The sequence below is a fragment of the Diadema setosum genome, chromosome 22 (assembly GCF_964275005.1).
Source record: "Diadema setosum chromosome 22, eeDiaSeto1, whole genome shotgun sequence".
Classification (NCBI taxonomy): domain Eukaryota; kingdom Metazoa; phylum Echinodermata; class Echinoidea; order Diadematoida; family Diadematidae; genus Diadema; species Diadema setosum.
The window spans coordinates 30,100,128-30,172,216 of NC_092706.1; the positions used below are offsets into that span (position 1 = coordinate 30,100,128).

A 72,089-nucleotide genomic window follows, 5' to 3' on the forward strand; every position below is an offset into this window, starting at 1 on the left:
CGATACGAATCCGAACTGTGTAATTTCTTATCGGAGTGTATGATTTGCTCAGGGGATAACTGAAATTTGCTTTTGGTCCGAGGGAACCTGTGAATGTTGTTGGATTCTGTACCTTCAATGATTTGACTTGATATATTGGACAGAGACGTGCATGGTCCCACATGTACATTTTCAACGACCGATTGACTAGCTGCTGCTATACCAGGTATGCTGCTTGCACATTCGTCAAGATACATGGCCCGTTAACCTTTCATATTGGTCTCGGAACTCACTGTCAATCTTAGTTAGATGGAAGAGAGTAAAACTATGATGTGACTGTGACTTTTGCCTGCATATTCTCGCGGATCCCGAACTATTATCATGATGGAACTGCTATTGCTACCTTCTTATCCCGGATAACATCTCGCAACTACACGGATATATTATGATTGTTCTTACTTTTGTGCTGTGAAAGCTTGTTTTTAGTACCATCGCCCGAATTTTCAAGTCCTTTTTAATCATATTTGTGACTTTTGTCAGAGATTTCACTCGTGTTTTTTGTTGTTGTTTTTTTGCACGCAACGAAAAGTCAAAATGGCGCCCAATCCGAAATCAATCGACGATGCCGTTGATAAAATCCTGAGCAGTGAACGCTTGGCTGAAGCTGTTCATCAAGCTGTGAAAGAAGCTGCGAGTGAAGGATTTGCTAAGCTGATGAACCGCATTGAGAGACAAGAAGGCAGAATAATGGATCTAGAGACAACTCAGCAATCACACGAAAATGAGATAGAGAAGTTGAATAGGGTGATTGAAGGATACCAATCTCGCATCGCCTGCCTAGAAAAAGAAAGTAACGACCTCGAACAATACTCCATGCGGCATTGTTTATTCTTTTTCGGGGTGCCGGAGTCAAAAGAAGAAGACACTACCCAATTAGTGTGCAAATTAGCGCGGGAAAAACTGCATGTTGATCTCCGGCAATCAGAAATAGACAGATCACATCGCCTTCAGCGTCGAAACCATGGCAACGAAGGAAACGACGGATCTGGGGGAGCGCCAGCTAGCGGTCGCATGCAAACAAGAAAAGGGCGGCGTTAGGACCAAAGCCAACAAAATAGTCACTCGGCACCACGACCACTATACTAGTCAGGTTTGTGTCATACCAGACCAGGATGCAGGTTATCAAAAATCGCAAACTCCTAAAGGGCTCGCGAATGTCAATTCAGGAACACCTGACAAAGAAAAAACAAAACCTTCTCGCCAAAACCAGAGCGCACTCGGCAGTGAAAGACGCATGGTCATCGGACGGGAAGATTGTTGCGTTGATCCGGGCGACGTGAGGAAAGTTTGTAACTCGAGGGATCCGTGGAGAAAACGACCTTCCTAAAGGCTAATTTAGAAAATAGAATAAACAAATGACACTGGACATTTGATTTCTATCAACATATCATATCGACTTTCAATATTTCAATGGTAAAGGGTTATCCATGTGTAAGTTGTTTAAAGCCAGTAAGAAATAATCACAAAGGAATACAATGTGTAAAGTGTCACAATTGGGTTTATATCAAGTGTGTTGGCTCTCTGAAAGTGAGTATGATAATCCATGTTATAAATTTTTAAATTGGGAATGCTCTAAATGTATGTTACATTATTTACCAAATTATGTAGAGCAGAATGTATAGCCTCCCAATATTAGTAATTTTATTAATAAACCGCGTTTTTTTTTCCTGTTAAATGTCAAAATGATAGTTTGAAGTTTAAAGAATTATCACAGAAAGGACTTCGGATTTTACATCTGAATGATTAGAAATTGATTAGAAATCTCTCCGAAATTCATTTGTTGTTAATTCAAAATGGCATTGATATCTTATCATTAAATGAAACCTGGTTAGATGATAGAATATTGGATCAAGAGGTTCAGATAGACGGTTACCGCATGGTTTGAAAGGATAGAAATAGACACGGGGGAGGTGTTCTTGTATATATACGTAATAATTTACATTATCATGTATTGAAACACAGCAGTTTAGAACATTTAGAAGCTATTCCGCTTATATTTACTCCTGATCATTCAAGAGTTTTTATTTTCGTGACATGGTATCGACCGCCTAACAGCCCAATTTGTCTGTTTGATTATTATGAACAATTGATTTCATTTATTGACTCTTTTGGTCGAAATGTTATTGTTATGGGTGATGTCAATTGCGATACTATGAAAGATCCAATAAGCAATGAAACTAAGCATCTTAATCAAATAAACATTATTTATTCTTTAACTCAGATTAATACAAGAGAGCATACAAGATGTTCCGATGCTTCAGTTAGTCTAATCGATCATAATGATGACAAATTCTCGCGATATGGTGAAGTCCCATGGTGTTATACATTCAGGGATAAGTGATCACTCAATCTGTTATTTAATTTGGAATTATAATGTCTGTATTAAAGCCCCTGAGATAGTATCTTACGGAAAAATGAAAAATTTTGATGAAAATACATTTCTTGATCAATTATACGATCGCAACCTTGGCATATGGTGTACGATAAAGACAACATGGAGGAAGCCGTTAAAGAATGGGAAGAATTATTAATGGAAGTTATAAACAATCACATGCCTATTCGGCACAAACGTGTTGAGAACAGATTCTGTCCTTGGATGTCTCCAGAGATCATTGAATTAATCAAAGATCGGGACAAACAGAAAAATAAAAGCACATAAAGTAAAGATTGAATAAATTGTTAAAGACGCAGGAGGAGTCCACGAAAATCGAGCTGAAAAGAAAACATGAGGAACTTTGGAATAAATATAGGAAACTACGAAATCATGTTACACTTAAAATACGGAAATGTAAACGATCTTATTTTTCAGATAAATTAGCTTCCGCAAAGACATCTGGTGAAATGTGGAATGTGTTAAAATCTGTTCTCCCGCATCGTTCCCCAAACAGTTCTCAACATGATAAATCTAATAGTGACAGATCAGAAGCCAATGTTTTTAACCAATATTTTGCAAATATTGGGTCAGAACTAGCATCGAATATCCCATCTGTTTCCCCTCCGTCTCATGCCTCGTATCACGTTGAATCCTCTAACTCTTCCATGCAAACTTCTCCCAAGTTCTCTTTTCAAACTGTTTCTGTAGATGAAGTTAGTGATCTTATCAGAAGCATGGAAAATAAGAAGTCTGTTGGTGTTGACGGAATTTCTATGCACTTGTTAAAAATTTCTGCTCCTGTTATTGTCCCTTGTCTCACTTACCTTTATAATAAGTCACTGTCAGAAGGCGATTTTCCATTACGCTGGAAACAGGCAAAAATTATTCCTTTGCATAAATCAGGTGATAAAACATTACCTTGTAACTATCGTCCAATCGCAATCTTATCTTCTGTCTCAAAAATCCTCGAGAAGATTGCAAGTAAGCAATTCTCAGAGTTTTTAAAATCTAGCAATATACTTTCGGAGACACAGTCAGGGTTCAGGCAAAAGCACTCAACTGTGACAGCTCTTGCACGTGTTTCCGACGATTGGTTAAACGCGTCTGACAATGGTCAATACACAGGAGCAGTTCTAATTGACATGAAAAAAGCATTCGATACGGTTGACATCAGTATTCTATTAGAGAAACTTACGGGTGCTGGTGCGCAAGGAAATAGTTTTGCCTGGCATGCCTGGTTTGAAAGTTATCTAACCAATCGTCAAATATGTACTTATTTTTGTTCAGAAAAATTAATGTCTGAGTTTGTTGATGTTAACTACGGCGTACCTCAAGATTCAATCCTTGGACCACTACTGTTCACTCTTTATAGTTCAGCAGGTACAACACTGCGACGATACCATTTTGTATTACTCTCATAAAGATGTTGATTGTATAGATTATTTTCTGAATGCAGACTTGGAACGCATACATGATTGGATGTGTTTGAACAAACTTAGTTTGAATGTCGATAAAATGGAGAGTATATTGTTTGGTTCCCGTTCAATGTTGACAAAACGCAAAAATGTAAATGTTTATATCAGTGGAAAACATATTCAATGCAAAGAAGCCGTGAAATACATGTACTTAGGGGTGATAATAGACCAAGAATTAAAATGGAATGATCATATTGAATGTCTTTGTAAAAAAATCAGTAAATTGGTTAATTTCTTAGGTCGTCTTCGAGTTTATATCAATGAATGTAATTTGAAATTGATTTACCGTACAATAATTCTTCCTTTGTTTGATTACGCAGATATAGTGTATGATTCCTCCCACCTGAAATATACCGATCGATTAAAGAAATTACAAAACAGGGCTGGTAGAATAATACTTGGAATAAGTCCCTATAAACATATATCTAATCATGAATTACATCAAATTTTGAATTGGGAATCCCTAAAATCTCGCCGTATTAAACATACTATTTCTCTGGTGTATAAAAGTTTAAATGATCTCAGGTGCACCGTATATGCAAAATTCATTTCAGTTTGTTTCACATCCATACAATTTACGCTCCCATGGAAATCTCTCCTTACCAAAGCCTCACACTGATTATTGTAAATTCATATCGTGGAGCTTCTTACTTTAATGATTTACCACGTGACGCTAAATTTTTAACTTCATACAATTTATTTCTTAAAGAAATTGATCAATATATATCAAAGTGGCTTTAATTGATTATTGTCTATATATGAAGAGCTTGTTTTGCAAAAACCGATAAGTCCATATTTGTCAAATGGAGATATCTGCGATTAAAGGTCAAGAAAAATAAAGAGAATAATAAGAAAAGTTTTGCTTCTTCTGACCATAACTTCAAAAATATACCTTTATATGTAGTGACCAATATATCATTTAAAAGGTATCATTTTGTACTTTGTGACAGAGACCGGGTATAAGTATATATATATATATATATAAGGTATCATGGATATTTTGGGCGGGGGGGGGGGGAGGGTGAGTCATAACGATGGGATAATTGGGGCTGCAATTTATTTGATTCATCTGGTAGGTGTCAAAGGTATGTTTCCATTTTGTTCTTATCTTAATCTTAATTTTTGGGTTTGATTTAAGATTTATCGATTTTCTTTATTATCATGTAATTCATGTAATTATCATTTTGTGTATCACAACATTGTTAATTTCTAGGACCCCTCTGGAACCAGCTGTGTTATGACAAACATAGCTGAGTAGGGCTATCCTTCCGTTCATTTCATGTAATATCTTGTTTATGCAATGATTATATGTAATGTGACTTTTTAACGGAAAATAAATTCAAATCAAATCAATACGTGTTCAAAGTTAATGTCATATTAGCTACAGTTTAATGTGTTTAATGAAGGAGTATAAAAGTGCAGTCGCGGACTCTTGCAATTTCCAACAATCATTGTACGTATATTTTGCAGTTGCCTGTTGCAGAGTGTCTCATTTATATGTCATATTTATACACAGTCATGACAGTGATCGTACAGCTAAAGCTGAGATTTTATGCACACGGACCATTGGATAGAATTCATAATAACTTTAATGCTATACATTGAGCCAATGCCCATTTAAAACTGATTCTCCACAAACAATGGTGTCTCGAAGACTCGAACTCGAGACATAAACGCACCATCTGTAAGATATGCATCTACACTTCACTACATTATTAGTGACGGCTGATGTAGAATTTGGGGGCATAGGAACGTAAAATGGCCATTCACGCGTTCGTAAACCTTTTAGAATCAATACCAATTTGCTCTATAAGCTTTCATAAATATGAACAGACGATATTCAAAATGAAGATCGAGCTACTATAATGCTCTGAAATGTAAAATCTTTTCGTGGTGGTTTCCATTATTGTTGCTGTTTCATCAATATGTATTAAACTGCATGTATTAGAATACATGCAGTCAGTTCAAGTCTCATTGGAATGATAAGTTTTGTTTTCACAGTGTACTTTTAGGGTTTAGTATTCCCTTTGTCACGACAATGTGCTATACGGTCGATGCTCTATCCATTTTGAGTGATTATGACTTCACAAATGGGCATTTCTACTGTCAAATAATGTAGTTGTGTGTTTCTTACGAGATTGTAGCAATGCTTCATCTTTGTTTCAAGGAACACTCCCCACAGTATCCTATCATCTCGCATCAAGTCTAAAGTCCAGCAAAGCTTCAAGTATAGGCCTCCAAGGTACTTATTATCGTAGTATAGTCTTTTATCAAGCGTCAGAACTCATGGATACTTCGTAAAACGATTACTTATTGTGCAATCTATACAAGCCTATGGTACATAGTGTTGATGTTATAGAGTGGTAAATCATCATTACTTATTGCCAGTCATCTCCAATTCTGGATGTTGATTGTTTCTTTTCAGTTTTTATTGTTGTCTGGATTGAGGCTAACCCATACAGTCTTCATTAGATACCACTTAGGCAAAGGGAGTGTTTGGTGTGATGGTAAACTGTTAACAGTCTACCTGAAACAAGAACCAAATCGAAGGGAGGGTGTATGATAACGATTGTCGAGTTGAGGACCGCACAACAGAAAACGATAAACTTTTGCCCCGGTTTGTTTAATTCAAAGGGCTGTAAAATCGCGTTCAGCGGCATACTCTGTCTTTATCGTATGGTGAACGAACGGAGGGTATAAGTTAGTGAGATTCCACCCCTCATCAGCATCGGACTTGATGTCCTAACCAGCACATATACAGGAAAGCTCTGTACGAAAAACTCGTACATCACATTGGATTTAGTGACTACCAGTGCTATTGGTATGTATGTTGACTTTTACTTGTATTTTCCATTATTGCCTATTTAGCTAGGTATGTGAGTTCAAGATAATATTTAATGATATGCAGTAACCATTTTGGCTTATTATTTCAGTGATTGAGTTTAACCGGCAGAGTCATTATCACATTACAGTTATTATGAGACCGATGTTGTCGGAAAAATAACTTAATGTCATAATAGAAATATCACTGTTTACTTATGTGCAGGGTAAACTGACCCCAAGCAAACAAACAAACAAACGAGCAAACAAACAGATATCATGATTGTGAAATTGTCGCTTCCCTAAAACAAGACGTGAAGATACAATCTCTTCCACGATTTAGTATTGTGGAATATTATTTGATTTAGATACAGCTATTCGATGTCACTTATCCAATCAAAAGGAGAGGTATATCTCACAGAGATGGGTAGAATCTGTAATTCATACAATTATATAGGAATAACAAATCAATGATCAATGTTTATATTTACGTTGATGAAGGGCAATTTGTCAATTGTTGCAAACAAAAACAAAAACAATAAAAACAAATCTCGATGCAAGAATCTTTGATTTGAATAAATACGCAGTGTGCCTGCTGCTATGAAGGATCAGAAGCATACAAGTATCGGGCGGAACTCTGTAGTCTATCAACCAGGAGGTCGTGGGTTCGAATCCCACCCTGAGCATGGCTGTATAAATGCCTATGACATCATAGCTAAAACACTGAATGATCGGTGTTTGGTATCTACGTCGATGAAGGGTCATTTACAATCAGTTGCAGTAAGACAACTCGACCCAAGAACCATTAGTTTTGATAATGATAATGATAATAATAATAATAATAATGATAATAATAACTATAAACAAAATCATAATAATGCCATTGATTAATAAGAGCAGACTGAGTGAAATAATGCTTTACTTGAAAATAAAACCTCGAAATGCCTAAAATTTGTCGGGAAGACTGGAGAAATAGAGCTTCAATGAGCAGTACAGCGGATTCTCCCATTCGAATTTCTGATCAATTTCGTATCATTTCTACCAGTCCATCTTTCAGGAGCTAGGAGCAACTCCCGTGTGTAGCTTCATGTGTACAAATCTTAAAACATTGTTTTCTGAAACGTAATACTCATATAGGAGACAATGATAAAGCATCAATGCAGTCATTGAATTCCGCTGTAAATTCTGCACTTCTTTCTTTCTTGCCCTCCTCCCCGTTTTTCTCCTTTTCCTCTTTCTATCTGGGAGCACCTTGGTGTAGTGGATGAGGATCTGGATTTGAAACAGAAGGTCATGGGTTCAAATCCTGTCTGATGTGTTCATCCTTGGATAAGATATTTCGCCAACAACATCCCTCTTGACCCAGGCTCGTAAATACGTACTTGGCTTGGATAATAACAATCGGTTACAATTCATCACTCCAAAAGTAAAATAAGGTTCGTTATTCTGAAGGTTCATTACTGCAAACACGAAATAAGGTTCGTGATTCCGAAGATTCACTAGTATAGCGCATCTTTATAACGAATGTATAACGAACCTTCGAAATAACGAACTCTTTCTTTTTTTTTATTTTCGGATTTACGAACTTTCGGAATAACAAACCTTATTTCATTTTCGGATTAACGAACCTGCGGAGTAACTAACATCACCCATAACAATCATGACAATGACAGGGCCCTCTGAGAGAGCAGAGTGACATTAATGAAGCTACCCTGGGAAAATGATCATGTCATATAGATTTGAATTATTATCGTTATAGCCCTCTCTTTTATTCTCTCCATAATATATTTCAGGACGCAGTAAGTAATCTGATACGTGTAGACAACGGATATTTACAAAGCAAACTGTCAGGAAAATGTCATCCGGGGAAGAGCTACCCCTGGACGATCTTGATGATGAGCTCCCACCGCTTCTCCAAGCTGCCAAGAATGCCGACGTCGCCTCCTTTAAGAAGCTCATGGAAGACGGGCACGACGTCCTACAGAAAGACGAGGTCAGTTGAAATGTTTGGTAGAACCAACGGAGCTTGGGAATTTTAATTTCAAAGTGGAATTTCCATATTGCATGTATCCCCATTGGGTGCACGTCACGAGACCAGCATTCACGAGTCATTCAGCCCACGAGTCATACAACTCACAAGTCATACAGCCCATGAGTTATACAGCTCACGAGTCACACAGCCCATTAGCTCGACACTAAACTAACAAGGCCTACGAGGTCGACACATCAAGCCCCGTGTTGTATCTGTCAAACTCGTGGGCTGTATACCTAGAGTCGAACTCATGGGCTTTATTTGCCTAGTGTCGGACTCATGGGCTGTATGACTCGTGAGTTGTATGGCTGATGGACCTGTTTTCAATGTCTAACTCGTGGGCTGTATGACTCGTGGGTGTCGGTCTGTAGGATGACCCCTCCCCATCACCAAGAATAAACATAACAATTTTATATTCATATTCTTTTGCTCTTCCGCTTTTCCTCATTTTCTGTCATCTCCTTAATGGCTTTTTTTTTTCTTTCCAATCCTTCTGGGTTTTTTTTTCTGATTTTTATTTTCCCCTTCCTCCTCTTTCCCCTTACTTTTCGCTTTTTCTATTTAAGAAATAAACTGTATAGTCATTTATGACTTATTGAGCTTTATTTTGGCCGACCGACCTGAAAATACACTTCTATGACTGCTTGTACACGTGTTTACCAATCCGCTCATGTCAACCATTAGCTACAATACCATTCTGAAGTAGAAATTATTCACTTTTTTGCCCGACAACATACAGGAACAGGATGACGTCACTATTCCGCTGTCATTGCTATTTTCTTTGCTATCAATGAGATGACTTGAAGGTTGCAATCACGGAATATGAATGAATCATTAAAAGAATTGAGATTTAGCAAAATTTCTATTTAATTTGTTCTTTCCTGCGTCCAAATACCCTGTAATCAAAAAGTGTTGTCTCACACACTATAGATAGTAGGTACCATTTTTTGTGTCGTTATATCAGCGAGTTGCCGCGTCTTTTCCGTGGCGGTGAATTCATGCAATCATGATTAAAGTGTGAGCAATTACAAACTTCCATACTTCCAATGCCACGGATTTCAATTAGTTGATATCGAAACCGTGTTTGTCATTCAATCCAACAATGCCTTGTTTGTTCTGGGTTTAATGACCGAGTGTTAGAGCCGCTCGTTGCTGGGAATCGAATCCTCAACGAATCGTTTCAATCTCAAAATGCGATGTATTATAATGGCTACCAAATTCTTCGTCACAGTCGGTCTGTTCTCTTCAATATGTCACGTGTATCATGATCTTGAAGTACATGTGTTCCTAACGTCAACCTTGCAAATCGTAGAAAAGACATCCGATGAAGTTGAGGAAATTTACGTTGCTTGGATACAGGAAGCAAGATAAAGTGTAAAGCAAAAACTGATGAGCAAAATTAATGATCAGTAGGAACTCGAATGAAATCACAAGAAAAGGTGTGTATAAAGTAGTCATATAGATTATGATGTCAGTGAGCTAGCGATTTAACGCAAACTACTACTTTTCGAAACGGTTCAAGAGTGAAACAGTTTAGAATGGATACAGGAAGCAAGATAAAGTGTAAAGCAAAAACTGATGAGCAGATTTCCATTCTAAACTGTTTCACTCTTTTTGCAAATACCCGAGTTTATACGTTTAAATGATTAATGTATAGTATGGAAATGATGGGCATGAGGCTTGGGTTGTAAGCGTTTCCAGCATATATTAACATAGACAACACGTTTGTCATAATAAGCCAGTAGTTCGTAGTTCCACTTTGCGCATGAACAGAAAAAGGTCATTTGTACCAAGAGGCAAGTTGGTTTTTCAATTCACTGAGATAAGCATCTGTCATACAATGATTATTCATGCATCCTTGTAAATGTTGCTTTCCAGTACATCCACCTGACAGCAAACCTGGTATTTGACAATAAGAATAAAACAGTTTTTTAATGCATTCAATGCAAAACAATGAAATGGATGCTTCCCCGACGGTTGATTGACGGACCATTCTGGTCACCTGGTCTACGCAAGTTCATTCATTGTTTGAACACGAATCCATGAATTATTACGTCGGGCAAGCTTAAGCCCCTTTTACACTTTCACGGATCGCATCACGGATGACCACGGATCGTCGATCCGGGATCATTCGTACTGTTTCCGGCATGACCGTATTGACTCCGTGAAGTCACCCGGCATTATCCTTGATCATCCGGTATGTCCGCGGAAAAGATTAAGCTTGCTTAATTTTTCATCCCGGACATCACGGATGAAAATCAATACAAACTCTTCCTTGTTGGCAACGTCTACTCCGTGCTGCCTTCGTATTCCTTCCTCGTAGGCATCGGCTACTCCGTGTTGCCTCCGTACTCATTCTAGGACAATCCGTGAAGACATCGGGACGTCCGTATTAGCATCGGCGCCATCCGGGATGAAATATTTGTGTATTTTGCCAATACAAGCTCATAAAGTCCGTGAAATTTGCTCACATCTTCCCCCATCAGTACAGCCATCAACTCCTCATACTGTTCGTTTAGTGGTCGCCGGAGAAGCTTAAGTGACCCACACATACCTCCTTGCTGTTTTTTCTTCTTTGTGTGTGTTTTGATTTGTTTTGTTTTGCTTTATTTATGTCTTGATTTTCCAGAAAAATGAGAGTTTGAAACAAAGAGATATGCCTTAATGGTGTCGACAAGCAGAGAAGTATGTACGCTGCTGCAGATTTCTGGTGTGCTTGTTATATTTAGCTCTGGAGGCATGTCGCCCGAGAATGATAAAGTATCAAAAGCAAAAGCAAATGTCATCTGTCAACATTTTAGGGATATCTGTGTAATGACCTCGAAGGGACCCAGTTGCATCCGTGCTCTTCCTTGATATCCTTGTTGCCTCCGTACCGTTTCCGCTGTGGTCCGCGTACATCCCTTGTCTGTCCGTGTACGCACCGTACTTGTCCGTGTAGCCTCCGTACTTGTCCGTGTAGACACCCAGTTGGGATCGTGTTCACACCGTCAATGAGATGAAAATTGATATTTTGCATGCCGGAACACCACGGACGACGATCCGTGGTCATCCGTGTAGCAATCCGTGAAAGTGTAAAAGGGGCTCTACCGGTACCCATAATGTCTCTTTGAAAACGATTGAAGTGCCTAAAGGTGCAATCACACATCGCCGGTTTAGATGGCGGTTCATGGCGGTTCAGCAAATCGCCGTGCTCCGCCAAAGACCGTGTTTACACCGTACACAAACCGTGGTCATCCGTCACCCATCCGCCATGAACCCCGAGAACCGCCGGGAACCGCGGGGAACCGCCAGAAAAATTAAACATGTTTAATTTTTCGTGGCGGTCTAGGCGGTTTGAAATGGACCGTGTTCACATCGCCGTTCATCGTGTTAAGAACGGCATCCTCCGTCTTTGCACCGCAAGATCCGTGATAATACCGTGTTAACACCGCCATAATTTTCAAGCGAAAAGAAACAATGAACTTAAAAGAGAATAATGGCTCCGGCGACACTTCGTGGCGGAGCAATAAAAAATGGAGATAAACGCAAAGATGAACCCATAATGCAAGATCGGGCAAATATATTGAATGCTACAGTTTCCTTACTTCTTTAACACTTATACAGTAACAAATAAAGTTTAATGTTCAAAAAGTTGTTAGGTATGTTGAATAGTACATCATTTACATTAAAAGGTAAGTTCAGTCAAAACTTAACAGCTTTTAAGATGGCCAGCAACGTGTTACACACAGAAGACTTATGTAAATATGTTGGGTTCTGCTTTCGTGATTATGTATGCCATTTTTGTAAGACTGCATGTTGATACAGATATGTTGAAACTTAAGAGAGTAGAGGGAAAAGCAATGTTGAAACTTGAAAAAAAACACCATTATTATGTTACATGAACCTGTAAGTAAAGAGGAAACTATACACATAATACTATATATGCTTCTTTGATAATGTATAATGTACATAATATGTCTTTTTATTGACTGTTATTAAAGATATTATTATTATATTATCATCATTACCGTTCTTATATAGCGCATAATACCTTTGGCAAGGTCTCTATGCGCTTTAGAGGGGGAACAAAAAAATAAACAGGCAAAGGTAATTTCAGAAACAGTAACATGCTGCATAAATCATCATCTACAATCACTATGTTACTATTTTAACAGTTAAGTATTTAAAAACATTTTTGACTTATTGATGGAACTTGCATGTTCTATCACTTGGGATGCTGTCCACAGTTCTGGGGCGGCATAAACCACGTTTGCCATATTAGTTTGTCGTAATGGATCGAGGGTATCACATAAAGATTCCCCTTACAATTTAGGAACTCTCCTAGGCTCATATTTCACAAGAAGCTGTGAAAGATAAGAAGGAGCAATTTTGTGAAAACATGGATAAACAAGCAACAAGATCTTAAATTCAACACGCGAAATAATTATGTGAAAACTTGATTAAGAAAGAATTAAAAAAAGAGAGATGTTGAAACAAGCAAGTACTTGTACATCACTTGATAAATAAACCTACAAATGATTAGGAAACTTTGGAAACTATTTTGGATTCTGCTTTGATATGTATGTCTTTTTAATGACAGTTAATACGGATATTTTAAAAATTAAAAGAGAAAGAGAAAAGTCACGTTGAAACTTGAAGATAATTGCTTGTTGCATCACTCAAATTGTGTTTATATACCTAATAAAGCAAAACGCTCCTTGTTGAAACCCATTGAGGACAAGTGAAAGGGCTCTGATTGCATCCAACTACATGGGCTTGGTATGGACTCCTCCACCTTCCGGGACGATACGTGTTACTACCGCGTCAATCCGCGTTTGCTCCGTGTTCAAAACGTGTTGAGAACGTAGTCAAAGTGCTTTCCGCCATCATTGGGACACGGTTCACGGCGGTTTGAGAACCGCCATGAACCGCCATCTAAACCGGCGATGTGTGATCGCACCTTTACCAACTGAGAAAAAAGAAAGGTCATTTGTACCAACGTGCCCATGAGCTAATTACGAACTGGCTTATTCATGTTTATTTAACAAATGCAGATAGGAAAGAATATTAATAACATTCAGAGAGATAATTCAGACATCGAATCAGGATTGTGTCCCCTAAGAAGGAAAAAGAGAAAAAGAGTCAAGTGGGACTGAAGATAAAAAGACTTGTTTGGCATACAGCTTGAAATGAGACTAGACGATGCGCGTCCTATCTCCTTAGAGACAGACCTTATCAAGTAAATGTCACCAAACTTAAAACCCAAATCAAACATTGATCTATGTTAACAAAATAATGCAGCGAGGTGCCAAGAGATAAACAGCGATGTGTCATTAGGTTTTTGTTCTGTTTCTCCTTCAAGTCGATGTAATCTTCCGAATGTAGTACGACCTTGTTACTTCCACAGCAGTACAAATTTGCTTGGTTGCGTGACTTTACTCTGAGCTTAGACTTGTCAGAGTTTAATATCATGAAATTGGCTATAGTAGTTCTTTGATAATTACTTTGTTTCGAAGGCATTTGTGCAATTAAATATATTCCCTCATGACGTCATTTTGTCTTACAGAAAGAAAGTTGGTCTTGTCTGAAAGAAAAAGTACTAAACTATGAAGAAAACAGTAACTGACGTCGTTCAGAAAATAAACGTAAGAATAAATTGAATGAGGTTACTACAGCTTGACATCAATTAGGAAAGAGCTATGTAAATTATTGAACGAAATTGCTTAGTTATTGGGTTGTGTTATGGTTTGATATTTGACGAAGATGCTCGTGATAGAATAGTTACACAATTATTTCCCTGATATTGATTATTATATGATAAGGCACGTTGACCATTGCTCTAAGGTGATAAGAACAATAAATAGCTCCTATGTCAACGTTTATTAACACAAAAATATAGTCATCGCCATCTCACTGCTAGTACTCTCTGGCCACATGACACTGTGAATCGCATTCATTTCGTCATGTGCGTGTTTGTGTGTGTGTCTGTGTGTGTGTGTGTATGTATGTGTGTTTATTCATTCGTTGCATTCACGCACTCATTCTAAAGTAATTATTTCTGAATTAATGTTATTATTGTTTATGTAACATGTAGATTAATATTCCTCATTCAGTTTCTTTCTCTGTTGAATATACGTAAATGCCTATATAAATATATTTTTTTTGTACATTATCTATCATCGAAGCATATAGGTGTATATAATGCTCAACGGAAATATTTCTATGAATTGTTTTATTTTCTCCTCATGTAATTGCACTGTTTGTTTAATTCTCATGTAAGCGACTCTGTAAATTAAACACGCAGCGTTGTTGTTATCGTAACAGCGCTGCGTGTTTTACCTTCTTTGAAGGTCTATTTTATGTAATATATCTGTGTTTGTATATCTTTTTGATGACGGAAAATAAATACAATTCATTTACCATTTTCTTCACAAATTACATACGTAACATACATCTATACAGATTAAACAATAGTACATGTAACAATATTGTGAAAATCCCTTGTAGACAGAATGAACTTTACACAATATACATATCATGAAGAAACGAATATAGGTATAAGGACATCGGTACCCGCAAAACAAGCTCTTGAGTTTTACTTTTCAGCAAATGATCGACAGGGTAATTTACGGGAAATCAATTAAGAACTTTTTGAAATAAGAGTGCAGGCTGTACTGACTTGTCAAATCAACAGGAGGAATATAAGAGGCCTACTTCTATTATCAGAGTGATTATCACTGTTATTATTCATCATTACTTTTATTATCATCATCACTTTTGTTGATGTTGCCATCATAGCTAACATTATCATCTTTATTTTCGTAAGTACCCGCTACTACGTCTACCACTTCTGATATAAAATGTCATTACCATTTCCTCACACAGGACGATCGCACCGTCCTACACTGGGCCGCCCAGAGTGGCTGTGTGCCGATCATCATGGCCGGGGTAGCTCGCGGTCTCATGTGGCATGCTAATGCAAAGAGCAAGGTGAGTAGAACGCACTACAAAACTCACTCCTTCTCTTTTTCATTACTTCCAGTAACCGGAATTGTCTGCTTGTGTGATTTAAATGACAGCCTCCAATACAAAAAAAAAATAAATAAATAAATAAAAAAAAATATTAATAAAACAAAACAAAACAAAACAAAAAAAAAACCATCAAATTCTATGCCTAATTTATAGGCAAAATGCAAAATACAATCCGGCGTAATGTGTGCTATGTAAGTAGCAATTGCTGCAAATCGCTTTTCTAACCTAAATATTGGGCTTCTGAAAAGATGGTGATAGTTTGTAATCAGTTGCCTTTTTGCTTTTTTATTTTCTCACGTAAATGGGTTTCAGTCATCAATATGTAGGACCTTTTTCAGACGATTTTTGATCACCCACCTTCACAAGGGTGACGATCGCAGATGGGGCTGACATGTGGGAAATGGGACTCAATTGATTCAGAGCTAGTCATGTGTTATTACTCACCAAACTTGCTCGAAAATTCACGAATGTCTCAGAATTGTTAGGACTTGGGACTAGCAAGCTTACACGTACAGCAAGAAGGCAACATGTTAAACTTCATTCTTCGCGGCGCCTTGTTGAGGACAAATAGGCGCCGTACCGCCTTGACAAATTTCATCAGGCCGCTCTTATCACCTTCTTGTCCTGAACGAGGATCTTAGGCTAGTTGAGTTTTGATTAGTCGTTTTTAAGACCTTCTGGTTCCCTTCGCGAATTTCAACAATCGCTTTTTCGTCTTCTCGTTTTACCCTTTTTATGAAAAGAAGGCTGCACTTCTTCGTCCATACGTTTTGGTGCTCCGTGACCATAGTGAGTTATACACGTTTTGCTTGAGGGAACGCATGTTTTCGGAATAAGAAAGGGTTTACCATGAAGAAAGAAGGGGGGGGGTTCGAGAGGGAAACAGTCTTTTTCAATAGCGAATCACCACATTGATTGATTGATTGATTGATTGATTGATTGATTGATTGATTGATTGATTGATTGATTGATTGTTCTTATTATCCACAATGCGAATGTGGAAATGCGCCTTCCACCAGCGTTTACATAATAATTATAATAAGAGATACTAACAGATAATTGTTCAAAGAATCGCTGTATAACAAGCTACAATTCTTGGTGGGATACTTTCATCACCAACTTGTCAGATGCTTTCTTCACAATATAAATGAAGATTAAGATGGAGTTGAATTACATTGATGTGCATCGGATGTTATATCAAAACCAATGGTCTTTCTCCCTTGTTTTACAGCGAGGTCTCACACCCCTCCACGAGGCGTGTCTTGCAGGCTATGTACGGACAGTCCATGTCTTACTGGCCATTGGCGCAGATATGACGTCACAAACACAGGTGATTCTTGGCACACAAAATTAATTAAAATCTCGCATCCACAAGTCATATGAGCCATGATTTTCTACGTAGGTAAAGAAGTCAAGTTTTCATCCAGATCTACTTAAGTGTAGTTCAGTGATGATGAGGTGCGTGGTGTATGTATAGTTCCTATTCATATTACTTGATCCATTACGGAATCTTGTTCGAAGTACATATATCACTATAGATGCAACGATGTGTTTCAGCAAATCATAGAATTATAGAATTTGTTATGATAAAAAAGATGATACCACAATTCTACTGGCCAAATGTCTTGGAATGTTAATGCAGCAACGCAATTGTCCTGTATTTTAGATATGCCGAGTAATCCAAAAGTTTTCGTTTTTCTGTTTAATTGCCGTATTAGGAGGGTTACACCCCACTCCTGTGCGCAGCAGGTAACGGTCATAATGACGTCACGCGAGTTCTCGTTGGCGCGGGCTGCGATACCAACAAACTTCTTCCGGTGAGTTTTCATATACCGATACGATGTACGTGATAACACTCAATAGACAGCGATGTCTTGATGCGTGTCTTAATTTACGAGTTGAGGCGTCGCAAAGGCTCCTCCCAAGTAAGTTTACGCCTTGTTTAACAATAAAATGTACTTAAATAAGATGTAGAGAAATTATGTACGTACGGAGGGAGCTAACAAAGACGATAACAATACAAAGACATAATTATACAAAATCATACAGTGTACACCCTGCAAAACAGTATGTAAGGATAATGATACTGATTACATTACTGATAAGACAGGTGATTTAGTAGTGGCAGCAGTATAGTAACAGTAATAACGATAACAACAGAGATAATAATTAATTTCATTCTTTTTTTTATAGATTGTAACAATATGATATTATTCTTCCTTAGACAATAGGAGTGAACGCACTTCACATTGCAGCTTGGACTGATCAACCGGAAGTCCTTGATGACCTCCTGACCCTGGGAGGAGACATGACGAGGAAGAGCAAGGTAAAGTCACGTGACTGTACTTTTAGTCTTCTAGCTAGCTGGAAATCTGTCATTACAGTTCAAATTCATCCAAAATTTATCAGGTGTCAGGGAGTGGACCTAAATCTAATTAGTTGCGTACTTGAATAGAATTCGATTGTCGGACTAGTGCCGTGGACCTGCTTGAATATAGATTTCCGTGCGTGTTGAATTGTGTCATATCCCATCCCCCATACTACATGCAAATTGCAAATACATTGTATCAGTTGATCAAGAGAAAGTGGATTTTTTTACAATTACCAAGAAGATCAGGTGTTTATAACATCATTATATTCCAAACAATCCCTTAATTGCCTATCCTCGCTGAGCGTGAGTGTCATTTTTGTCGAGTACCTTACTTAAGTAAACGTTAAACCACCCCCCCCCCATCATCAGGATGAAAATTCGCCATCACATGCAGATTTGCGCTACATATAGAGAGACGGTTTATCCATGAATCCAACCAGTTTGCAATTAAGAGTACTTGACATGCGTATACTGTGTACTAATTTGACGACAAAGGGAGATAGCAGATCCAAGTATATTTATCTTAGAATCAAACAATCATCACTAAACGTTTTTAATGTCAGGAATGAAACTAAATTAAAGTACTAACGCCTTTGAAAGTTTTATGACATTGGGCTTACAGTGTCCCTACCCTCTGACCAAGTTGTAAGCAGGTATCACGTTTCTTTAAAAACTTACAGCTTTACAGTCAAAATGTCAAGCACTATTAAAACGAGGGTAATCAATTACAACGTACACTATAAATATTTTGTAAAATTTTCTTGACGGCAATTTGAAAAGTTTTGTGATACAATCTGTCACCTCTTTCGATACCTTTTGTATTTGCTTTGACCGTTTCAAAAAAGCGCCTACCGACTATTTCATTACTCCTGACCGCGTGACACGGAGTTAATGTTTTAGGCGAAATTTTCCCAATCTCCCCATCCCCCATCCGTGCTAAAAGTGAAAAAACAGACAGAATGATGTGAGTAAATGGGACTACGATCAGAGCACTGGCATGACGCATGTTTTTATAGAATACTACTTTCGACGTTGAAGGGACATCTTGTTTTCAATTAACAACATTGTTTGCATTCATGATGTCCAAGAAATTGTACTTCCGCAGGAAATTGTACTTCCGCAAAAAAAAAAAAGTTAAAAATGTACAGAATACCGCATGAAGCAAAGTCTTTTCCTGTTGATACTTGAGGCATTACCTCTGCCAGCTTATAGCACGTGCTTATACAGAATCATTTATCCAACTAATTCGACAGAATTGAACCATCAAGTGAATTCTAAAAACAGTATATTCTACCATTTTGTTTTGTTTTGCTATCTCATCCGGTTACCTGGACAAAGCAAACGTTTTTTTTTTTTTTTTTAAGCTTAAAGTCACATTGAGATGAGGATCTGTAATTGTGACCAGGGACAATTCATCCTTGGACCAGAAGAATGTTATCATTGGATTTAGCAGTGTTGCAAATAACCATTACCGGGGACTTAAACCTTGAGTAGTCTAATGTCTTGCAACGAATCACGTGCGATGCACACTATATGTATGTATATTCAATTCGGTGGTTATAATCATACTATAACTAATAATTTTACCATTAGATAAATTATTCTATGTAGTAGAAAAACCTACTAAAACCTATCTTACCTATGATGATGTGTCACGTGTAGGAAAATAAGAGAATGAAGAAGTTAAAAAGGCAACAAACAGCAAGCAAACGGTAATACGCTAAGAATGCTAAGTTGGATCATTTCAAAGAGCGATCTTACAAAGACTCTACACGTCCATGGTGGACGCACTGTAGAGGTATACCGGTAGATACCAATCGCTCATCAAACAAAATATTGACCCTCCTATCGCATGTATTGGGTCATCAACGACAAGCAAATAAGAGATAACGGTGTTGGCTCTAGTTAACCTTACGATTACACAGTGGACAATGCATCTATCACGCACTCTGCCTCATTGTGTTATTACACAATGGCTGTACAAGGGGGTGTTTCACGAAGATTTTAAGTCGAATTTCAATTCTAAGATTGACTAAAAATTATGATATGCTGTGTGTGTCTTCAATGTTGTTCAACTTTCTAATGAAAATGAAGATTTTTGAGACTTTTTTCATGTAGCCATTGATAATACAAGATAAAGTGAATAACTCTGGAATTATTCTGTAAACATTAATGATGATTTGAAGTGGGTGGTAATTAGGATAACGAAATTGAACAGGGAAACCAGTGGCATACCATAATTTCTAGCCAATCTTAAATTAAGTTCGACTTCATGAAAAGTCTGACGCAGAACAAAATGTCTTCATTCAAGTGTAGCAATGTTGTCATACGGGAACAAAGCTGATAGTATTTTAACGCAAATTGGGTTACATAATCCAGTCGATTTTTTGGTAAAAGATAATTTCACATTAAGTTTGATTACTATAATTATTGTTAAATATCGCTGATGGGATTTATTTGAAAGGGAACAAGGAAAAGTAGAAATTACGCGGTGCGTAATATATGTCCCCGCCGGAAGTAGCATTTTGTAACAAAATGTGCAATATAGGTAAAAATCAAGGTCAAAGGTCAAAGAAGTCAAAGGTCAAAATTCTGTGTAGAAGTTTTGAAGCCCTCACCTAGTGCCATCACATAAAGCAAATGGAATCGAAATTGGATTAGAAATGGCGAAGGAGTAGCATTTTGTAGCCAATGTACAATATAGGTCAAAAATCAAGGTCAAAGGTCAAAGAAGTCAAAGGTCAAAATTCTGTGTAGAAGTTTTGAAGCCCTCACCTAGTGCCATCACATAAAGCAAACGGAATCGAAATCGGGTTAGAAATGGCGAAGGAGTAGCATTTTGTAGCAAAATGCACAATATAGGTCAAAAATCAAGGTCAAAGGTCAAAGAAGTCAAAGGTCAAAATTCTGTGTAGAAGTTTTGAAGCCCTCAACTAGTGCCATCATATAAACCAAACGGAATCGAAATCGGCTTAGAAATGGCGAAGGAGTAGCATTTTGTAGCAAAATGTACAATATAGGTCAAAGGTCAAGGTCAAAGGTCACAACTGAAATTCTGTGTGCAAGTTTTAAAGCTCCCATGTAGTGCTATCATATAAAGCAAACAGAATCAAAATTGGCTCATAAATGACAGAGAAGTAGCAAATTGAACATTTTAATCACACACGGACGCACACACGGACGGACGCACGGACGGACGGACGGACGGACGGACACACACACGTACGGAGCCCATTTCATAGTCCCCTGCTCGAACTCGTTCGGCGGGGACAAAAAGACGATTGCTTATCAAAATAGTTGCGGAATGAATATACAGTCGAAGCAAAAGTGGGAAATTTGACTCAAGTGAAATTGCAGTAATGGATTCTAAAATATTTCTAGCGTTATTGCCATCCTTTGATTCTACAGACTGCTGATTTCACACGTTGATTTAAACAGTCAAAACATTCTGCAATCAAAAAGTCAACTAAATTAAGGCATATGTATTTTCATCACGATATCCTTCTAATTTTGATACATTTTGTCTGCTAAAGTTTATTTATTTACATCTAGTGGGAAAACTCACTAAATATTGTGAAATTATAATGTCTGTGTTCTAACGATCTGGGTGGCCAATACAGGTATCAACGATTCGCTTCTTTCAACCTACCCGTCTTTATTTTCAGGATAGTGAAAGATGACTTGCTATTACACAGAATTCTGTATATCACATTTGCGGTAGGAAAATTATACGTATGTACTTGTTAAGTTGGACCTACGTGACTCCAACAAGTAAATCAACATTAGAATTATATTTCATTTGCTTTTTTAGGGGGGGGGGCAATACCAATATATCATAAGAATGCAACAAAGTACGACATTTCTTTTTTCTCATGTAACTTACAGATGGGGAAAACAGCCATTGACTTCGCCGTGGAGCAGAGCCACACAGATTGTATCAACGTGCTGCGAAAACATGAGGAGAAAGTGAGTGGATAAAGAGAATCCAGATAATGACGTCACTTATCTCGGTAGACAGACAGTTATAGTAAAAATTAGTATAAATGGGTGAGGTCTACATTTACTTTGTTATTTTTCTTATCATGTTTTTTCTGGTGTCTGGGTTTGATACCTTGTCCTTGCATTTTGCATTTTTCGCCATTGTTACAATAATGTTGCTGTGAAAGAAAGTTTCTTATCAAGTCAGAAGACTACAATCGATGTATGTAAAAAAGTGGTCAGATCAATCTTAATAGGACAAGTAGCAGGACTAATGTAGTGTTCTACACGTGAATCGATAATAGTGATAATGCGCTTTCATTGCCTTCTTCGAAACACTCTCCACAGCGTCAGCTGGAATTCAAATCACAGCTGGGTGAACAGGAGAACTTCTTCAGAGCCAAGTTGAACCAACTGGCAGACAAGATCCACAAGTACTACGACGACCGTCTAAAGCAGGAGATCGAGTACTTCGAGAAGCAGCTCCACGACCTGCACGACAGGGACGCCGAAATCATCTTCAAGTTGAAGAAGAGAATCAATCAGCTTCTCAAGACGGAGCTCGACGATCATGATGAGGAAGAGGAAAAGATGGAGGAGGACGATCGCGGTACGCCAACCTCAGAGACAAAGGTACACGACTCACTGCGTCCCGACGGAGAAAACACGAAACTCTCTTTACGGAGGCGACGACGAAGTAGCCAGTTCGCCCATCGACCACGAATGTTTAGTATTACAGCAGAGCATGGGCTCGGCGTACACGACTCGTCCGATGAAGATCACGGTGGTGAAACTCGGCATGGTTTTGAAAGACAACACAGTGCGGAGGTGCACCGTCAACCTCGACGACCAGGCAGCGGGAAAACCAAAACCATGACAGAACTCGTACAGGATGCTAGCAAACGAAGAAACAGCGTGAACTTCATCAAGCGACAAGAAAGCGCGGCGAGTATGGCGATAAGTCAGGTTCCAGAGCCAGAAAGAAGTCACTCTCCGAAGCCTCCAGGGGTCCCGACAATTCGTCTTCTGCAGTCGAGCAGACTGCGGCACACGAGGTCAACAACTCCCTCACACTCGATGTCTGTTACCCCATCAAAAATCTCCCCGTCCCCTCCTCCACCGTCTCCTAATCTGTCTCGAAAACGCTCGTCGAGTCCAACTTCCTCCGTGGTCGACTCGGTCTTCGCAGAGGAAAACGACAATCATACGGTCCTGTCACCACGCTCACAGCCGAAGTCGAGACGAAGTAGCATCGCAGCTTTCCTTAGGCCGAACTTCAAGTCGAACACAAACAATGAGAAGTCGCGTCGGAGAAGCGTCGAGACAAAAATACAAGACCAGGCTCCTCCGAAACCTCAGCCCCCAAAGACAAAGAAAAAGAAAGGCTTTTCCATCTTTTCAGTCCCACTTCCTGGAATCCCTGTAGGTATGATCGAAGAAGACTTCACCGAGGACATTGATATGGAAGGAAGTGGTTCACACGACTCTTGAGTTGTCTTTATAAATGTGATGGAGACTTCTTGCATTCTTTATCAGTTCATTTCGTTAAGAAAGAACTTTAATGTTTGCACCTTGTTAGCTAATTTTGGCAGCTTGGTAGGGCGACGAATTGTCAAAGAGTCATTTAACAGTCAATAATGTAATGTATTGTGAATCAACGCTCTGCCTTGATCAAGCTTGTTCGTGAAGCATCGTAGTTTTGCTTGTACGCATCCATGTAACAGCATGGTATCTATGTCTTTACATCTAAGAAATACAGTGGAACCTCTTTACATAGAGATCGGATACAACAACGTCTTCTTACAACAAGATGATTTTGGAGGTCCAAAGTCTTTACACTTCTTTGTTTTTTGTATCCTGCTGCCAGTGAGAAACGTGATAACAATATACATGCAATTGTCATCGTGGTTTCCATATCCTCATTATAAGTTCGGCCTCCGTTCCTTCATTACGTAATACAAGAACATTCGAATATTGTTCATCAGTGTGGCATCCTCATTGGAAGAAGAATGTTGTAAAAGTAGAGAATGTACAGCGTCGAGCTACCAGAATGATACGTCCACTCAGACCTTTGAGTTATGAAGCAAGACTTAAACACTTGAAATTGCCTTCATTGGCATATATAGACGGCATAGAGCCGATATGATACAGATTTTTAAGATCGTGAATGAGATTGATGATATGAAGTTCTCAAATTTTTTTGAGTTCTCAGTTGGAGGAAGGACGCGTGGTCATAAATTTAAGATACTGAAGAAACATGTAAAGTCCAAAGTGAGACAGTGCTCTTTCTCTCAAAGAGTTATTAGTGAGTGGAATAAGTTGCCATCATTTGTAGTTGACAGCCCATCCGTGAATAGTTTCAAGTCTAATTTAGAGAGGTTCTGGAGTCAAGACAAGAACAAATGTATACAACCCCGACGGGATATTTCTTTGTCCATGTGATACTGCACAGTGCCTAACAAAAAGTTATTAATGTCATGTAATGACGACACCGAGGGGCAAATAAGTTAAGTCTAACTTTACGCCCACATCCAAGGTATTTTATCCAAGGTATGTCAGAAGGGAAAACTGGTAATCACGAGTCAAATATTTCGTTTACACCTGGACCCCAAATGTCATTATGTGAGGAAGAAACGTTGCACTCACAGGACCCCTGGTGTTATTTTGTTTTTGTTTCCGTGTTTGTTTGTTTCTTTTTTGCTTCTTCATTTTTTACAGAAGAAAAATTAGTCTGTGAAAGTCGAAGAAAAATCAGAGCAAAATTCAGAAAGTTACATCCCTCTGAACGTTTCTTAGCATCACGTCGGCTGTGCATCTTCAAACACTTGACCCGGCCGACTTGAAACGTGACGTCAGTCATGTGAACTGTGACGTCACTGCAACGTTTTCATCATTAGATTAATTGACAAATTTGTGATAATTTTGCATTTATATTGGGAAGAGCACATTTCTTTGACATAATGTCCAAGAAAGGTCAAATAGTTTGCTCTTATTTAACTTGCAGAATAAAAGCTATCCTGCATAACAAGTCAGGACACAATTATGTTTGACATTCGTTTGGTGTCGTAATGTGGGGAAAAAAATGTTCATAAACGTGTATTTTCAACTGATTTCTGTATATATTCACAAACCTTAGACCTCAAAGTTTCCTTCCGTCCAACGTGTATCTTATACAATACATGTATTACATTTTCTATGCATTTTGTGTCAATTTTATTCGTTTCATTTTCTCAGATCATATCCCTTTTGTTTACTGTGCTGATGAGGTGGGCACATACTAGCAGTAGATATTGTGCATTTTGGGTAACATGCTGCAAACTGTCGGTAGAAGAGTAAGATCATCACAGTGTGTGTAATGTTAGATGTGTATCTACAATAAATTGTGCACATTAAATGCAATCAATACGGTATCATTAACTGCCATATTTTATACTTGACAGGGTCTGGTAGTTCTGTGGTGCAATAAAGCCACTAACTACCTAATGAAAACTAAATTGTAGTGACTTCTATCTCTTTGCAGTTGTTCGAGGTACTTGTTAGTCTGGCTACCAAATCATCTGCCTGTAGTAATTTTGCTTTCCAGAATATCAACGCCCTCTATCGACGAAAGAAGTAGCAGGTTCAGGTTAATGATCCTAGACGCATTTAAAACACCCTTTGCCTTATGCAAAGGCGGCGACTCTGTCGCATGCGGCAGCGGCTTCGTCGTATTTTGTGTAACTAAATTTGGCAAAGGGTTTGGAAACGAGACTAGGTACCTGGCAATCCAGTATAAACACAATCGATGCTTCCATCTCTGTGTTATAAGTTCATCTCTTGACGGTATTTCTGTGTTGAATACAGGAACAGGTATCCAACAGCACAGAGTCTAAACGATACACCGATTCAAATCAATGTGCAACTCATTCTCAGGTCTCATTCCACACACACACCTATCAATGAAGGAACTACGCATACAAGCATCACTTCTCTTATCACACATCCAAACATTCTCTCCAACGTCACTCTTGCAGTAAATTGATAACTGCGTGTGTTCACTATAATATAATGAATACACATATGTGTATTCATGTGGGATTGAATCAAGTTATGTAAATAGGCGGGAAATCTTCAGTGTATTGTTCAATTTTGCATTTATTTACAACTATCGTCTTGTATTTACAAACCATCTGCATTGATAACCCTGCAACAATGCAATAAATCTGGCTGCTGCCAGCTAGATGTCACATGATCATGTCACATGTTATTGATCTATGTGGATGTGTTTCATTATTACATGCAGTGATACGACCAATTTACATTACATTGTAGTTGAAAACACATCTTGATGATGTACAGTACATGACATACACATTGATGCTGTGAATGTTAAAGCCATCATTCATTAACAGGGGTGGATCCAGGAATTTCTTAAAGGGGGGCGCAAGGAATATTTTTGATGCTACTTCCAGGTTTCATCTCATTTTTTTCTTTTTATTTCTTTTGTTTTTACAAAAAATAAAGAGGGGGTGTGCACCCGGTGCGCCCCCTTCTGGATCTGCCACTGCATTAAAGTCTCACAAACCAGAGAGGAGGTGAGAGCTTACTGAATTCCAGGAAGCCAAAGACCTTGTCTCAGCATCAGATCATTTCCGCTACATATCAGGGAGCTCTGATGATAACTCCATACAGGGTAATGTTGGCTGAACCACTATGTAGGCCTACAATCGTACTCACAAGTAACAATAACTTCATCAATACCACACAGGTGTATGGGGAATTTATGTCGTTGTTGTTGTTGTTTTCAATGTACTGCGTGAACGCTGCAAATCAGAGGCAACAAATTTGTATCACTACACCTGCTCTGCACCTATGGGTGCTGGAGGCATGTTGTTGCTGTGCTTTCTTTTCTTTTTTTAACCCATAGAGGACAGACTGGTTTTGCTCCAACACACATTCCCCATCCATAGACACCTGCACGAGTATACTCGGTTTTCGTCCTCGACGGGTTAAATGAAATTTGTTATTGGGAGGAAACTGAGGCAGTTAAAGAACTATCAAGTGAGGTATTCAGCGGTTGAATGTCTTGGATGATCTGACATGACATTCTTTGAAGACATTGAGATGATTCTTTCCATCATGAGACTGTGGCAGAATGGTATTATATGTCTCGCTAATTTCACCTCTTACTTGTACCAATTTCACATTTTCTACAGAACACACTTATTACTGAATATGCTAAGAGCATAGTGTGGACACTGTGTTTGTACTTTTCCTCAAAGACAGAGGAGCTTTTTACTTCATAAATATATTAAAGATAATACTTGGTCTTTTGTGCGCAAACCAATGAAAATACCTAAAGAAATAACATCGTGGTCAAATGGACAGAAGAGCTTTTTTCAAGGATCTTCACACCTCATAATATATGATTGGCTGACAGTGCCTGAAAACTAACAGGTACTGTTCCTGTAATACTGTAATGACTTTGATGTGTGTATTACATCAGCTTTACTTTGAAAAATCAAACATAACTCAGTCGGTAACATGAGATCTAAGGGCGTGAATAAGAGGACATCAGATTTGACTACCTGGTAAGTCCACCTATGTATTCATAACCACAGAGCATGTGACCTGTGCAAGGTAATGATCTGTAGCTATGAGGTGAAAGGTCATGACCTGTAGCTATGAGGTGAAAGGTCCCGCTGCCAGCAGCAGGTTGCGTCTGGTGAAGTGGAGATGGTAGACTGAGGTGGACTTGGTGGGGTAAGAACCTAGCAGACTGTCTCCTCCTTCAGGCCTGATATACAAAACACACACAAATAATAAATGAACAGAAATCTTTCCTTTGCATAGAAAAGGCTGTTGAACTCGATCATTACACGGACCCAGTTAAAATGTAGTTTGTAGGCACAAACCCTTGTTGGTCGTAAAGGAGTCTGCGCCAAGACTACTACATGCACCACCCTGGCACTGTCCCATAGGCCCTGTGTTGTAGCTTCAAGCTTCAGTGCTAAGCAAGTGCATGTAGTAGTCTCGGCGCAGACTCCTTTACGACCCAACAAGGGTTTGTGCTTGCAAACTAGTTCAAATGTGTGTGTGTGTGTGTGTGTGTGTGTGTGTGTGCGTGTGTGTGTGTGTGTGTGTATGTCTGTGTGGTTGCTTTTGATAGAAATACACACACATTTCTTGATTATTTCCCTCTTGAACAAATCAATAATTATTGGGGCAGCCAAGATTCACACATGTTAATCAGTGAGGGTCAAAAAGCAATCAGGAAGATTCTTTACATATCATATGCATCTCAAAAGGCTAGGATGATTCCCAAATCAGGTAATCATCTTATGATTGTTTGTCATCATTCCTCCTCCTCCTCATCATCATCATAATCATCAGAGCTTTTAGAAATTACCTATTACCAACACAGGGCTACAGATGATAATTTTTTTGTCTTTCTGAACACATAGTGCTGATTTGCAAATGCACTATAATCCAAGATTATCATATGAAATTTATGTTCAAGAAGTTTCGACAAATATTTGCCTATTCATCTCATAACTTACAATATAATCCATCAATAGAAAGTAAGCAAGGAACTTTGATCTTTTGTCTGAAGAGAAGAACTTTTACAACGCATTTGAAATGAAAGAATGCACACTGATGTCAATAGTAAATCCAAGTACATCAATTTATCACTGCAGACTTGTATTACTTACGAGATAACCATCGGAGATGACATGGACTCGTCTGCGTCTGCCTCTGTGAAGATTTTTTTGACATCCCATAACTTCACACAGTTGTCAAGACCACCTACAAAAGAAATGTGTGTGATACAAAACTATAATTTTTACTGTGTCACACAAAAATTTAGGAGGCATTTCATGTAAACAAGGCCTTTCAGGATGCACACAAACATAACTGAATTTCCCAGTTCTACTGGTAATAATTGCACTAAACAAAACTGAAATGCTAGAATTCTGCATTATTGATAATGTAAATTACAACAATAGAAAGAGTTCCATATGTATTGTACTTGTAGGTAAAAAAAGAAGAACAAAAACACAAACAAAAATCACAACATGAGCATCACGATTTAGTCAATAGTTTAACTACAATGATCTCTACAGACAACTCTACATAACAACTCTACATGACTATACATGACATGACTGCATGATAGCATATCTTTCATCTATTCTGTATATGACTGTGACCAATATTAACTGGCACATGAAAACTATAAAACCTTGAAACCTGCACCTCTCTGTTTGTTGGTGTCTGGTTTTGATATTTTTTTTTTTTAACCAGTCCGTTTGTCTATTTTATTCAATTCACCATAGAGCGGTACCGTATTACCTCCGCTAAGGAGGGTGTTTTTTTTTTGTTGGCATTGGTTTGTTTGCTTGTTTGTCTGTTTGCAAAATAACTATTTTTGATGAAATTTACAGGAAAACTTTATGACACAAGGAACAGATGATTAAATTTTAGTAGTGATCCGGCAATTTCTATGAATTTTTGTAGGACTATCTATCTTCTGTTACATCGGGTCAATGAACTTGGGAATTCAAGCAGCGCAAAAATTAAAGTTTGCATACATGCACTAAAGCATGTGCTCTGCTTGGGCAAGACACAGCAGGAAGCTGATGAGGTAACATAAACACAAGGCTTACTTTTAGCCTTTTAGGAAATTGGGCAATCATTCAGCATGCATGTATGGGTGGGAATGAGCTGCTTGGCCGAGGTCTGCACTCTCCAAGTGCTTTTCTGGTTTGATTTGAAAGCTTCACTCTTCTTTGGGAACCCACCTGAAGCAAGAACATTTCCATCTTGACAAAAGCTGAGAGAGTAGACAGGAGCTGTGTGGCTGCTCAGTTCCCTGATCAGGTTGCCATGACGCAGTTCCCATAGCAACACACGTTTATCAGTACCAGTTGATGCCAGATAGTGACCATTGGGAGAGAAGACCAGACTGTGGATTGGACCCTTGGGAAGAAAAAAATGAGAAATTTATGAAGGATATTGATCTCATCAGTGTCCTATCACACAAGGTCAACTCAGAAAATTAAAAATGCTTAGAAACGTCAGTATTAAGAACAATATAAGTGCTACTTTTTATTATTATTATTATAATTAAAATTGTGGGTCTTGCAGCGCAAAAAAAAAAAAAAAAAAAAACATGAACAAACAAACAAAAAACAAAAACATAAAATCAACCACTGCGTTCATGACTTCCCAGGCAGCTACTCAATGTTCAGGATGTAATCAACCTCGTTTTTCAAGGAAATACATTTTGCATGCTTCACTAATGGTTGTTTGATAAAACTGAAGTTATGTAATATTTATTCCTGTACTTGGAAAAAAATCAATAATTGGGGTGTAATATGTGACCGTGCATCACGAAACAAACAAAAAGTTGCACCACTTGATTTTATGTAAAGACTAAAAAATGGTGAGACGGGTCAACCAAGTCAATCTTGAGTTTTTCATATTTTCTGCAAAAGTTTTTCTTTTTCTACATTATCTTAAGTTTGGGATCATAAAGCAAATGGGAAAGTGTGTTTCCAGCTGTTTTTCTGCAACCCTTTTTTGTAGAATCTAGTGTGATTGGGTATGTCTTAGAGGCCCCTTTTTGTTTCTTACAAATCTTTTACACACTGTTCACTTTCAACTCTAATAACATTTTAAAGGATAATGCTACTGCCTTGAAAGTTGGCATTGATCATGGACAGAATGTGTTAACAGAGCACGCTCAGTTTCAGCTTAATCTGATAATCCCTTCATTGTTGTTGCTGTGGCAGTGTACATCCTGTTTTTTTTTTTTTTTTTTTTTTTTGTCCCATTCATCGCATAGCTAGCATGGTTTGGTAAAGATTAATCACTTGAATAAACCCTGTACTACAGAGCCTCTTTTCTCAGCTCACACTTTTCCAGAGTGTGTACTTTCTTTTCAATATTTAGATAGGTTGAGAGAGTCCATTTTAATTGAGTTATACATTATTTTAAAGCTTAGAGTCTGTTCTTTCAGCATCTGCCCTTAACTAAAAATCCATGTCTGGCAACTTTTTGTTGGTTTTGTGGTGCAGGGTCACATAAGACATGGCTGGAAAGATGTGATCATTATCTCTGCCAAAGTAGAAAGAAGGAGGTTAGGGAAGAGATTTCTTTGCATACCTTGTGTCCTGTCATGACCCTGACACACTTTCCACTGCTCATGTCCCATAGTCGTATTGTCTTATCACTGGAGCCTGTGGCAATGTAGTTTGAGTTGGGATGAAACTTCACAGTCTGTGGAGCAATCACATGTACAGCACTCATGTAAAGTGGGATGTGTCACAATAATGCACTGCTGCCCTCTACTGGTTGAAATCTGACATTCCACCTGACAATGAACACTAACCCATTGAGGATTGCATCGATGAGCATTGAGGGCTGATTTTGCTACAACACACATTTCCCATAGACACTTGCCAGAGTATACTCGGGACTCGCCCTCAACGGGTTAAGGAAGCTGTGGGCATCTGTATTCATGGGCCTTATAATTGTGAATGACTTATCACGACAGAAATATCTCTGCTTTACTACGCTCAGTATTCCATGGAATGGTATCATTTTCAGAATACTAGACCATCGAAAGTAACACTAGAAACTGGAATTTGACCACATGTCAATTTCTGCAAACTTAGAATTCTGAAAACTTACAAAATTTTGCAGCTTTCTCCAAGGTTTTCTTATCTCAATGAATAGCAACAAATAACAAACTTCCTAATACTGTAAAACCAAAAATTTACACATGCATTCTAATGTTGCAAATTTCATACTTGCAAAATAAAAATGCTCATGAAAGCTCTCGCCTACACTAAATGCACTGAATGCCAGTGGAAATTTGCAAAAATATCATGCTGTGAAAATGTCTTGCTTTATAGTACCTGCAAGCACAATCAATCTATCTTTAAAGGACAAGTTCACCTTCATAGACATGTGGATTGAGTGAAGGCAACAATGTTAGTAGAACACATCAGTGAGAGTTTGAGGAAAATTAGACCGTCCGTTCAAAAGTTATGACTTTTTTAAGTATCTGCGCAGTCACTGCTGGATGAGAAGACTACCACAGTGTATGATGTCACATGCATACAACGATATAAGGAAAATAAAAAGAGAATTTCACAAAACTTCACTTTTTGAATAAAGTGCACATTTCTTCAACTAGTTACTGACATATGTTAAGGGTAATATTATTCCCCTTGCCTTCTGAAAGAGAGAAGTCGAGTGTTCTTTTGTTATGCGAGAAAAGTAAAAATATGTTGAATTTTCTTTAATCTTCCTTTATATCGTTGTACTCATGTGACATCACAAGCCATAGTAGTCTTCTCATCCAGCCTTCAGTAAGCAGAAACTTTAAAATTTCATAACTTTTGAACGGATTGTCCAATTTTCCTCAAACTCACACTGATGTGTTCTACTAATATTGCTGCATTCACTCAACCCACATGTTTATGAAGGTGAACTTGTCCTTTAAAATATGTGATTCCGCAGTTTTGGTTAGACCATCCCTACAAATTACTACTCTATCTCACTATTTGATGTACAATGTATGAACAAACTTAACCTCTCTACAGCATGTCAATTCGAATTTCTCACACATAACATGCATTCAAGAAGGGATGTTTTAGATCACATTACATTTGAACAGACAATGCCTCAAGGAGAAGAGGTAGAATCCAAGAATAAATTCTTACATCAACGTCCGAGAGATGACCAGCAAATATCCTGAGTGGTTGATGGTACTCTGTGGCCCAGAGTCTGGCTGTCCTGTCTTTGCCTACTGATGCAAAGTAATGGCCAAATGGTCTGCAAAAACACAGGTAAAATACAATACAGAACATCATTAACATGCAAGGAACTACACGAAACAGGTGTATTGTACCAAAGAATATCAGTAGTGAGAAATGGACTACGAGGATATATATATTTTTTTTTTATAGAGCTCAGATATTGAAAGGATTGCAACAAGAAGGGAAATTACTGTAATCGATGAATTATCCACAGTAGATTATGCCATCATTATCATCGTCTAATAGAACAGAGTCTGTATCTACAGCTCATTTGTGACCCTGTATCTCAAAAACACCAAAAAGTCACCAAACCATACAGAAAATGTAAGATAATTAAAGACTGACTGGGTTGACCCATTTCCCCTATTTTGAGCCCTCAAGTAAAATCGGCACATGCAACTCTTTGCAGGTTTTGTGATGCATGGTCAGATTTGTGAATTGTACAGTGCAGTTGGCAGTCCAACATTTAGGAATTCTTTTAAGTCTTTTTATCAATGAGATCATGAATCCCCAAATATTTTCAGCAGGCTTCCTCCCAGTAGGCAATTCTGATCTCTGTCCCAATGATAAGCTCCTGGAGAGTGTAAGAATCCAGTGGTCAATCCCTTGCTTCATACCAGGTCTTTGCATCTGTAGCAGCGAGGCTGGAATGAAATTACTCAAAGCACCATGTGCAGTGCATTGAATGGGTTTCACGTTCTAACAATTGTTTCAGCCTCTAACCAGGGCGAACGTAAAAGCCGCAGTCACCTTTCACAAAACTGTGTCATTTAACTACATGTTATTTTGCTTTGTGTAGTTTGGACATTACTTTGGAAGTTACCAGCGAAACTTTTTGCATACAAAAGGGGAAGTTTCTCATTTCCCATATAACTAAGTATGTGTAGTTTTGTGTAGTGTGACCACACACAGCTAAAACTTCAAGAAGTTTGTCATGTGATTGGATCCATTTTATGTTGAGTGCACACTTTGCACATTATTTTGCACGCTGTACGTGATTTTTGCCAATGTGGAATATGCATATTAGAGACTGGAACTACTATAGGTAGTTTCACATCAGTCAAACTAAACATAGTTTTAACGGTAGTGTGATCGCTTGCGCAAACTTCATAAAGTTATTGGGAAGTAAACTACTCATAATTTTGTGTAATTTGACTGCTGCTAAAGACAATCTTACCCAAACTCTGCATCCCAGACAGGAAAGTTGTGACCCTTGTAAGAGACGAGGCAGGAGTAGGTGTACATACTCCAGAGACGGATGCTGGAATCCTCAGAGCAAGACAGGAGGAAGTTTTTGTCTGGACTGAAACTGGTTCCGTACACTGGTCCACTGTGGCCATAAAGGGTCTGCTGGTCAGTTGATGTCCTGGAGGAGTCAGGTCAAGCAAGAATTTTAGCAAGTTATTATCTCATCAAACATGAATCCAAGATATATTCCATTGTTCCTAAAATGCCATAGTTGTACAGCCTGTTTCCTACAAAACTGTGTTTGACTTGTTTGTTGTTTTTTTTTTACACAAACATTCTCCTATTCAACTTGTTTGAATCTCTTTAACAGACATTACATCAACTGATTTGGCAAAGGAAAACAACAACAACAACAAATCACTGTTCCAATACTAAAAAATATGTGCATTTCTTCTGATCTAAAGTGTCAATTAAGACAAACATTGAACTGCAAGTTATGTTCACTACAAGGAAATATGCATTGGGATCGAACTTAAATAGGAAATACTGTCATAAAGATATTCTTGGTTTTCTTTGTGTTAGCAATGTATGAGCAGTATTAGCAAACTCACTCAGTAACAAATTTACAAACATTCTTTTAGGTATCATGCAAGTCATTTGAAAAATATAAGAAAAGTGTTAGTACCTCACAAACTGATAGAATCCCAAATTAACCCCATTATAGCTGAAGGCAATACAATCAAGTGTAATGGCCAAGGCATTTTGTGATAAGGAATCCAAGGGATTAATTATCTATCTTTCACAGATGCCCAACCAGATACATGAACAGATGGATTAATTTGAAGTTTATTTGAAGTGTACCCATCATCCATTATTCGTTCCAGGACATCATCTGCCTCGGCATCAATCTCCTTCAAGGTTTCAGCTGGCTTCACCTTCCGCAGCTTCTCAGGGGTCAGTGTCCAGATGCGGATGTTGGAGTCTGAGAATCCTGCTGCCAGGAGACCAGAGTCATTGCTGACGTCTACTGAGATGAGACGACTGGAGGGAGGCAGACAGGATAGATGAGATTCAGTCTTTATTACACAATAATCACGGTCAAGACACACTCAAATTTGTACTGTAATGCTTATCATCAACATGAAAAATATGCCATGAACTCTTGCTGAAATAAATGTGTTTTCTGAAATTTCTTACAAAGTTCACCTGACTTGGGGTGTCAAATATCATGTTGAAGATATTTCTAGAGTGTTGGTACAGTACACACGAATGCTCAGCCACCAAGTGTTAGTTTTGTATCAGTTTGCACCCTTTCAAAATGGAAAAAAAAAAAGAAGACTATACTGGACTCACTCACCCATGTGTGGAGTTGAGGAAGGAGTAGAAACAGATTGAGGGCAGATTGTCGGTTCCCAGATGCACTCGTTTAGACAGCTCCCTCTGGGCATTCAGACGCTCCAACTTGTCTGCATCTTTGCTGATGTCATCATGAAGTCACAATGAAACACGGAGAATTATTGCTGATATGCACAACTTTTGGGTACATACTAATTTTTCTTAGGTAACACTGCTATCATGCATTTTAGATCACAAATGCAAGTCGAGTTTGAGGATTTTTGTTATTGGTATGTGCTTTATCACTTATATCAATTAAAAAATGAATGTATGTCAGTTGATGGATATCTTCTCTACAAAAGATTGCACTAACCTCTTGTCATAAACATCATTCCAACCTGTGCACTCATGCATTCTTTGGCAATGAAGTAAGGGAGAAGTGAGGAATGGTACAGTTTGTACAAGAAATAATCTTACAAGAGAAAGTCTAAAGCCTTTCAATCATTCAGACTTACAGGTCTGGAAGAGGAATCCTGTTCTGTGGCGGTGCGTTTGGGTCAGGTTTATTTTTCTTGCCTGCCATGGGGTCTTTCTTCTGCTTCTTCTTCTGCAAAATTATTTAGAAAGCAACAGATCTACATAATAAAAGCATAATTTACCATTTGCAGATGAAACAAAACCCAGCATTATTGCTTCAAAATAGTTATAAAATGCGTTAGGGATAGAAACAACCAAATGTAAAAATTTGAACCAGTATAATCGATGTTAAGTATTGTTAAATATACAAAATGTGAACAATAATCATAACAAAAATGTTTCCAGACTAAACCGTCTACAGATATGTTTTAATGAGAAAAATAGTGATATCTCCTTATATTTTAGGCTTTATTGCAAAAATTTCATACGGTAGGATGTTTTGTGATACAACTGACCTATACATATGCATCAAATGTGATATCTTGAACAATTTCTAAATCACTGCTCCCAAAGGTAAACATGACCTTTAAATACAATGTATGTAATAAGTCAATATGTTATATGTTATAATAAGTCAAAATATTCATAATGGTGTATGTGACAATTTATGTGCCCTGGCACTCAGCTTAATTTGCCAAAAGCTTTTTTTCATCAGCAATGAGTAGTTCCTCTAAACTTGACGTCTTGTAGTTATAAGTAAGCAAGCCCACTCAGGTGTAGCAATTTGCCTCAGTCCAACATGATGGCCAAGGAGATACAATGGGGGATTAGGGACATTTGGTAATCTCTGTTCATTGACTCATCTCTCACAATCAGTGAACATAGGACAGGAAGCGCTCAAGCATGTAATGTTGTTCTGAAGTCTGAAGTCACTGGCAATGACAAGCTATGAAAGAAAGCACACAGCACTTAGCAATGAGGTAGTTCCTTCCTAACACAGCTTCAGAATTCTTGAAGCACTTTTTCCTCATATCAGACTTTGACTGATGGACAACATCCCACGTTTCAAACTCTAAATTTTGCTGTCGAAAGATACTGAAGCACATGTAATGCATCAATCATGTTCACAATGTTAAATTAGGATTTTTTTTGGATTGATAATAATGATAAAAATAACAAATAACACTAACATAGTGCTTAATACTGCCATTTTCAAGTGCATTTAATACGAAACAAAGAACTCAAATAGAATACCATTTAAAATAAAAATAAAAAAAATCAAGATCTTAATCACTACCGGATAGAAATACACAATGTATAAACTATTCCCAGGAAGAGACCTGTGGAAATCAGACTGAAGATTGATGTATTTTAGTTTTCTTTGATGAGCTACCAGTATCTGTTCTTAAGTTATGTAATCCTTACCATCAGTACAATAATTTGCATCTGCACTTTGAAAAAAAAGTGTTTGTTATCATGAAGATGTCATCATGAATGCCCAAACTGGAATTTCATTATGACATCATATTTTGTAAGATGATATTTTCTTCTGACTTCCGGTAACAATTATTCCCAGAAAGAAGTGGTTGTAAGTTTCATGATTTCAATATTTTTGTAATAGATTTATAAGCTAACAGATAAAAACTTGAGTAAGGATGCTCCTTTTAGCATCACTTCTGTATAATAAGTCTGCATCTATCATGCTTGAGTGCTAAACTTGTCTCAACACCTATCAATACAGCTAGATGAATCAGTAGGGTAGATCAGATCATTTCATGGTCTCAATCCAGAGGAAATCCTGGTCAACTTTAGCACATGGCTCCCCTTCTGCTAGCATGAAAGAGGATTACAGCGTGAGAAGTCATCCATGCATGCAGGGAGGGGATGGACATCCACCTGCTACTCAGAAACCAAATGATTCGATGTGAAGGATGGATGACCACCCAGCCATTTATGATTCAATGTGAAGGATGGATGACCACCCAGCCATTGTGCACTCATGCAAGACACTTTGGGACTCAGTGAAATATGAGCCTCTTCAAACCAATGAATTTTCCACTGATATCACGTTAAGATGCAATTTGCAGGCAGAGATATTCAATCAATGTCATGACTTTTATTAGAGTAGTAATTGAAAATAGAAACCACAAGAAATGCAGGCTTTTGGGGTCTATTTTGTTTTTCATAATCTCTCTTTGCCTCTCTCCCTTACTTTTCTGTTTTTCAAGATCATTGCTTCTTTCTCTTTCTCTCTCTCTCTCTCTCTTGCTCTCTCACTTCAACTGAAATCACATGAATCTTACCTTTCATCTGAAATTTATGAGTGCTATGAGCGGGATAATTTTGATAACCGAAGTTTGGTATTCCTTTAAAATGTATGTGTGAAAAGTGATAATTAAACGCTAAACTGCTGATTAAGCAATACATGTACTGGCAACAGGTGCACATATCTTACATAAAATATGTAAATCATTTCCTAATGCTTATCAATGCAAATCAATGATGACAATGAGATACAGAATGTCATTAATTAAGTTTATGGAAGCAACAGAAATACTTTGGCTTTCCCTACTCTCTAAACCCGTTGACGACGATTCCCGAGGATACTCGGGCGGGGGTTTATGGGAAATGTGTGTTGTAGCAAAATAAGTTGGTCCTCAACGGATTAAAGCTTGGATTCTTTGGAGGTGACCACTGGCAGATACCTAGGCATTCAGGATCCTCCCCAAAATCACTTCAAAATGAAAAAAAAATCATCATCATCATCATCATCACTGATATAAAGTAGATGGTTAAAAGTCATACTCAGTAATTCATTCTCTTTATGAAATTACAAAATGTAATGATTCAACAGCTAATAATGGAATCTCCTAGCATCTTAATCTTAACATGAAAAATGTCATTTTCCTCACTGTTTAGACCTAGAATTATGACATGTTCTGTGTAAGATATGAGTTTACCAAGATCCTTTCTAGGATGGACGGAGGGTGACTCACCTTTGGTTTGTCTTCTCCATCTCCTCCCTCATCCTCTTCGTCAATCTGGATGTTGATGTCAGGCTCCTTCAACAGGCCATAGAAGATTTTCCTTTTATTGGCTGCAGGGAGAAATGTACTGTATCATCTAAGAGACTGCCATACAAAAGTTATTGCTGAGGTGTTCATTTATTTCATGCTGTCATCATCAGCTTTCATACAACATGTCACATCAGATTTGAAGCAGATGTATTACTATTTCATGGCATTGCTTCTTTTCTAGATTGTCCTCATACCATTCCCACTCTCCAAAAGGTAATACAAATTTAGAATTTTGGGTAAAAATATCAAAATGAAGCATTGTTGAAGTGTGTCATTGACTAATGAAATGAGGAGCTGTCACATAATGGAATGAACAAATTTCACTTCAACCATAATCATCTTTGCAAATGAGAGCAGTATCACCTTTTGAGTCAAGTTAAACAGATGCACCCACACTAAATACTGTAAAGCAAGAAATATTTGCAGCATGAAATTTTTGCGAACTGCCAATATGCTAGCATCCAATGCATTTTAGTGTAGACTAGAACTTTTACAAGCCTTTTAATTTTGCAAATATTTTAGATTCACGAAATTAAAATGCATGCAAAAATGTCCAGCGATGGTTTTACAGTACTCATGAAGACATGAAGATCCACCTGACGATACTAGGGCTTTTGAATGGACATACAATTTGTATCAAATGTCATGGTAAATTACTGAAATCTTGAAGCAAAAAAAAAACAAACAAACAAAAAAAAAACTGCTGAAAACTGCTTATCCAATAAAGGGGAGCCAATGGAGTAAAATGGAGTCAAAAGGGGCCTGAGCTTTCGATCCTAGCAAAATTTTCATCAGAGGCAAGATGGCAAACAGGCAGGGAAAGCAATCACATACATGTATACATTGTAAGGACTTCACACAACAAGAACAGTCAGGAACGGGCTAGGGACACAGAACAAAGAAAACAAAAGGGGAGGGTAGGAGATCATGGGCAAGGAGCCCAACAGAGGGGATTAGAGCAGGAGGGTGGACAGACAAAAGGTAGAGGAGGGTCAGTGATGATCCCAAGGACCAAGGGGGGCAACCTTTGAAGGATAAGGATGAATAGGGAGGCAACATCAAACAAGGTAAGGAACAACAGAGGGATAAAGAAAGGAAAAGAGTGAAATAGCAACATCATGGGGGAGTAGGGCTGAGCAAGCAGCGAGCCCTAAAAAGGCGTACCAAGAGGAGGCAACAAAATGAAAGTGAGAGTCAACCAACAAATGCAAGTTATCAAATACATTAAGGCATATATCCAATGAAAATAATAACAATAATGATAATGATAATAATAATAATAACAATAATAATGATATTGATAATAGAAAAGAAAACAATAAAAAAGTAAAATCTTCAATGAAATTAATCTACTACACAAATACTGTCACCACTGCTGTGTAAAACAGAATTTCACATGCAGAATGAACATGTGGTGAAGTTAAAGTGTGTCTGACCTTCTCTCTTGGCCTCTCCAACCATGCTGCCTGCTGTGGCATCAATCTGCTGCTTTGTTCTTGGAACTCCATCAAACACTGAGCAGAAATACAACACAGCACACTGGGTAATTACAGATAAAATTCGCAGCACTACAACTGCTTTCTTTGTCCTGCGCAAAGTCTTTCCATAGTAATAGGAATAGGAATAATAATAATAATAATAATAATAATAATAATAATAATGATAATGATAATAACAATAATAACAATAATAACAATAATGATAATAATAATAATAATAATAATAATAATAATAATAATAACAATAATGATAATAATAATAATAATAATAAGAATAATAATAATAATAATAATAATAATAATAATAACAAGGAAAAGTAGAAATTACGCGGTGCGTAATATATGTCCCCGCCGGAAGTAGTATTTTGTAGCAAAATGTGCAATATAGGTAAAAAATCAAGGTCAAAGGTCAAAGAAGTCAAAGGTCAAAATTCTGTGTAAAAGTTTTGAAGCCCTCACCTAGTGCCATCACATAAAGCAAACGGAATCGAAATCGGGTTAGAAATGGCGAAGGAGTAGCATTTTGTAGCCAATGTACAATACAGGTCAAAAATCAAGGTCAAAGGTCAAAGAAGGCAAAGGTCAAAATTCTGTGTACAAGTTTTGAAGCCCTCACCTAGTGCCATCACATAAAGCAAACAGAATCGAAATCAGGTTAGAAATGGCGAAGGAGTAGCATTTTGTAGCAAAATGTACAATATAGGTCAAAAATCAAGGTCAAAGGTCAAAATTCTGTGTAGAAGTTTTGAAGCCCTCACCTAGTGCCATCACATAAAGCAAACAGAATCGAAATCGGGTTAGAAATGGCGAAGGAGTAGCATTTTGTAGCAAAATGTACAATATAGGTCAAAAATCAAGGTCAAAGGTGAAAGAAGTCAAAGGTCAGAATTCTGTGTAGAAGTTTTGAAGCCCTCACCTAGTGCCATCACATAAAGCAAACAGAATCGAAATCGGGTTAGAAATGGCGAAGGAGTAGCATTTTGTAGCAAAATGTACAATATAGGTCAAAGGTCAAGGTCAAAGGTCACAACTGAAATTCTGTGTAGAAGTTTCAAAGCTCCCACGTAGTGCTATCATATAAAGCAAACAGAATCAAAATTGGCTCATAAATGACAGAGAAGTAGCAAATTTAACATTTTGATCACACACGGACGCACACACGGACGGACGCACGGACGGACGCACAGACACACACACGTACGGAGCCCGTTTCATAGTCCCCTGCTCGAACTCGTTCGGCGGGGACAATAATAATAATAATAATAATAGTAATAGCAAGCTGCTCTTATTTTCATCATAACAAGCTACATCTACTCCTTACAAAATGTACACTAGTAAGAGTGCCAGCCATAGAGAGGGACATCCGCAGAATAGACAGAACAGTTAAAACAAGAAACAAGTTCAAAGTCAGAAATTATGCCACCTAAATGAAAATATGAGATATTTATTGAAAATTTAGATACTTTGATTTATATTGTCAATAAACTATGTAATAAATTGTACTGGCAATAAATATTACAAATGCAAACAAAGATAAATTGTTCAAGATTTTACTGTTTTGCATTAAAAACAAGGAAAAGTAGAAATTATGTGGTGCGTAATATATGTCCCCGCCGGAAGTAGCATTTTGTAGCAAAATGTGCAATATAAGTCAACAATCAAGGTCAAAGGTCAAAGAAGTCAAAGGTCAAAATTCTGTGTAGAAGTTTTGAAGCCCTCACCTAGTGCCATCACAAAAAGCAAACGGAATCGAAATCGGGTTAGAAATGGCGAAGGAGTAGCATTTTGTAACAAAATGTAAGCTAGGTAAAAAATCAAGGTCAAAGGTCAAAGGTCAACATTCTGTGTAGAAGTTTTGAAGCCCTCACCTAGTGCCATCACAAAAAGCAAACGGAATCGAAATCGGGTTAGAAATGGCGAAGGAGTAGCATTTTGTAGCAAAATGTACAATATAGGTCAAAAATCAAGGTCAAAGGTCAAAGAAGTCAAAAGTCAAAATTCTGTGTAGAAGTTTTGAAGCCCTCACCTAGTGCCATCACATAAAGCAAACGGAATCGAAATCGGGTTAGAAATGGCGAGGAGTAGCATTTTGTAGCAAAATGTACAATATAGGTCAAAAATCAAGGTCAAAGGTCAAAGAAGTCAAAGGTCAAAATTCTGTGTAGAAGTTTTGAAGCCCTCACCTAGTGCCATCACATAAAGCAAACGGAATCGAAATCGGGTTAGAAATGGTGAAGGAGTAGCATTTTGTAGGAAAATGTACAATATAGGTCAAAGGTCAAGGTCAAAGATCACGACTGAAATTCTGTGTAGAAGTTTCAATGCTCCCATGTAGTGCTATCATATAAAGCAAACAGAATCAAAATTGGCTCATAAATGACAGAGAAGTAGCAAATTGAACATTTTGATCACACACGGACGCACGCACGGACGGACGCACGCACGGACGCACGGATGCACGGACACACACACGTACGGAGCCCGTTTCATAGTCCCCTGCTCGAACTCGTTCGGCGGGGACAAAAATGCTTGTGTTAGTATGTTTAAACTTGCAAACCGCACTTGAGAATATTATGCTAAAGTTATGAAACTGATGAATAAGAGCTACATTATGCCAGGACACACCCCTATAATGCCAACAACATCACACAGACATTGTCTAGACACGGACTGACAAACATTCCTCTTACCATCAATGTACAGATGATCTTCAAGGATGTTAAGCACTGTGCTGTTCTGTTTGTCTTGTAGATATCTCTTCAAGGCACTGTAGGAATCTCGTGACATTCTGATTACATACTTGCTCGTTCTGAAATAACACAGAGGCAATCAAAAACACATTGAAGTTAACAACTCTCAAGTTCCACATTACCTGACTCATCTGATGCACATGTATTCTACTAATGTTCACTTTTTTCGCTTTAAGATTAACAGTCTTTGTGAAATGTCAAATTCAGCTGAGAAATTTATGAGTTACGCACAGCCACATGTGTCTCTCATTAAAGTTTTTCAAATATCAGAAAATAATGAGGAAAAAAAAATAAAAGAGGTCTAGTCCACATTGACACTTAGCTGAGATATTGTAATACTCATTTCTACCATGAAGATATTCAATCTTTATGGGCAAGCAAGAGAATGAATGGCATCACATTCACAGGCAATGAGACTTCACATTTTATGTACCGTACATTGTACCTGGAGCAGGATTTTGTTTTTGTTTTTGCTTTGGTCAAACCCAGTTTATTAACCTGTAAGTGACTAAAGCTGACTTTCCTTGTGATGGCTGATGTTTAATTCACAGGAACAAAACACAGGATAACCTATGATTCAATGGCCCTTAAATGCCCAAACAGACGTCATAATGAATAAATTAAGTGAGTATGGAAAGTCACATTTTTGTGTGAGGTGACCCCTTTCCACTGAGATTCGAGTCTGTGCCTGTGTATGTGTGGGATTATTTGTGATATGTGCATTAAGGTGTACATGTGCATATCTGTTGGTGTGACTACAAGGGTGGGGGAAGGGGCACTGCATAATGTTTGAAAGCTGACCTGAAGTTCATCATAAGTTCACTGTGCCTCATGTGATCTCTCTTAGTGACAGCCACCAGTCGAGACAGATCCTCTTCATGGTACTCTTCCTGCTCCCCGTTGAATGCACGGAAAAAAGTTTCAGCTGCACACAAGAAAGAAAAGACACAATACTTTATCTGTCACTACAGAGCATTTGCAAAAGTTGTCATTCTGTAAAATGATTACTGAATAAAAATTGTCTTCTAAATGCTAACATTATCTGAAGTGTGGTTTTATCATATTTCTTATTACAAAGAACTCTGGGATACTCTAGTCATAAACTGAGAGTCCCCTTGTAATGCACTATGTTTTTCTCCAAAATCCATCACTTCCCACTCTCTTCAAAATAGAACATTACTAGTGAAGGACTGGTCATCCATATTTTTTGTCCAAAGTGATTCAACATTCTGCAAATGTATGACCCCAACTATGTTTTTCCATTTTGCACTGAGTTATCTACATTTATAAGGATGCCTATAAATCATGTCTACATGGAATAGTATGTTATTTCCTGTACAGAAACATTAATTATTCTTTCTTCTCTTCTTACCTCATTGCGCTTCATGACATATTCCATAATTAGCATGAATAAAGTATTCATCGACTGAACTGTAACAGAGAATCATTTCACACAAGCCAGCTCACCTTGTTTCTCATGATCATTGTAGACTAGTTCGAGGTACATGTGAACAAAGACAGGATAGAGGATTTGGGCCAGCTCACTCTGCAATGAAAATTTTAATCAAGTTCAAGAAATTCAGGATTCTAAGCACTGTTAACCTCAGTAAGACAAAAAGCTTTGACCACACATGTAGATACATAGCAAATACGTTCAAATAATTCATGTCACAGCTAAAATACATTGTGCAAGGCACAAAGGTCTGTGAAGTACAGAAAATTAACTTTAGAACTGTGTGTTTCTTTAATTCAATTCAATTTAGATTCACATTATTTAAAGAAAAAGATTACAAACATTTAACAAATACAAATTGAAATGATTGATTCAAATAAAAATGGGGAGGGGGGAGGAAGAATGAATATGGTGCATTGAAGGCAGTGAAAGGTGTGCTTGTTAGTAAGTCAAATTGATCTCAATAGGAGCGCAATCCATTTTACAGAACATAGCATAGGTTTCATGAGTTTTCAACCAAATTAGATGATTTAGAGCTAGAAATCCCACATCATCATTCATGCCCCTCTCATCCAAACAGGCAACTTCAGCTAATATGCCCTTTTTATTCAAAGTTTTAAGCACTTTAAAGTATAAAGTTCTATGAGTTAATTCTATCCATCTGGATATTGATACAATGTGCACACTGGCATATATACACCTGTGTACATGTACCAATAGCTAAACTGCATTATATTTCATGTGATGCATGTATAAATACAATGGAAGATTTCTACCAATTGTAAAGCTCTGGTCAAAATTAAGATACACTGCATTCTCTAAGACAAAATGGAGAAATATGGCAGTTATTGTGTAGAGAAAAAAAAAAATGATCATGTCAATTCTAACTTGATGAACATGGAAACATGGGTTAAAGCTGATAGGATGGTTATAGACTAAAACAACAAAAATCTCTAATTCGTCACTACAAAAGTGGCATTTGTGTTAATGTCTTATAAGTGAATGATCTTTCAACCATGTCCACTTTGAGAGGAACAACCCTTATCTGTATGAATACAGTGCTCATTCTTGGAAAGAACTTCAAACCCCATAGAACAACAAACAACTGACCTTAGTAGTATCCAGTGACCCCTCAATGAAATTCTTAAGGTTCCTGTAGTGGCCATCATATAACAGTGGGTCTCCATCACTGATGAATTAAAACACATCATAAGTAAGATTAAATCCAATAAGTCTTACAGATAAGTAATTACAGTATGAGATATCCTTTGAAAGGAAAAAAATCCAGACATGATGCACAGTGCTTTTAGAGATTTTTTTATCAAAAACAAAAGTAACAGAGGCATAATTATGAAATCACGTGTTACTACACAATCACAACCCTCAATTCACTCACATACAGCGTACATGAGCACGTACAGTAAATCCACCACCCACACACTCACACATCTTTATCTTATTCACTTAATCTTTTACCACAATAATGATAACTAGAAAAGCACTCGGAAAGTGCAAACCTCTGCCAAGCAATTCATTTCCACCCATACATGCATGCTGAAAATGGCCAATACAATGTATTCACAACATACACTGTAGAAGCCTTTTGTACACATCATCAGCTTCCAGCTGCGCTGCCCCGCACCCGAGCAGAGCACATCCTCTTTAGAGCACATACATGTACACTTGACATGCATGCAAACCTTATACATGCATGTAAACCTCATATCACACACACAGCTTAAACTCTGAAGTTCATTGACCCCATCTGCCAAATGATAAAAAATCCTTCAAAAATCCATAAAACTTCCTAGATCTCACTATCAAAATTTAATCATCTGTTCCTTGTGTCATTATCAACTTTTTCTGCAAGTTTCAATCAAATCCGTTCGCAACTTTTTGAGATATTTTGCAAACAGACAATCAAACAAACCAACACGGATGAAAATTTGACCTCCTTGGCAGAGCTAATAACGGAATCTTTTTATAATGCACTGTGTCTGTTACAAAATAACACTCCTGGTGCAGAAAGCTGAGACCTCTTTTTGACATTGCTTCATTTGGAAAGAGTCATGATTGAAGGATTGAATGATGAAACAATATGTTGTAGGTAACATTGTACTGAATGATATCAAGAGCAGGCGACCATGTATAAGGATATCCGCTATTAAATTCTTTGCACTTTCAGGTTTATGAGTAGTGAGCTCTTGAGTGACCATTTCAGTAAACGATCAGCTCAGCATTACAAAGTTCATATATGTTACAAGAATTATTTCAACTCTTCTTGCTACTATTGTTTGTTTTGCTTTGTTTTGTTTTGTTTTGTTTTGTTTTTTCCTTCACCATAAAAAGTCTTGTTCCTGACATTACAAACAACATAGAAATATTAATGATAAGACATTAAATACATTGTACTAGTATTACTTTCTACAGTAGTAAATCTGAAGCTTTGCTGAATGGGGAAATTCACTTGACACTGAAAGTGGACTGGAAAGTAAGTTAAATTAAGTTAAAGTAAGTTAAATTAAGTAATAAACACAGTGACTGCACATTAGAGTTATAGAGACCTGTGAGAGAACTCAGCACCATTTCACACTCATTAGACCAGCTTGCTTTAGACACTGACCTGGTGTATGCTGATAATACTGTAGAAACATCTTGATCAGTGTTTGATGCATTCTCGGAACTATCTTGAACATGGGCTTCCTTTCGCAGCAGTTCTTCAGTTTCCTATGACACACATAATAAAAGGACAAAAATGAACAACATATAATTATTGAAATTCATGAAATTCTTCCGTCGAGATGCTTATTTTTATCATGGCTACTACTAAAACACTGATCAATTCAGTGCTTATTTTCGTCAATGCAGGGCAATTTGTCAATCAGTTGCAATATAATTATTGGTAACAATAAACAGATTTCTGTTCTATCTTTTTAACTATATGGTTGAGTGTCTAATACATCAATACCATACATGTATTTACCATAAAGAAACTTAAACAATCACACAATTTGCCTGAAATTTTACTCACAGCGTGGAGAAAATACTCCAAGAGTTTCATATCCATAGTAAGTCAACTACTCATAATCGACCACCCTCGCGCAATGGCTTTCCTTGTGTATAAAATAAAAAATATGCGTGGGACGGGGCGCAATGCGCTGGAACATTCAAACATGAATACAAATCAAGAAAAATTAGGGGGATATGGGTAAATAACCTGAGGAAACAGGAGGAAAAAGAATTGAAGAAAATCCTCATTAGTAATACACGTAATTATTTTGAACACATATTTGCCCATTCACTGGATTTACGTGCTTTTCAATGGGAAAACGGGCAGTTGGTTTAAAAAATGAGCTACCAAGGACGCACAAAAAAACCCTCCCCTGTGTTTATCGCCGAGATTTACGTGCATAGGATACGGAGCAACAATCTGAGCATGGGGTAAGGATCTGTGGTACTATCAAACACCTATTTTCTCCCAAAGTGAGACAAAATTGAGGTAAATCTGTTGAATACTTTTGGTGAAATGGTGATAACAAATAAAGGTGGTCGATGAGTAGAAGGTCCAACCATTATATATATATATATATATATATATATATATATATATATATACATTTTGTATATATACATATTTTTTTTTAAACTTTCATGGTCCTTCTCTGCTCTGCTCTGTGGCCTCTGATCCTGTGAGTGAAGCCAGATGTACAACCACATCCAGTATTACTGATGGTAGCTCACATAGTCTTTGCGGAACATATCCCAGACGACAACACAAGATAGTCTGTACAGTGTATATCATTCAGTCAACATGAATCCCCTCCAGAGGAAAAGACCATTCAAAGTTTAAAAAAAAAAGCTATAAATTGAAACAGACGCATTGTCTGTCTACATCTAGACCTATATGTACTTGTGGACTTATAGTACTGCACGTAGACAGGTAGCATGGGCGGATCCAGGAATTCTGTAAAGGGGGGGGGGGCGTGTTTGATTATTTCTGGTGCCACTTCCGGGTGTCATTTCATTTTTTTCTTTTTATTTCTTTTGTTTTTAACAAAAAATAAAGGGGGGGCGTGCACCGGTTGCGCCACCCTCTGGATCCGCCACTGGGTAGACATTGATAGGGCGTGAGTCACAGTTAATTGCAGAACTAGACTTCTACAGCTGGTGCGCATGCACTGCTTGGCCGCGGCCGGCCAGCCGGAGCACTCCCTTGTTGTATGTACATAGTAGTTGGACCTACTCTAGGCCTAATACTATTCGACCACTTTTTGATGTTGTATGTTTGGACCTAATACTTATCGACCGCCTAATGTTTATTTGCTTGATAAGAATATTTAACACTGAAATTCACGTAAAAAAACTTGACCTACGTGATTGAGAAAATCCAGCTCTCATCAAATGCCGTTGTTCCCTTTTCAATTCGAAGTTTCAGTGCAAAAATATTGCCGACGAACTTGCGTGGCCTCGTTTCAGCTCCCCGCGGTAAATCACGTTATTAGGATCGACCGCTGTTTTTGCAATGACAATGCACGCAAACCGAGTTGTATTGAACACCGTGTTGTACGAAGCTTTTTAGAAGCCTTTTAGAAACTTCCACAGACATTTGTGCCCTCATTACAATTCGGTGAAAATATTCATTCGAAATTTTGTCCTTGATTAAAACCATTAATGAACAGTGAATTATCACGTTTTCCCACACCATCCTCATCTACATTCAAAGCCAATCCATTTTTATGTGCTTTGCGTGCAGAGAAGTGCGTACTAAGTGTTCAGTGCGCGAATTATACGCGGTTGGTTTAAAAGAAGGTGGTCGATATGTAGTAGGGCTACTATACAGTATCTTAGAAAATATCCCTCAGTTTCACCTCATAAAATTAATTTCACTCAAGGCAGAAAATACTGCAGGTTCATCATAGCTAGATGTTCTAATCCCTGGCTAAGACTGTCATCATTGTTGACTCACACCATACTGGCATACATGTACGTGCGGAATTCTCAATTGAACGCAGTGACTTTTTTTACTGTGCTTGTGCACTGGCGAAAGCGCATCATTTTAATCGACCGCCAGTTTTCCCATTGACAAGCACGTGTATGCACATGGACATCTAAATCTAGTGAATGGCAATTTACATGTTAACAATAATCTCAAATTCCCAGCTACCCAGCATGCCCAGTGTAGTGCCAGTGAAGAATACAAAACCACTGGCACTGATCAGTGTGATGTGCGTGCATAGCATGTGTCAAAATTTGCTCTTTATGCGCAATGCTATAAAAATAGAGGGGTGTCGCTTTCAATGTACGGTGTAGATGTGTTGGACACCTACTATACAGTAGATGTGGACTTACTAATACCGATAGATCTACTAACGTGTTAGTGTCTATACACTGTATGGTAGCCCTACTACATATCGACCACCCTTCTTGAAACTGACCGCGTATAATTCGCGCACTGAACACTTAGTACGCACTTCTCTGCGCGCAAAGCACATAAAAATGGATTGGCTTTGAATGTAGATTAGGATGGTGTGGGAAAACGCGATAATTCACTGTTCATGTTATGGTTTTAATCAAGGACAAAATTTCGAATGAATATTTTCACCGAATCGTAATGACAGCACAATGTAATGTCTATGGAAGTTTCTAAAAGGCTTCTAAAAAGCTTCATACAACACGGTGTTCAATACAACTCGGTTTACGTGCATTCTCAATGCAAAATCAGCGGTCGATCCTAAAAACGCGATTTACCGCGGGGAGCTGAAACGAGGCCACGCAAGTTCGTCGGCGATATTTTTGCACTGAGTGAAACTTCGAATCGAAAAGGGAACAACGGCATTTGATAGAGCTGGATTTTCTCAATCACGTAGGTCAAGTTTTTTACGTGAATTTCAGTGTTAAATATTCTTATCAAGCAAGTAAACATTAGGCGGTCGATTAGTAGTAGGGTACCTAGGTCCAACCATACTTGATTTATACAACAACTGTACGGTTTACTGTTTAGGGTTGGACCTACTACTAATCGACCGCCTAATGTTTATTTGCTTGATAAGAATATTTAACACTGAAATTCACGTAAAAAACTTGACCTACGTGATTGAGAAAATCCAGCTCTATCAAATGCCGTTATTCCCTCTTCGATTCGAAGTTTCAGCGCAAAAATATCGCCGACGAACTTGCGTGGCCTCGTTTCAGCTCCCCGCGGTAAATCGCGTTTTTAGGATCGACCGCTGATTTTGCATTGACAATGCACGTAAACCGAGTTGTATTGAACACCGTGTTGTACGAAGCTTTTTAGAAGCCTTTTAGAAACTTCCATAGACATTACATTGTGCTGTCATTACGATTCGGTGAAAATATTCATTCGAAATTTTGTCCTTGATTAAAACCATTAATGAACAGTGAATTATCGCGTTTTCCCACACCATCCTAATCTACATTCAAAGCCAATCCATTTTTATGTACTTTGCGCGCAGAGAAGTGCGTACTAAGTGTTCAGTGCGCGAATTATACGCGGTCGGTTTCAATAAGGGTGGTCGATATGTAGTAGGGCTACTATACGCAGCGCACAGGCACCATTATTACATTGGTAGGTCACACAATAAATCAGGTATGGGACTGGGCCGGAGGCGCACACACACACACACACATGTATCTGTTTACTCGCTGCACTGGCAAAAATTTTATCAGTTCCGCTAGTCTCACCTTCAAATTATTCTTTCTCAAAAACTGGAGGACAGCTGCTAGAGTTTGGCTATCCATCTGCTGCTTTTCTAGTGGTACAACGTTATCAACAGGAGGATTTGTAGGTGACGGGTCACTTGGGATTTGGTTTTGTCCCAACTCCGCTTCACTTTCTGCATCCATGGGTTCCGCCATTTTGGTCGTTCTATTAACCACACAGTGGTTCTGACTAACAAGAGCTTATATTTTGTTGCAAAGATAATTCATTGTATAATTGGGACTAAAAATAAAAAAAATTACCAACAAAATATTTTTATGTTTTTTATAAGTATTAATGATTTGAAAATTTGCTTCTTAATTATAAATATCTAGTGTAGATAACTTATCTATCTCGCCAACGATCGATCAGTCTTTTCAAGGTGGCTGCTTGTGGTGTCTGACGCCCGTGGCAGCTCACTGCTAAAATCTGTCAAAATCGCTCATTTTGAAAGGCAATCATTCCTTGACATTTGACGACTTCTCATTTTAAAAGGAAGATAGTATGAGGGACAAGGTGAGGAAACTATTTCAAAGAAGGAAATTATGCTTTCTGGTGTACTTTTTGGGATGTCGCTGAATTGTGTGTGTGATGAGGATGTGTTCATAAAAGCGAATGCTGTAGTGTAGCACGACATGAGTGACCATTTGTGACGGGGCCCAGGGGCCCAGTGATCATGGTTATTCTCACATCTTTCAGCTTCTCTGCGATGTCATGAATAGATCTTTAGACATAAATCTAGATGATCTATTTTAATTTACTTACAAAGTTGTCATAATTATCATGATTACAAGATTGGCAATTGTGCACTTTTGAAATTACGACCCTATTATCGGTGCGAGATTTTACTCTAATCGAGCAGTGTGCGTGCGAATTCGAGTACCTATTAGGCACTGCGGGTTCAACAGCGTGCCTGCCAGCACTGTACTGTGTGTGAGATTTTGCGTTGGGATGCAGTGCGTGTGAATGTGTCGACGTGTGTGTGCGTGATGAAAGCACAGTACAGTACGCCACATGGTTGCTCTAACGCCTTTCCCTGCCGCCCGGCGCGGCGTGATTGAGCATGTGTGAAAGAATAATTTTTAAAAAAACCCCAAATCTTATCCCGATAAGGCAATATGTCAGTCTGTTCGTGTTTATTTCGTCTACACAGTTACCGTTTAACGAGCCCAACAAGACTCCGTGTGAAGTGTGTATAGCTACTGTCAGCCACTACATGGACACACACACACACACACACAAGCCTCGCCTGCGTGGTTGGTTCAGTTTGCGCGATATGTAATGGGGTCGTGGATTGGGATGCTGGTTGGTTCAGTTTGCGCGATATGTGATGGGGTCGCGGATTGGGATGCATGAAGGAGGCATAAAAATATTCATGTAACTGTTTTGGCGGGCTGGCGCAAGCTAGGATGTTCAAATATGGAATTTATTGTATCGCAGACTACTGCCAACTTTCTCACACTTGGCACCATGGTCATGGCAATTTTCTGCGATGTAACATGGTATACAAAAAAAGCTCAATAATCCTGCAACGTAGAGCAAAGACACGTGAAATCGTGATCGCAGTGTTCGATGTGCCTGCTCCGCAGAAGCGCAGTGGAGTGAGGCGCCTTTTACTATTAGTGACCTTATCACTTGTCAAACGGCGTTCCATACAGCAAGAGAAGCTCGCCAGCTGCTCAGTGCGTGGTGGTTCATGGGAAATCACCTTGGCATACGGCAAATGAGGTACCGATGATATAGGGCTGTAAAGTGCACAATTGCCATAAGATCCTTCACGCAGTTTTGTGGGAGCGCCCTGGGCCTGAGTCAACAGAGTGGTGTCTGTAGAGCCATCGATGAAAAAAAGACGCAACAGAATTAAACGTGTCTAAAAGTGTCCTATTTTACCAGCAAATGGCTTGCTTTGGTGCTAGTGTACTTTTGCACCTGCTTTAATTTGTTTCTAGACAGTGTTCGGTGTTGGTCAATTAATTTTCAAACATGCACAACTTCACTCTGAATATCCAACAGCCAACACAGTATTTAAATGCGAGTGAGATCCAAGTCCAGTGAAATAGAATTTTCACCGTTTTGACCCATCATTTTGTCTAAATATGTCAATCGCAGCCACTACACTCTGCGCTAACTGTGTTGCTCAGCACATTTAGCAGGCAGCACACGGTATAACTTTACAAAACATGTTCACGGCACAGCAGCGAGTGCTGCGATTGATCTGAATGTAGTGATCTCATATATGAAAGGATCACATTAAAGGTCCAGTTTACCTTTGGGAGCAGTGATTTCAAAAATGTTCAAGATATCACATTTGATGCATATGTGTAGGTCTGTTGTATCATAAAACATCCTACCATATTAAATATTTGCAATAAAACCTAAAATATAAGGAGATATCAGGGTTTTTCTCAGTAAACCATAACTGTATACGGTTTAGTCTGGAAACATTTTTATTATAACTATTGTTCACATTTTGTGTATTTAACAACACTTAACATCGATTATACGGATTCAAATTTTGACAGTGGTTGTTTCTATCCCTAACTCACATTTTAGAACTATTTTAAAGCACTAATGCTTTCATCTGCAAATGGTGAACTATGCCTTTAAGTTCTTCTTTCATGTCTGTGTTATCTTTAAAAAGACAAACCTGTTATTGTTTTGTTTTTGTCTGCCTTTCCCTCACCTTTTACCAAGTCTTGTGGTAGTGATTAGAAATCCTAGTTGAGGTTTGGGGTTGTTCATGTTGTGTGTGAACACACGTGTGTGTGTGCATGTGTGTGTGTAAATGAAAGAAGATTGTGAAAAATGTGGTTACAAGACAATTGTGAAAGAATATAGAGAGAAAGGATAGACACTAGTGAAAGTAGGAAAGGAAATGAATGAAAAAATACTAAAATGTTAAACTTGGATTTGGAAAAAAATGAAGCAAATGGTTTACATTAGTAGAAAGTACACTTTGATTCTTTGAATAAAAACGAAAGGTAATGGAGGGAAATAAAGAAAAACTTGTGGCATAAAGGAAAGCAAGAGAGAGGTGGATGTGTTTGGGAAAGCAAAGAAAAAATAAAGATTGAATACCAAAAAAGTAGGCCTGCTGGGTAGAAAAATAGAATAAGAGATGAAACAAAACTTGATAAAAGCATAGATGAATGCTAAGATGATGATGCAAAGACAAAAATTATACAGGTTGTAAATGAACTTGATAAAAGGTTTATTAGGCCAACCTCAACGAAATAAAGAAGATTTTGGAGAGGAAAGAAAGGACAAGTAGATGGAGGGAAAGATAATCTATGAAGGAAACAACAGTTGGGCAAAAAATAAGATTGAATAGGAAATTAAGAAAGACAAGAGGAAACCCATAATTTTTATTTATTTTTTTTTTGGGGGGGGGGGGGCAAGGAAAGTTAAAAATATCTGAAACAGGAGAAAAGATGGAGAAAAAAAAAGAGAAAGGTACATGTAAGGGGCTGCACACACACACACGCACTTTCTCAACCGCTTTGTATCTAGATGCTACAAAATGATATTTACAACTGCTACCGCAAGACTTGGCCGTGAAAAAGGGAAAAACAAAGTTTAGCTTTTCTAAGACATAGAAAAAGCCACTTGATCACTACATTCAGATCAAATGATTGTCCCTTACTGCATGTGCTGAATGTATTCGTATTGTGCTGATTGCTTGTGTACAGAGCAGCATTTCAAGTGATCAAGATTTTCTGACATTTGTGATAGTGGTAAACTTGGCTTCTATTTGACCTTGGAGGCTCAGATACAATTTTTAAGTTCATTAAAAAAAAAAAAAAAATTATGTTAAGTTACTGAATAACTAGGGTGAGTTTGTGCTTGTTTGGAGATCATTTGACAAAGAGGTACGAAAGTACACTAGCACCCATTTAAACTATACATACGTTCCGTATCTAGGGTAAAAACCCCAGTATTCGGTCATTTACATTTTACTGCATTTTTTTTTTTTGGTCAGTGTTGCATTTCATCATCAATTTTCAAATGTCTCATTTTTTCTGTCTCTCTTACTCTCTCATGTGCTGTTCTGGATGTGAACAATGCAGTGGCGCAAGAAACGCATGCGACGGTAAGTTTGATTACCTTAAAAGTATAGCTTGTAAAAATGAGGCTTTTATACCTGAAATAAGACATTCTGCATCAAGAGTGCATTTTTTTTTTCATGTTACTGTTCATCATGGATGTCCTTGTTTTAGCTATTTTCATACATGGCAGTCAGCTGTCAAGTTTCATTGCCAGTCTTAAAGGCATAATTTACCATTTGCAGATGAAACAAAACCCAGCATAAGTGCTTCAAAATAGTCCTAAAATTTGCCTGAGGGATAAGAACAACCAATGTAAAAATTTGAACCAGTGTAATCAATGTTAAGTATTGTTAATTATACAAAGTGTGAACAATACTTACAATAAAAATGTTTCCAGACTAAATTGTCTACAGTTATAATTTGATGAGAAAAATAGTGACATCTTGGTATAGGCTTTATCGCAAAAATTTTTATATGGTAGGATGTTTTGTGAAACAACTGACCTACACGTATCCATCAAAAGTGATATCTTGAACATTTCTTAAATCACTGCTCCTAAAGGTAAACAGTACCTGTAATAGTAACAAGCTGGCATGGCTGCTGTCACTAAAATTGCATTTCCCAGTGAAGAATACTTACAAGCATGTACATTGTAGGTCCCTACAGTGTTACGCATATACAGGAGGCAAGTGTGAAAGAAAGTAGTGACACGTTAGATACTAGTTTACTACAAATTTACAGGTGCTGATAATAAGTTTTTGGGAAATGTAAATTCTCCAACAAACATGCATACATACTTGTCTTGAAAATCAAGCAACTGTTCAGCCTGTTTATCTGTCCAGATAAAGCACACATGTTTAGCATGAGTTCTGTTTTTCCTGCACAGTGTTTTCCAGCATATGGTTGTGCTATGTTTGTGTGTTTTGGTTATTTTTTTTTTTCAATTTTCTGCATGAATTTTTATTTTGTCTTTCATAATGTCCAGTCATGATAGAGACATGAATTTTATAAGAGTGTGTTTCTGAGTTTTGACAGAAGGTTTATTTTGATTCATTCACAGCCTGAAGCGCAAGAGGAGAAAGATGCGTGCCAGGTCCAAGTAGACTGTCTCCTCAGGCACCCCAAAGGTTATTGCACTTTTACCCTGAGGACTGGACCTGGGTGCTGGTGTTTGCTTCATCTCAGCAGATTCTGTATTCTTCACCTCTGTGGTCACTTCATGGGTCACCCCTTGTCCTGAATCACCAATCAATCACTGTGACCAGTGTTCTCTGCCTTGTCATCTGTGTCTGCCGTCAGTTGGTTCACACCAGGATGAAAGCTGTTGGGGGCAGGATCTTCACAGATATGCAATGGTGTCAACTTCATCAATGCATTCAACAATACCATCTCTTTAAACTTTTCAGACATTCCTCCCTGGAAACAACTTTAATAACAGTACCAGTCACTTTCCCAGACTCTATGCTTGAGTGCAGTGCCCTTGTGGTTGTCATATTATGCCCTAATACATCTAAGGGACTGCTCTTGTTGTATCAGTGCGTAATAAAGCATTTCCAGTGTGTTTAAAATATCTGAACTGCAAATATTCCTTGCGTTTGTATGAAGACTTGCTTCGTAGGAGTAGAGGGAGTAGCCCATGGGAGACTGTTGGTCTGACAGTTGAGTGTGTGTGTGTGTGTGTGTGTGTGAGTGTGAGTCACTGCATGATTATCATTCAGTGGAGGTGGTCATTCTGTTAAAAGGGGAAATCCAGTCCAGAAATAAGTTAGGCTGAATCAATGGTAAAAATTTGACTGAAATAGGACGAAAAATAAGAAAGTAATGAAATTTTGCTAAATTCTGCAAAACAGTTCTTGTACAGGTGATATGAATATGCAAATGAGTGAGCTGACCATGTCATAGTCATAACCTCACAATTTTCCATTGATCATGTACAAAAATGATGAAAATTCATTGTTTCTGTCATTTAAGTCTGAAACATGATGTTATTCCTGGTTTAATAACTTCAAAATAGTAATCAGTTAGATAATCTATACATCAGGATTTGAGCCTCGGGCATAATTGCGTTTGAATGAAAAATGGGAAATTTCAAAATTTTATGTACAAACTAATGGCAAGTTGTGAGGGGATGACATGTTCACTTTGGGGATAACATTGACCGTTCAAGAACTGTTTCCTCAAAAATTAGAGAAATTTCAAAATGTCGTAACTTATTTTTCATCCGATTTCAATCTAAATTTTAATGTTGAACTTGTAATATTTTACTCAAATTCTTGAATACATGTGTACATATGTACAAATGTAGGGATGTACATGTACATGTACAATGTACATGTATTACGAAAAGAACCAAGTGTAACACATTAAAACACTACAGTGCACTCCCAGTATAACAGACTCGGTTATAGAGAAATTCTCGTTATAACAAAGTGAAAATGCACGTCTCAAAACTATCATCTATTCATCTATGTACATGTAGGTCTGTGTATACAGTGCTTCACCATTCCGCCATACAACCTGTACATGTAACAAAATTTTGATGAAAGAAAAATGGTCCAGGGAATTTTGTTGCAACGGGAGTATGTACAAATATGTACATGTACACTGTAAAACATGACTCGTTTGCAGTCGAACTTGACGCTGCCCGGGAAGATTCAACTGCAGTCAAATTATACATGTACATACAGTACATTCACATTTGTAGAACAGGACTTGTAAAGACTGATGAAAAAGTACATAATAGAATGCAAAACCTAAATCTCTGTGAGAATTTGATATCAAATTACACACACACATGTACACAAATGGAGACGATAAAATAAGTGTGGCCTTGCAAGTGACCAAGTTGTGTGCATTACCTGTTTCATCTATTTTGTTTGTGTATGGACACGCATGTGCATGTATAATCTACTTGTACAATGTACATGTATATTATTAATTTGGTGGGGTGACACATGAATTGGATTACTAGTAATGTGTGTGTGTAATTGCATGTATTTCAGAATTATGCCAGAAGGCCTGTGCCAGTTGATCCCACACCACGAGTCTGTGTGGGAGTATGTGTTAAAGGGTGTGTACAGTTCTGGTTGAGGTGAGTATTTAGCTTTTAATGTTTTGCGATATATTCAGAAACCACTCTATGAGATGTCAAAGAGCATGCAATTCTAAGGGTTATCAAAAGTTTATTGATGAAAATCGGTTTTGAAATGGCTGAGGTATCCAAAAACAATGTGAAACAAAGAGATCCAAATAAAAGGCATGGCCTGTCACCTTTTATTATTATCTCTTTTTGGATATCTCGGCCATTTAAAAACCGATTTTCATCAAATAAATGTTGAATCCTTAAAATTAGATGCTCTTTCATATTTCATAAGAGGTTTCTCATTATCTCACTGAGGAATATTCAAAACAATCCCCACCTCAACCAGTACTGTACAGTCCCTTTAAACATAAAATATAATATACAGTGTAATGCACAATTGCATACATTGTGTACAAGAAAACTTGCTACATTCTGAATGACTGTACATTATTACATGTACATGTATCACATTTTCTGTTAACCACGGGGGAGATAATACATGCACTATCATAGACTCACAAATTTCCCTAAATTTTTCCTCTATATTTTTCTTTACATGGAATCAGAATTGCGGGTCTCGTGCCATGTTATGACAGTGCCACAGTTCACATACAGCTGTGATAATCCTATTTGTGAGAGCTGAAACGGCCGGATTGGTCTGTTTTTCTCCTTCCATGAAACGGGTGCAACACCAGCCCCTCATATTGGTTCGCCTCAGCAGACTGTTAAGCGTAATTATGTCGTTTGAATTCATAAATATTGATTAATAGCACCTCGGTGACGTCCCTTTATTCATTTCTTTGCTTTTGGTTACATCCGACCAGAAAAGAATTTTACATGTATTTCTGTGTTAAATTGCCAACCACTGTCATACATGACTGTACAGAGACACACAAGCATTTATTACAAGCAAGTGTAGCCGTACACGATATATATATATATATATATATATATATATATATATATATATATATATATATATATATATATATATATATATATATATATATATATATATATAATATATTTTTTTTTGGGGGGGGGGGCATATATATGAAGATTTTGTTTGCAAAAGCCAATAAGTCCATATTTTCCAAATGGAGATGTCTGCGATTAAAGGTCAAGAAAAATAAAGAGAATAATAATTTTTTTTTTTGCTTCTTTTGACCATTACTTCAAAAATGTACCTTTATATGTAGTGACCAATATATCATTTAAAAGGTATTATTTTGTACTTTATGATAGAGACGGTTTTTCAAAATCTTCAAAAAAGGACATCGGTTTTTGCAAACAAACTCTTCATATGTATGTATAAATATATCATGTCATATATATATATATATATATATATATATATATATATATACACATACACACTCACATGTATATACAATTCAAACTGAGTTATGTTTCCGTAGAAGAATTTGATTATACATGTATAGATTCTACATTTTTATACCAACACTTCTAACACACGCTTGTATTTAATCTGGAATGTTCTTTATTCAAATGCAAATAATTAGGCATATTCTCAGAAATTACAATAAACTTTAAAATGCACTTATAGCTACGGCTGGAGAGAATATTGGTGGTGTCACTCTGAGGAGGGGGGGGGGGAGGCGCACCGGGCGCGCGCCCCCTCTTTACTTTTGGTTAAAACAAAAGGAATAAAAAGAAAAATACGAGGGGGTGCGTGCGTCCTCTTTGTAAAGGCGCCTCCCCTTTATGGAATTCCTGGATCCGCCCATGATAGACCCAAAATCATAAATTTGAATTGTGTAACAATGTCTTCTCGTTTTATTCTAGCCCAATATTTCAATAATTCAATAACAATACTAGCAACAACACAGGTAATGACATGATCTGATAAATGCATTATTTTAGTCCATCCATTCCCGTACGTTTCCACCCAATGTAGTGTATTCAAAATGTTATATAAACAGTAACATAAATTTATGCACCTCATTATGCAGTATACTTGAAATGGGCCAATGAGCAAATTGAATTTCAGTTCAAGAAATCTAACTTAAGTTTTTCTCGTCCCATCATGAACTCGGTTGCTGTATTAGATCTGATCATGTTTCCCCTCAAATTTAGACAAATCATAGGCCTACTCTATACACTGATGTAGTCATCATTTATTTCTTAACACATGGGAACGAGTGGATTCAGGAAGGTTAGTGGAGGGTTTACAAGGAAATAAATAACATTTTGGGAATGATTTTGGTGGAAGTGTCGAGTTTGTTGGTCTCTTAGAAGACGGACGAATCACAGTAGCAATCCTCGGGGCAGTCCAGCCACTCATGTTGGGAACATAGCTTGCAGTATCGGTTACAGTAGAACTCGTATTCTGAATGCAGAGAAAGAAAAATACGTTCTCCTTATTTGAATAAAATATTGTTTATTAACATCAATAATTCGTCATGTTAATATGATCATGAAATATTTTTTAGACATGAAATGTCATGCGTGCATGAATTAAGAGGAGACAGCTCCATTGAGTAAACTTCTCGGTAGACGTGACAGTGTGACTGTTTATAGATCTTGCACACAATCACTATCACCACCATTTCGGGGTAAAAAAAAAATCATAAAAAAAAATCATAATTTTCACAACTCGGTTTTCCCTCTACTTTGTATCTGATATTTCATCTACCAATCTCTCGTTCTCTATCTCCCTTTCATCACTATCTCTTACACTTCTTCATCCTCAAATTTCGTTCTACTCACCCTCTTCTCTTCTATCAACTTTTGCACACGTTCTTTTGATACAATGCAATAACACCTTTAATAAACTATTCAAATATGGTAGTTTAAACTCGTTATGTAATAAATCATGTGTGTGTATTTGCACATTATCATGAAGTACACTTAGTAGGCCCTATTCTCAAAATATTACCCGTCATGTCCATCATGCAGGGTTCATTATCTGGGTATCTTTGAACGGTTACAGTTTGTCATTCCAAAGGTTCGTTAATCAGAAAATGAAGAAAAAAAAAATGTTCGTTATTCCGAATTTTCGGTATAATCCAAAAACGAAATACTGTTCGTAATTCCGAAGGTTCGTATGGTACGCAACCTTTCTCTCTCTCTCTCTCTCTCTCTCTCTCTCTCTCTCTCTCTTTCTTCATTTTCGGATTAACGAACCATCGGAGTAACAAACCTTACTTAATTTTTCGGAAAAACGAACTTTCGGAAAAAAGGAATCTTCGGAATAATGCCACAATGTTCCGATTAACGAACCCCATTTCATGTCCGGATTAACGAAGTGTGTATAAGATATATTGTGTGTTTCAGAATAACTAACCTTCGGAATAGCGAACCTTTGATCATGTTAACCAACCTTAGATCATTTTTGGATTAACGAACCTTAAAAATAACAAACATCATCCCTTTGAACATTGATGTAATCGTTGCACAAATCAAGTCTGTACTGACAAAACTCTGGCATCATCTCACCTGGCTTTCTCTTGCACTTGCAGGTGGCGCAGCCAAACTCGTCGGCTTGGTAACCATGGGGACAGTCCTTGATACATCGAATGGCGGGACACTCCAGGAGATTCCTGTCTGTATAGAGTGATATGTTCCTACTTAGTAAAACTGATGATGCATATACATGTACTTCAAACAAATCGTATCAACATTCAGACCGAAATCAGTAAAAAACAAGGTGACAAATCAAAGAAAATTGACTGAAATCGTACATGCAGAGACAAGTTCAAAACAAAAACAACTTTTGACTGGCATAAGGAAGTAAACACGACAGATTATAAGCACCTAAACGTACAGTCTTAGTCACGTGACCGTGACGTCATTTTTCTGAAACGTTCTAGTCTATATAAGTTATTCACACAAGAAGGTCGAAACTTGTTTTCATTGTCTTCCAGGAGCGAGGTCTATTAAGCTCTAATACTGCTATGGCTTTTATGTTGGGTCTGAAAGAATCATGACAAAATTCATCATTACGAGAAAAAAAAATAACAACATAATTAGTACAAATTCATATACAAAGGATTAGAGCCGGTTGATCAAGACGTTTATATTAAGATGTTTCAATAAACGCATGAAATTAAGTCAAAACAAAATTATTAGATATTTTTCAATATCTTTGTTGGAGGCAGCTGGATTTTGATTTGATTTTGCGGTCCTTTTATGGGGTAGTAATTAATTCACAATCAATCTATCAAAAATAGCCCATCAACGTTTGGTCTATCCAAACACCAATGAAATGAGCGTGATATCATATGCAACGATTATCCAGTACAAATTGATATACAATATTAAACCGCAGCTATTACAGGCAATGTTATCTCCTTATATCTGGTATTCTCGCAGTCACCACGACCGTCATTATGTTATTTTAATCATTGTCTTCTTGTTTATATGATTACAAACACACATATCCAGCTGTTTGACCACAGTGTTTCACCATGGACAGATACAAACACTATATAGGAAATGAAAAAGACTCGAAACTTACTGCAACTTGAGCAGGCCCAGTAACCCTTTATACAGGCACTGTCGATATGAAACAGAGAGACGGCATACCGTAGACAAACCACGACCACGACACACTGGTATGTAATTACATGCATTGTACTTCAATGTTGAGTGACCTCAAGAATGTGAACTGCGTTATATTCGGCTGCACGAGGAATCCCTTTCCCATTATTCGTTAAATTCTATAATCGATGGACATTTTGAATTATTCAGTGTTTATGACAAATTTGGAATAACGCCGTCTATATATTTTAACACATTCCAATGACAATTCCTCTCTTTAGATTTCCTCTCTCGATGTATCTTCTCTATAAATACACTTGGTAGGTGTCGGTAGGGCTGAATGTCGGGTAGAAAATAAACAGTGGTTTTCAATTGAGATCTATTGTTACATTCCTTTACCACGAAAGCAACTAATTAAACTTCACCTGATATCAACAGACACTAAGTCATTATCTTCTTTAAAAGATTCAGGTATTATTATTATTATTATTTTTATTATTATTATTATTATTATTATTATTATTATTATTATTATTATTATATATATATATATATATATATATATATATATATATATATATATATCATACAATTCTTCATAACAGCTTTATACATCGGAATTGATAAGACTGAAATACCGTGTTCATGAGTAGATTTCCCAAGTGTTTGGATGTTTGTTTGTTTGTCTGTTTGGTTGTTTGTTTGTTTTTACTTTTGACAGCAGGATTATGTACACAATTGTTTTGATATTATTCTGGTTCCGCGACTAAAACTTTACCTAATAGTTGGAATAGAAGCTTTGAGACAGGTGATAAACAACCAAATATTTACTGAAAACATGGAATTCTAATATTTAAAGAAGATATCATACCATCCCCCACAGGGTTGATCGGAATTCTTGGTCTCTCCATCACGATACCACCTTCCTTCGTCAGCCTCGTAGCATCCACGTCTTTCTTCATCTGGGTGGGAAAACAGTTGTCACTCATGAGACTCAGAGACAAAGATGTGAAGAAAAACCTTATTGAATACACCTTGTCACTATAAGATTATGATGTGGCTGCTTAATAGAAACCTTTGTAGCTTGACTTTTAAAATGATGATTGTGATTGTGAACTACGTACTAGTATCTCAATCCTCATACATCGAAAGGTGTCAGCTTGGCGTCCTGAAAGTATGTTAAGAGAACGAAAAACTGGAGGAAGATTTCTCCTTTATCTCCTTCTTTCTATTTAATTTTTTCTTTTGTCTTTAGTGAACTTCTTGGCATCTGTTTAATTCATTTGTCAGCCTGATGCATGATGCAGATTAAAGTCTATTCTACAGTTCACCTCCGCAATATTTTCTGCATTCCGCCTTGCTGACAAAGTTGTTTGGGTTTCCCCCACATCCTCCGTACGTGAAGGGAGCACACTTCCCTTTGTCCGTGCTGTACGCCCAGCGAATTTCCGACTCGTTGCACGGTCCAGCCTTGGCTTTCAGCTCACACGCGTCTGAGTGACGTAACAAAGGAACTTAACCAATCAGACTACTAATGTATTGTCTTTGAATATATCTCTGGACAATTCTGTATACTTCCGGTGATTTCATTGTTAATTCGATCTACTGTATCCATAGTTCACTTTTAATTTTTCCAAGCATGATCCCATTAACATCATTTTATTCAATGACAACGGCAGTTCCCGTCAGCAGAAATAATCACTGTTTGATTTGATTTAGTGGTTCCTATTATCATTGCACATTCACATACATGTATGTGCACATGTATACATACATTGGTGGTGGCATACATATTATTCATAGTCGTAAAGGTTTGCACAGTTGATCACCTGGATCACTGATCAGCAAGGCATGACAAAATATTTTCTCACCGAGGTGCAGGTGAACAGTACCATTATGTTCCTCCGTTAAAATATTTTTTTTTCTTTTCAGTTTTCGATGAAAGCATTATCATAATCACATGACAAAAAAAAATACGACAAAATGGTGACTCAAACAAAGAAATGATTAAAAGTGGAAAAACATCAATAACAACAAGAAAGAATGCGGGTAGCATACAGTACATTCCGGGGAGACAACGATTATGTAGAATATGAAGAGCATACCCATGATCAATGCATGGAGAGAGAGAGAGAGAGAGAGAGAGAGAGAGAGAGAGAGCATACATTCAAGTCATGTAAGATAGGACAGAAAAAACAGAATTCTCCCATTAAAATCCATTAACCCTGCCTGTTGTTTATCAAACCATTGCAACAACGGCTATGAGACATAAATCAGTTTTCTGTGACGAGTAAGATATTAATTGAGAATCCCCGGATATTTTCGTAAAAGTCACCGCCAGTGTCTGACGTCATAAAGATCAAAATCTCATTAATTTGGCGCTTTCTTTGGGGCATCGATGCATGAAGGGCGGAGTAATATTTAGACCTCCATGACGAAGATGACAGTTTTATGAATGGAAGGACGTTGGGGGAATCGTGATAAAGTTGGAGAAGAAATAAATTGATTCGAGAAGAGTTACACGTCATTGTCACATTTTAATTAGAATCGCACACCAAGAGTTTAGTGATTCGTCTCGAATGTTAGTCTGTCATTACTTTGTCATTATTTCCAAATCAGAGAGCCGATTGTTTTGCCGCAAAGCTTCCATGCAGCCGGGTGACAGTTGAAAAGTGCTTTGATTTTATGCAGTCAGGAACAGAAAAACTAAGCTTCGTTTCCATCAGATTACACTTTGCCATTTTCATAAAATCGCTCTTGCGATTAATTCAATTTTCCTACACCAGGGCTTGTCTAATGTCATCGTTTCTTGGTTGAATGCCGAAGACAATGTTCGCCACCATCATATTATGTTACCCTTTCTATCGTTGGGGTGTTTCTCCTTGCATGATGCTTTCAAAGCAAGTGTATAGCAAGCAGCGATTGTGCATGACTAGGATAATATCGGAAACATGTGGATAATATTTCTTTGCGCTTGTTTATGGAAGTTCGATTGCGTTTCATTATGAGAAGTGCATTTTCACATCAACATGTTTCATCATATTGCATCAAATGTTCCATAAAGAAGAAAGCATTTTTTTTTTCAACATCAAGTATATAGTCAACTAGAATTTACGTGAAAAAAAAAAAACCCAAGTATAATATGTTTCAAGGAGATCATTAAGCTCTCACATACGTGAAGCATTTATAAGTGAACATGCTGGGATATAGCTTTGTTCACGTGTGTATGACGTTTAGACAAGAGCAATCAAACTATTCCTATGGATGAAAGCATTGAAGTAATGGAAGATTATGGTAATTTAAGAGTCTTTCACAGGTTCTTGCAATTTGATAAAGTATCGTAAGATAATGACAGTTCAAATATAGACATCGTCTTGCGCCTGATGTTGCGGTGTCTTTGTATAATATTTTAATTTGAATAACATACTTCCTTAATTATATCTTATAAAACCTCTTATCTCAGAAAAGAGGAAAATATACGATATTACAAAACTTTTAACTCTATCACAGATAAAATGCCTATATCAAGGAAGCGGAAGAGCAACATGAAGAATTCACAGATACATTACTATACGGTAAAAAGGGGACATTCTTTATCATCTAGTATACTGTTGATCACAGTGCTGCGTATAACTTTGCTTTATTTTGCGATTGAGTTTACAAGCGGATTTGATCTGCACCTCTAGGTATACAGGATCTTGATTTAGTTTAAGAAGTTTACAGAGCGAAAATATGAACTTACCTCTTGTATATGCAGACATGACACCTACGAAGGTAACCAGAAGGGTGAGGCTGAGTAACTGAATTGAAATCATCTTGAATCACTGTCTTTTTCTCTCAGTTTCTCCAGACGAAAGGACGGGATTATGTCTTATTCCGCTCTGACTGCGCTTTGAGATGGATGTGTGTCTTAAGGGCTCAGATTTTGATGTGAGTTGTCTCCTTGCTAAACCTCCATCCAGGGCCACTATCGCCTCAAGCTTGTCCTCGTATACTGATGCCTTGTTTGATGGCTTGGAAGATGAATGGGGGAGCTCTTCAGCCAATCAAATTGCTTTGTGGAATAGTACGTAAGATGATTGGTGGATCCTCACAATTACGTTTTGCGTGCACGCAACACAACGTAAAATTAAAAACATGTGACGTCGTTGTTGGCATTACGTACACATTCAAGCAGAAACACACCCAAATTGTACTCATTCGCATTCGACGTGTGAGATTCTAGAATGCCTCCATCGCGACTGAAAACCTATAGTCTATTTGAGAAAGACCCTTTCTGTTTTGTTTTGCTTTTTGTTATGTACATCTCCCCCTCTCTCTCTAGTTCTCAGACTTGCAGTTGACATAGGTGGTCGACTTAAAATGATGAGAGCTTCAATACTTTCTTCATCGGGTGGTGTCACACTTTCAGTGAAAAGAGTTTTCAGATTTTCTCTTCATTTGGCGTAGTGTCGACGTTCATTCAATAACGTAAGTTTTCAGACTCGAGATGAATCTCCTATATTTCGAACATGATATTCGTAGATTTTGTTATCTACTCTACTTGTATTTCCATCTGAAAAAAAAAAATAGGCCTTTGTTTTACTTTGACTATAATAAGTGTTGGCGAGTGAATCTTATACTCATTAATATCCAAAACCACTTTTGTCGTGATCCTCTCCTACCTACTGCTGTTTATTCACTTTAATGCCACCATGCCGGTGAAGCATGAACCCACATCATCCATCCAGACATGTCAGACAGTAACAGTGGGTAGAATGATTTCACTCGTCCATGACCGTAGGATTTTGGTCAATATTTCATTATCTGCAACACACCGTCGCCTTGTTTTCCCGCCATCTGTTTTCCAACGTAAGGTGTATACGTCATTGCCGCCACTTCCGATGGAAGCCAAGCTCTTTTAGAAGAATGACTGATTCCGTATGGAATTCTGTTTGTCGCTCTCTGTCGAGACTTGACGGAGGAAAGAAAAAAAAATGACTTTAAGGCATTATTTACCATTTGCAGATGAAACAAAATCCAAGCTTAAGTGCTTCAAAATAGTTTTGAAATGTGAGCTACTGATAGAAACAACCAAATTGAATGTAAAAATTTAAATCAGTGTAATCAATGTCAAGTATTGTTTGATATACAAAATTTGAACAACAGTCACAACAAATTGTTTCTAGAATAAACCGTCTACAGTTACGGTTTATTGAGAAAAATAGTAATATCTCATTTTCTTTATATATCTTAGGCTTTATTGCAAAATTCTTCTATGGTAGAATGTTTTGTGATACAACTGACCTACACATTGTATCGAAGTGATATCGAACATTTTTTTTTTTAAATCGCTGCTCCCAATTGTAAGCAGTAGTCCTACCTTTAAAAGAAAAACAGCAGACTGGAAGGGGAGGAAAGAGGATACCTTAAATGACTGAAAATTGGAGGAGACGTACCAAGCAGATGCCTGTAGAAGAGATCAAACATGTCAAATGTCATGTTCCTCGTCGAAATAAGAAAGCCCCCTATCTCGCAACGGTATGGAAACCTGATGGTACAGCCTAACGGTTATCGGGTCGAGAAGCCACAATTGCAGTCTCGCCCAATTTGAGAAAAGGTAAAGAGGGAGAGAATAAAAACTGAAAGAGAAAAATAAAGAACGACATAATCAGAGAATAAAGAATGGAGTGGAAATTTGAGGATTGTGTGAAAAAAAAAATGATTCAGCAACGTTTATTAATGCTTATCTTTGACAAAGAGTGATTACACTGGCAAGGTTTTAGTGTAGGCCTACGTGACTATAGGCCCTACAGTAGAGTGTTTAGAGCATAAATAATAATAATATACATTCAAATTCACAAAATTCTTCCATCAAATTGATTTTATTGCAACTGATTAACAAATTGCCCTACATAGACGTAAAGAAGCACTACATACATATGATCAGTGTTTAAGTAGTGACCATGACAAAAGAAATCATGGGCATCCTACAAACTCGGGCAGGATTCGAACCTATGACCTCCTGATCTCCGGACAGGGCCGACCACTGAGCTAGATTATAGAACCAGCAGTAACTGTCGGGCGGAAATTGGGTAGTCTGGTGAACAAAGCGCCTGTTCGGAGGTCAGGAGGTCGTAGGTTCGAATCCTGCCGGAGTATGTCATGCCCATGAAGATGATGATGAACAAAGACCATGATGATGATGTTATTAGAGATGGTCATTATTATCATTATCATCATTGCCATCATCATCATCATCATCATCATCATCATCATCATCATCATCATCATCATCATTGTCATTAAGTCCTAATCACTCATACTAGTATCATGGTGATGTTGATAATAACTATGAGGAGCATGTCAGTAATTTTGCCACAGTAGTAATGACAATATCACCAGCTGTTATTTTGTCTGTTGTTATCATCGCCTTCTCGGCTTATCACCCAAATTGTCAGATGATGGCGCATGGCGTTCCTTCGAGCTGCGCTTCGCGGTATGTACGCCCTCTACGGTACACAAATTAACGTTACTGTTTTTACCGCTGTGGAAAAAAAAAAAAAAACCATTGAATACACCGCCGTTTGAGAGTTTTTTCCGCCTTCATTTGGCACATTGTGAGTTCTCTTGAATATGTTTATGTCATTATTTGTCAGAGTACATAAACAACGGTGCATATGTCATTGAATTTTAACATGAAATCATGGCTCAGTGCTTACGGTCTACATTTTGCTCTAACGTTTACAGCCAGTGTGCACTGCACTGCGTTTTAGTCTATGGGACAAATTCATCGTAGTCCCAGGTATATCTACTGGTGTAGTGTCTATGTCTCAATGGAACAATACCATGGGAACATGCTACAAACAATGTCAATTCTGATATTTGCTTTCTCCGGTGTAGAAGATTCTAGGACGGAATTTGTAAAACACAACTTGTCCCTTGAAATGTGTTAATGTATTTTTACTTTGGCAGTGAGACTGTGTGTAAGACTAACGTTAGAGGAGCCCTACTGGCTGGCCCTAGCCTATGCTATGCTAGCCTAGCCCGACCAGACGCTGTTACGCTATGCGAAAACAGCGTCTGACGTGCGCGGCATGCAGCCTCGAAGTGAGGAACCTCAACACAACTACAAAACTTAGGAAAATGTATACTTTTCTCCTTTAAACAGAATACTTTATTCACGTTAAATGCATGTTTCTATTACAGAAGAATAGTCCGCCACACTGGGTCCATGGAGACCACTTGCGATAAGTCCGTGGAACAAATAACATTACACTTTCTGGCGCAATTCCTGACCGTCGGGCTTCGTCGTTGCAGGATTCAAAATGGCGCCTTGACTTATGCGCATGCATGACCGGATGTGCTCCAGAGCGAGCGCGTGTGCGTTGAAAGTGTTGAACAAACCTTGGCGTCTGCTACACAATAACCGTGGTATGGAGCTCAATGCTCGTCGCCCGACCAGACGCCAGCCGCCGCCAAGCCCAGTACAGTTTATAGCTGTATACTAGTAACCGTGCGTACACTGCTTGAGTGTAACAGCACGGTCGACAGCGCGACCTTTTGAAAGGGCATTCACATCACGTGACCACCCGATATCTAAACTTGGCCTGGCGTGAAAGATTGTGTACGGTGTGGACATGCTGGATATGATGATCAATTTCGGTAAGTTTCATTTTGTACATTTGAATACTGATAGCATCAGATGTAGAATAAATATTGAAGAGTATACTCGATGGGTTTGAGGTGACAAAAATGAACGTAAGTATCAAAAGTCAAAGCTATCGTGATACGATTACGTCGCTCTCCTAGTGGTTGGTGGTCACGCGCGTACAGCCCTGTCGCGACGTACCATGTACAGCGACTGGGCTGTGTATAGTTAATGCTAGCCTAAACAAAAGGGCCGTGCGCGTGCCTAACGTTAGATAGAGAGGCCCTATAACTCGTTATAATTAATGCTATAATTTTACAACCACATGTGTGTGTTTTTACCATCCTGCCTAACCCCGGGCCGTGGCGCTCCTTCACCTCACACAGCAGGGCTGCCAACCTTGAGTGAGAGTTTGGCGTGAGACACTGCAAGGGAGCGGAGCAACCTCCTAGCTCCTGGCTGGTTAGACCGATTATATATAGCGCCTGGCGGCCTGCTGTGCGGCCGTACGTACTATGTATGGTTGAGGGGTCTAGATATCGCGCACGAAAATTTGTGATGCTCTTATAATAGAAATTATTCCACAATTGTACCTGAATTTCTCAATAAATATCACGAAAATGCAGAAAAATCTCCTCCCAGAATCTCCTGATAATACGATGACGGAGTAGTGCGCTGTCGCCGTATGTATGTCGGACTTAATTTTATGCGTTCAATTTCTCGGGGTATGTAAAGGTCGCGCAGCTGCCCTATGTAGTTTCATGCATGAAATTGTCTGCCCCTCTCTGTGGCTGTATAAACGTGCTTCGGCTTTCGTACAATATTATAAATGATCGATCGAACAAATTATAAATTCTATCGGCTACGATCATACGAACGAGACAAGCGAGATGCCACGTCTAGGCTACAACATCCTTAAAAAAAAAAAAATTTAAGCTAAGGTAGGTAAATTACACGGTAAAAAATTCGAAATTTAGTGAAAAGTTTGTTTGAAATCAAAATTTCTTACCTGCTTCCTTCTCATGTTTAGCGGTTGTCAGGTATGTTTATTCCATGGGCGTGTCGGCAAATTTTGCACTTAGTCCTACACGTAATATTGCTTGCTATACGCAGTTACGCTATGTGCGATCATGAAGTCCCTGCGCGAGACCTAGTACCTTTACTATACACAGTCAGTGTATGTTAAGTGATGTAAAGCACACGTCATAGCCATACATGTACTGTAATTTGCCCAAAGTACAAGCTGCGCTCACGTGGTATAGGTAGAAACCAATCGTAATCCAATAGCTCGTCTTTGCGTGCGAACTGAAAACGATTATTATTGGTTAAGCTTTTAACCCGCGCAGGAAAATCTTGAAATTTTGGGCTTGGGCATATCGATATTCGGAATATCAGAGAATTTAGAGATATATTTATTTTTGTAGTCATGTACATTCCATTTTGGGGGTTTAGCGTGAGATTTTGTTTATCAGAGTGAGAC

General features: G+C 37.8%; 3 protein-coding genes and 1 long non-coding RNA gene across 4 annotated transcripts; 2 read left to right on the top strand and 2 right to left on the bottom strand.

Moving 5' to 3' along the window:
• The first annotated feature begins 8,563 nt into the window (after positions 1 to 8,563).
• LOC140245297 (uncharacterized) lies at positions 8,564 to 23,594 on the top strand. Its single transcript, XM_072324882.1, has 7 exons — positions 8,564 to 8,701; positions 15,608 to 15,712; positions 16,986 to 17,084; positions 17,473 to 17,571; positions 17,979 to 18,080; positions 22,011 to 22,091; positions 22,452 to 23,594. The coding sequence occupies exons 1-7, from the start codon at positions 8,564 to 8,566 to the stop codon at positions 23,592 to 23,594; spliced, it is 1,767 nt and encodes a 588-aa protein (XP_072180983.1).
• Positions 23,595 to 26,219: 2,625 nt separating this feature from the next.
• LOC140245432 (transcription initiation factor TFIID subunit 5-like) lies at positions 26,220 to 51,496 on the bottom strand. The gene is made up of 17 exons (XM_072325010.1): positions 51,333 to 51,496; positions 47,254 to 47,357; positions 45,741 to 45,819; positions 44,645 to 44,723; positions 43,979 to 44,102; positions 43,118 to 43,236; positions 40,365 to 40,442; positions 38,848 to 38,948; positions 35,950 to 36,041; positions 35,457 to 35,576; positions 34,961 to 35,140; positions 34,089 to 34,277; positions 32,816 to 32,927; positions 31,251 to 31,364; positions 29,885 to 30,062; positions 28,796 to 28,889; positions 26,220 to 27,879 (listed from the first exon to the last, which is right to left on the bottom strand). The coding sequence occupies exons 1-17, from the start codon at positions 51,492 to 51,494 to the stop codon at positions 27,765 to 27,767; spliced, it is 2,040 nt and encodes a 679-aa protein (XP_072181111.1). The 5' UTR covers positions 51,495 to 51,496; the 3' UTR covers positions 26,220 to 27,764.
• Positions 51,497 to 51,703: 207 nt separating this feature from the next.
• On the top strand, positions 51,704 to 56,970 carry LOC140245325 (uncharacterized). The gene is made up of 3 exons (XR_011902323.1): positions 51,704 to 51,864; positions 55,416 to 55,438; positions 56,455 to 56,970. It is a non-coding gene; the product is annotated as an uncharacterized lncRNA (long non-coding RNA).
• Positions 56,971 to 60,710: 3,740 nt separating this feature from the next.
• Positions 60,711 to 66,794, bottom strand: LOC140245479 (uncharacterized). Its single transcript, XM_072325050.1, has 6 exons — positions 66,722 to 66,794; positions 64,311 to 64,472; positions 63,851 to 63,941; positions 62,957 to 62,994; positions 61,936 to 62,043; positions 60,711 to 60,826 (listed from the first exon to the last, which is right to left on the bottom strand). Exons 1-6 carry the CDS (start codon positions 66,792 to 66,794, stop codon positions 60,729 to 60,731), a joined length of 570 nt encoding a protein of 189 aa, XP_072181151.1. The 3' UTR covers positions 60,711 to 60,728.
• Positions 66,795 to 72,089: the final 5,295 nt, after the last annotated feature.

Coding starts and splice junctions, on each gene's coding strand:
- LOC140245297 (XM_072324882.1), top strand. CDS start 8,564: ATGTCATCCGGGGAAGAGCTACCCCTGGACGATCTTGATGATGAGCTC. Junction 8,702..15,607: donor ACGTCCTACAGAAAGACGAG/GTCAGTTGAAAT, acceptor TTCCTCACACAG/GACGATCGCACCGTCCTACA. Junction 15,713..16,985: donor ATGCTAATGCAAAGAGCAAG/GTGAGTAGAACG, acceptor CTTGTTTTACAG/CGAGGTCTCACACCCCTCCA.
- LOC140245432 (XM_072325010.1), bottom strand. CDS start 51,494: ATGGATGCAGAAAGTGAAGCGGAGTTGGGACAAAACCAAATCCCAAGT. Junction 35,577..35,949: donor AGGATTCCTCTTCCAGACCT/GTAAGTCTGAAT, acceptor TGATGACATCAG/CAAAGATGCAGACAAGTTGG. Junction 35,141..35,456: donor TTCCTCAACTCCACACATGG/GTGAGTGAGTCC, acceptor GCCTCCCTCCAG/TCGTCTCATCTCAGTAGACG.
- LOC140245479 (XM_072325050.1), bottom strand. CDS start 66,794: ATGATTTCAATTCAGTTACTCAGCCTCACCCTTCTGGTTACCTTCGTA. Junction 63,942..64,310: donor ATGCAGAAAATATTGCGGAG/GTGAACTGTAGA, acceptor TTTCCCACCCAG/ATGAAGAAAGACGTGGATGC. Junction 60,827..61,935: donor CAAGTGCAAGAGAAAGCCAG/GTGAGATGATGC, acceptor CTCTGCATTCAG/AATACGAGTTCTACTGTAAC.